General features: G+C 42.2%; 3 protein-coding genes across 4 annotated transcripts; 1 reads left to right on the forward strand and 2 right to left on the reverse strand.

Moving 5' to 3' along the window:
* Nucleotides 1–19,169: 19,169 nt before the first annotated feature.
* Nucleotides 19,170–45,402, reverse strand: sec23a (Sec23 homolog A, coat complex II component). The gene is made up of 18 exons (XM_064927828.1): nucleotides 45,302–45,402; nucleotides 43,793–44,028; nucleotides 43,353–43,497; nucleotides 42,749–43,065; nucleotides 42,487–42,631; nucleotides 41,241–41,399; nucleotides 40,834–40,949; nucleotides 40,408–40,531; nucleotides 35,397–35,477; nucleotides 32,667–32,756; nucleotides 28,247–28,353; nucleotides 27,317–27,470; nucleotides 27,088–27,165; nucleotides 25,269–25,430; nucleotides 21,528–21,614; nucleotides 20,817–20,972; nucleotides 20,657–20,722; nucleotides 19,170–20,123 (listed from the first exon to the last, which is right to left on the reverse strand). Exons 2-18 carry the CDS (start codon nucleotides 44,011–44,013, stop codon nucleotides 20,034–20,036), a joined length of 2,298 nt encoding a protein of 765 aa, XP_064783900.1. The 5' UTR covers nucleotides 44,014–44,028; nucleotides 45,302–45,402; the 3' UTR covers nucleotides 19,170–20,033.
* On the forward strand, nucleotides 29,184–31,714 carry LOC135508562 (adenosine receptor A3). The gene is made up of 3 exons (XM_064928839.1): nucleotides 29,184–29,958; nucleotides 30,665–30,818; nucleotides 31,435–31,714. The coding sequence occupies exons 1-3, from the start codon at nucleotides 29,265–29,267 to the stop codon at nucleotides 31,712–31,714; spliced, it is 1,128 nt and encodes a 375-aa protein (XP_064784911.1). The 5' UTR covers nucleotides 29,184–29,264.
* A 1,055-nt stretch (nucleotides 45,403–46,457) lies between the features above and the next one.
* Nucleotides 46,458–57,462, reverse strand: LOC135507978 (signal recognition particle subunit SRP54). 2 transcript variants are annotated; one of them, XM_064927829.1, is made up of 17 exons: nucleotides 57,387–57,462; nucleotides 56,902–57,009; nucleotides 56,711–56,808; nucleotides 56,491–56,582; nucleotides 56,293–56,377; nucleotides 55,571–55,675; nucleotides 55,392–55,458; nucleotides 55,236–55,293; nucleotides 54,964–55,114; nucleotides 54,620–54,768; nucleotides 54,393–54,493; nucleotides 54,198–54,284; nucleotides 53,966–54,039; nucleotides 52,213–52,321; nucleotides 47,676–47,846; nucleotides 47,296–47,391; nucleotides 46,458–47,006 (listed from the first exon to the last, which is right to left on the reverse strand). In XM_064927829.1, exons 4-17 carry the CDS (start codon nucleotides 56,568–56,570, stop codon nucleotides 46,915–46,917), a joined length of 1,425 nt encoding a protein of 474 aa, XP_064783901.1. In that variant the 5' UTR covers nucleotides 56,571–56,582; nucleotides 56,711–56,808; nucleotides 56,902–57,009; nucleotides 57,387–57,462; the 3' UTR covers nucleotides 46,458–46,914. The 2 variants fall into 2 exon arrangements, with proteins under 2 accessions (XP_064783901.1, XP_064783902.1); XM_064927830.1 differs by having other exon boundaries at nucleotides 57,369–57,421.
* Between the last annotated feature and the right edge of the window lie 3,486 nt (nucleotides 57,463–60,948).

Raw genomic sequence — 60,948 nt, forward strand, 5'->3', positions numbered from 1 at the left:
CCTTTATTTAACCAGGTAGGCTAGTTGAGAATAAGTTCTCATTTACAACTGCGACCTGGCCAAGATAAAGCAGAGCAGTTCAACACATACAACAACAACAACACAGAGTTACACATGGAATAAACAAACATACAGTCAATAATACAGTAGGAAAAAAAGTATATATACATTGTGTGCAAATGAGGTAAGATAAGGGAGGTAATGCAATAAATAGGCCATGGTGGTGGCCATTGTGTCAGAAATGGCACCCTATTCTCTACATAGCCCCATAGGGCTCTGCTCAAAGGTAGTGCACTATGTAGGCAATAGGATGCTATGTAGGATACACCCATGGATTGTGGCTAGAGTCCCTATCATCTCATTAGGGCCTTGTGTCCAGACCTCCACTTGGCACCAGCCCACCACAGGAACTAATCTCAGGATTACCCGTCATGATTATAGTAGAGCAGTCAATTAAATTAGCATTTTCTCCCCATGTGTATCTAAAGGTGAAAGTATATGCTACAACACATGTTCAATATGTTGTGGAATATGCAAATAAATGGGTAAAGAAAGGAAAGCAAGGAGAGCACTTCCTCCCTCAACAAAACCCATTCTTTGAAGGTAGGAATAAGGAAAACAATGTGTCTGTTTTGATATGCCTTTGACCTTTCTAACCATCAGGAACATTCCATGAATTTCAAAGTCATTCTGTCAGGAAACCTGCCTTTTGATTCATCCCCTCCTCTCTGAATAGTGACAGCTAGCAGCTCAGTGAGGGGACTTTCTGACCATTTCTTGGGCAGAATGACAGGCATGCAGCAAGACTTGACAGGAGAGAGGAAGGGAGATGAGGGCTTCTTTCCAGGAAAATAGAGGACACATAAAGATGCCACTATAAATTACTGACAAGGATGCGAGTTGACAAAAGTGTAAACACAACACACTTACACAATGTTCTCTTCTATTCTGAAATGTGGCTGCCTGGCCATCTATTACAGCAGTATTATTTATGCAGTCAAATGACTTGGGCAACTGTCCTCTGCTGTCATTGCAATCAAGGGCTTGGAATATGGAGGAACGGACAAACAGAGGATAAGCCTTCCTGCTCCGGTCCAAAGCAACACCACGTCTAATCCACTGTTAATTAGCTCACAGGAAATGGTTCCAGTCATGAAAATTGCCATTACATGAGGAGGTGAAGCCAAGTTAGTGATTGCTTAATACAGCTGGCACTCACATTAGTAGATTATTATTTTTTTTTACATTAAAGTTTTTCTTGAAGTCATATTTTTGTTACGCTTTCTCAGGAGGAAATGTCAAGAACACACAGGAGAGTATCATGCATGTCAGCCCAAACATCTGCTGAAACGGCTGAATTAATAACAGAAGAAATGCATGAGGGACACTGAAACACATGGTCCTATGATCCTATGGGATTGGAGCTGTAGTAGTAGTAGCTTGCTCAGAGTGTCTGCTCTTTTCTGTCCATGGGGAATTGAGGTTTATCATTACGTTGCCATACATGGGGCATATTGAAGAGATATAGAATCTTTTGGAAGTAGATCTACATCAACCACTTCATTTGTGCAAAGTGGGGCACATTCATTTTGCTAGTTCTCAGTTTCAGTGTGATCGATTTCTCATATTGGATTGATTGAACTCCAGATAAATAATTTGACAGCTTGGGCAATTGAGTTAAATCATGAACACTACAGATTGGCACTACAGAACATCAAGATAAGATATGAGTATGAATATCAAATACAGTATATATTATTTCTCTCCAGACCTATGTTAGTTGTGTTGAATGTTTGTGAATGGCTCATTCATTATGTATGGTCAGATGATGAAATATGTACAGCATGGCCTCATAACTCTTCTCAACCCCTTGGTATTATTATTATCAATAAAGAAGTGTGCTATCTACATAGAATAGCAATCATATGCATGTTGAATGCATGCATGGATATCATCGTGTGATGATGTATACTGAACAAAAATATAAAGTTCCCAGAAATGTCCCATAGCAACACAAACATCTTATTTCTCTCAAATGATGTGCACAAATGTGTTTACATCCTTGTTAATGAGCATTTCTCCTTTGCCAAGAAAATCCATCCACCTGAAAGATGTGGCATTTCAAGAAGCTGATTAAACAACAAGGTAAAAATATGTTGTTCTGCCCCTGAACAAGGCAGTTAACCCACTGTTCCTAGGCCGTCATTGAAAATAAGAATTTGTTCTTAACGGACTTGCCTAGTTAAATAAAGGTAAAATATATTTAAAAAAAATAAACAGCATGATCATTACACAGGTGCACCTTGTGCTGGGGACAATAAAAGACCACACAATTGAGTGCCAGACACAGTGCCTTGCAAAAGTATTCATCCCCCTTGGCATTTTTCCTATTTTGTTGCATTACAACCTGTAATTTAAATGGATTTTTATTTGGATTTCATGTAATGGACATACTCAAAAAAGTCCAAATTGGTGAAGTGAAATGAAAAAAATAACTTGTTTAAATGTTTTAATTTTTTTTTTACAGAAAAGTGGTGTGTGCATATGTATTCACCCCCTTTGCTATGAAGCTCCTAAATAATATCTGGTGCAACAAATTACCTTCAGAAGTCACATAATTAGTTAAGTAAAGTCCACCCGTGTGCAATCTAAGTATCACATGATCTGTCACATGATCTCAGTATATATACACCTGTTTTGAAAGGCCCCAGAGTCTGCAACACCACTAAGCAACTGGCACCACCAAGCAAGCGGCACCATGAAGACCAAGGAGCTATCCAAACAGATCAGGGACAAAATTGTGGACAAGTACAGATTAGGGTTGGGTTATAAAAAAATATCAGGAACTTTGAACATCCCACGGAGCATCATTAAATCCATTATTACAAAATGGAAAGAATATGGCACCACAACAAACCTGCCAAGAGAGGGCCGCCCACCCAAACTCACAGACCAGGCAAGGAGGGCATTAATTAGAGATGCAACAAAGAGACCAAAGATAACCATTAAGGAGCTGCAAAGCACCACATCAGAGATTGGAGTATCTGTCCATAGGACCACTTTAAGCCTTACACTCCACAGTGCTGGGCTTTATGGAAGAGAGGCCAGAAAAAAGTAATTGCTTAAAGAAAAAAAGGCATGTGGGAGACTCCCCAAACATATGGAAGAATGTAGTCTGGTCAGATGAGACTAAAAATGAGCATTTTGGCTATCTAGGAAAATGTCTGGCACAAACCCAACACCTCTCATCACCCCGAGAATATCATCCCACAGTGAAGCATGGTGGTGGCAGTATCATGCTGTGGAGATGTTTTCATTGGCAGGGACTGGGAAACTGGTCAGAACTGATGGATGGCGCTGAATACAGAGAAATTCATGAAGGAAACCTGTTTCAGTCTCCCAGAGATTTGAGACTGCGACGGAGGTTCACCTTCCAGCAGGACAATGACCCTAAGCATACTGCTAAAGCAATACTCGAGTGGTTTAAGGGGAAACATTTAAATGTTCTGGAATGGCCTAGTCAAAGCCCAGACCTCAATTCCAGGTTGTAAGGCAGAAAAATAGGAAAAATGCCAAGGGGGGTGAATACTTTCGCAAACCACAATAATTGAATGTTCATTTCTATACCATAAGACACCTCCAACGTCGCTTTAGCGAATTTTGCAATACGTACAACCGGCCTCACAACAGCAGACCACGTGTATGGCGTCGTGTGGGAAAGCGGTTCCCTGTTCTTAAAGTTTTGAACAGAGTGCTCCAAGCTGGAGGTGGGATTATGGTATGGGCAGGCATACTGACAATGAACACGACGGCATTTTATCCATGGCAATTTGAATGCACTGCGATACCGTGACGAGATCCCGAGGCCCATTGTCTTGCCATTCATCCGCCTCCATCACCTCATGTTTCAGCATGATAAGGCACTGCCCCATATCGCAAGGATCTGTACACAATTCCTGGAAGCTGAAAATGTCCCAGTTTATTTGAATGAGAGTGTGTGTATATGCACGTGTACAAACACCTGCACGGTCATGCATTTATTATTACTCACCTATCCCATTGGATTCACAGAATTGATCCAACGGGAGCATTTTATCTGGGACTTTTATATATCCCCTGCTATGCCAGAGTCTGTTTCATTTTATCAATATATTTCTAGGATTTAACTGCAATGATTCAAATCTTATCAATAATATGACTACATGAAATATAGATCAAAACCGGTTGTGTGTGGAATCATTCATTGACATAATGTTTTGTATTGCAAGTTTGCTTGTCATTTCAATTGAGAGCATACTTTATGAAAGCCTTATTATTTAAACACTGTAGTTGTAACCTCGCCGTGTCAACTGATTACTACGGGTCTAGACGGGACATCATTCAACCATACCTGAATAGCGGTATTATCTTCTGAGTGTTTAATGTACTGCAGCCGGGCATGTTCAAACTGTCCAGTTTAATCCACGTTCCTCTCCAACATTACCAATGTCTTCAAATGCATGTTATATCAGATCACCATCAGAAAGTATTGAGCACCTACCTACACTTACTTCTTAGATGCATGGCATGTAATGGAATTATGCATGATTAATGTACTTGGTAGCATCCTAAATGGCACCCTATTTCCATTATAGTGCACTACATTTGACCATCCTTACTTAGGATGTCTGCTCACGTGTTGTCTCCATGGCCAGCATTCATACACAATACATAGGAAAGGTTTATCTACTTCAGTGCCTTTTTCATCTAGACTACCCATTCTATCTGCTGCTGTTAGTCTATTCTGTTGTTAGAATCTTTTCTTGCATGCTCTTGTCAACTTAAGATTACTTGCTTCACCCCGGTTCTCTGATATTATGAGTGAGACATCTCACTCTTGGGATTTGAAGGACCAATCATACACTTCTGTCGGGAGACAAACAGGCTGAGTGACGAATGAGAGAGCCCCTCCCCTCATACTAAAGAGCCACTCACCTGCCCTCTGATCATTCGCGATCCGAACTTCCTCACGCTTTGGCGAGTAGGGGAATGTGGTGAGATGTCTCACTCGTAATATCAGAGAACCGGGGTTACGCAAGTAACCTTAAGTTCTCTTTCAATTATTTGCTTCGACGTCTCACTGTGGGATATGACCAACTCCAGTATCACACATGCTTTCTGAAGCCAGGCAGTCTCAATATCAACCCTCAGAGGCTCCGACACTGAAGACAGTATGCACCAATGAAGGCGCAGTGACGTCTTGTCGGTAGAACTTTAAAAGTATGAGGGGATGCCCAACAAGCTGTATTGCAAATTGCTATACCTCTGGTGAAGTGAGCCCTTAGGCCTTCCGGAAGATGTAACCCCTTGCTATTATAGGCAAATATAATAGTTTCCACAATCCAATATAAGACAATCATTGACGAGAGAGGGGCCTCCCCTTGCAGGGAGGTGCCAAGGACCTAAAAGGTTGGTTGCGCTTGGGAAAAGCTTTCGTCCTATCCAAGTATACGAGCAATGTGTGTACTGGACACAAATGATGTAGCCGCTCATCTTCCATAGAAGGGAAAGATGAGCAGGTGGAAAGCCACAAGCTCCATGGCGAGACAATTGTAATTGCTGCTAACCTTGGGTATAAAGGTGGGTTGGGCAAGAAGGTGACCTTGGAAAAGCCCCGGTCAAACTGTGAATGTACTGTAGCTCACTCACTCACTTTGCGGACATAAGGGCGACTAGTAAAGCAGTCTTAAAGGAGAGATACACTACATGATCAAAAGTAGATGTCAACCGATTAATCGGAATGGCCGAATAATTAGGGACGATTTGAAGTTTTCATAACAATTGGTAATCGCCATTTTTGGACACCGATCGTGGCCGATTACATTGCACTCCACGAGGAGACTGCGTGGCAGGCTGACTACCTGTTATGAGAGTGCAGCAAGGAGCCAAGGTAAGGTGCTAGCTAGCATTAACCGTATCTTATAAAAAACAATCAATCTTGACATAATCACTAGTGAACAACACATGGTTGATGATATTACCAGTTTATCTATGTCAAGACTTCTGCCGAAGTTGTTGCCTCTCCTTGTGCTCGGCGGTCGACATCACCGGTCTTCTAGCCATCATTAATCCATTTTTCATTTTCCATTTTGTCTTGTCTTCTCACACACCTGTTTTCAATCCCATTCATTACCTGTTCTGTATTTAACCCTCTGTTTCCCCTCATGTCTTTGTCAAAGATTGTTCATTGTCAGTGTTGTGTTTGGGGGATGATTTAACAAAAGCGCATTTGCGAAAAAAGCTCAATCATTGCACGAATGTACCTAACCATAGACATCAATGCCTTTCTTAAAATCAATACAAAGAAGTACATTTTTTAAACCTGCATATTTAGTTAAAATAAATCCAGGTTACCAGGCGATATTGAACTAGGGAAAGTGTCATTTCTTTTGAGTTCATTGCACGCAGAGTCAGGGTAACGTTATATGCAACAGTTTGGGCCACCTGGTTCATTGCGTACTTATTTGCCAGAATTTTATGTAATTATGACATAAAATTAAAGGTTGTGCAATGTAACAGGAATATTTGGACTTATGGATGCCACCTGTTAGATAAAATATGGAACGGTTCCGTATTTCAAAGAATAAACTTTTGTTTTCGAAATGATAGTTTCCGGATTTTACCATATTAATGACCTAAGGCTCGTATTTCTGTGTGTTATGTTATAATTAAGTCTATGATTTGATAGAACAGTCTGACTGAGCGGTGGTAGGCAGCAGCAGGCTCGTAAGCATTCATTCAAACAGCACTTGCCAGCAGCTCTTTGCTGTGCTTCAAGCATTGAGCTGTTTATGACTTCAAGCCTATCAACTCCCAAGATTAGGTTTGTGGAACCGATCTGAAACGGCTAGCTCGTTAGCGGGGTCAAACTTCACTCGCTCTGAGACTTGGAGTAGTTGTTCCCCTTGCCCTGCAAGGGCCGTGGTTTTTGTGGAGCGATGGGTAACGATGATCGAGGGTGGCTGTTGTCGATGTGTTCCTGGTTCGAGCCCAGGTAGGAGGCGAGGAGAGGGATGGAAGCTATACTGTTCCACTGGCAATACTAAAGTGCCTATAAGAACATCCAATAGTCAAAGGTATATGAAATACAAATGGTAGAGAGAGAAATAGTCCTTTAATTCCTATAATAACTACAACCTAAAACTTCTTACTTGGGAATATTGAAGGCTCATGTTAAAAGGAACCACCAGCTTTCATATGTTCTCATGTTCTGAGCAAAGAACTTAAACGTTAGCTTTTTTACATGGCACATATTGCACTTTTACTTCCTTCAACACTTTGTTTTTGCATTATTTAAACCAAATTGAACATGTTTCATTATTTATTTGAGGCTAAATTGATTTTATTGATATTATATTAAGTTAAAATAAGTGTTAATTCAGTATTGTTGTAATTGTCATTATTACAAATAAATAAATATCAATGTTTCAAAAATGTTTTTAAAATCGGCCGATTAATCAGTATCTGATTTTTATGGTCCTCCGATAATCGGTATCGGCGTTAAATCATAATCGGTCGACCTCTAATCAAAAGTATGTGGACACCTGCTCATCGAACATCTCATTCCAAAATCATGGGTATTAAAAGGGAGTTAGCCCCCATTTTGCTGCTAAAAACATACATTTGCAGCCTCCACTCTTCTGGTAAGGCTTTCCACTAGATGTTGGAACATTGCTGCAGGGATTCAGCCACGAGCATTAGTGAGGTTGGGCACTGATGTTGGCCGATTTGGCCTCACTTGCAGTTGGCGTTCATCCCAAAGGTGTTCGATAGAGTTGAGGTCAGGGCTCTGTGCAGGACAGTCAAGTTCTTCCACAACAGTCTCGACAAACCATTTCTGTATGTACCTCGCTTTGTGCACGGGGGCATTGTCATGCTGAAACAAGAAAGGGCTTTCCCCAAACTGTTGCCACAAAACTGAAAGCACAGAATCATCTAGAATGTCATTGTATGTTTTAGAGTTAAGATTTCCCTTCACTGGAACTAATGGGCCTAGCCCGAACATGAAATACAGCCCCAGACCATTATTCCTCATCCACCAAACTTGACAGTTGGCACTATGCATTTGGGCAGGTAGATGTTCTCCTGGCATCTGCCAAACCCAGATTCGTCCATCGGACTGCCAGATGGTTCTGCCCCTGAACAGGCAGTTAACCCACTGTTCCTAGGCCGTCATTGAAAATAAGAATTTGTTTTTAACTGACTTGCCTAGTAAAATAAAGGTAAAAAAAAAATAACGGTTAAGCTTCATTCATCACTCCAGAGAATGCATTTCAACACTCCAGAGTCCAATGACGGCGGGCTTTACACCACTCTAGCCGACGCATGGCATTGCGTAAGGTGACCTTAGGCTTGGGTGCGGCTGCTCGGCCATGGAAATCCATTTCATGAAGCTCCCAATGAACAGTTATTGCGCTAAAGTTGCTTCCGGAAGGAGTTTGGAACTCGGTAGTGAGTGTTGCAACTGAGGACAGACAATTTATATGCGCTACGCGCTTCAGTGGTCCCTTTCTGTGAGCTTGTGTGGCCAACCACTTCGTGGCTGAGCCGTTGTTGTTCCTAGACGTTTCGCTTCACAGCACTTACAGTTGACCGGGGCAGCTCCAGTAAGGCAGAAGTTTGATGAACTGACTTGCTAGAAAGGTGGCATTAAGGCCATTCTACTGCCAATGTTTGTCTATGGAGATTTCATGGCTCTGTGCTCGATTTTATACACCTGTCAACAACGAATGTGGCTGAAATAGCCAAATCCACTAATTTGAAGGGGTGTCCACATACTTTTGTATATAAAGTGTATCTGAAAGGAGAGATATTTCATCTCCGGCTCAAAAGGCTGCTGTGAAATAGCCTCAAGCACAATAGATAAATCCCAAGGCTTGGGAACTGGATGTAAGCGAAGTGCCACTTTTCAAATATGACAGACTGAGATAGCGACTAGATAGACCTTAACAGTGGAGAACGCCTTCCTTCAGCAAGATGCATAAAACCTCAGATACAGAGGATTGGTAAGCAGGCACGTGCACAGATAGGGCTCTACCTGTGCAGAGCACATGTCTCTTTGCCCTTCCAATCTCCAAAGTACCATTTTGGCTGGTTGGTATCATTCCCCAATTTCCTTTTTTTTGTTATACTTTTTTTTTGTCATTGCTGTTCGGAACCCAGCGCCAAAATCTGAAACGCCCCTAATTGCAGTCGGCTAGTGTGCGCCCGGTTACACCTTTTTCCTTAGTCGCGCCAAACATCCAAACATACATGACTTGAGAGATGCAAGCACCGGTTGAGTGTGTGTAGCTATAGCTTCCTTGTTTAAATATTAACAGAGGCATAATATCTGAGTAACACTTGATGTAGCCTACATCATCAACATTCAGTCTGGTTGGCTGACACTCATAGCAGAGTCAGTCAGAAAGACCGAAATCACAATGAGAAATCGAATGAAATCACAAAAAGAAATCGAGCTAGCAGGTTTACATCAAATATCAAGGATCAGTGCCGACCCTCTTTTCCTGATGTCAATCATGTACAGTGCCTTCGGAAAGCATTCAGTACCCTTGATTTTTTCCACATTTTGTTACGTTATAGCCTTATTCTAAAATGGATTAAATACAAAAATAATCATCAGCAATCTACACAGAATATCCCGTAATAACAAAGCGAAAACAGGTTTTTATAAAAATTTAAAAAATAGAAATACCACATTTACATAAGTATTCAGACCCTTTGCTATGAGACTTGAAATTGAGCTCAAGTGCATCCTGTTTCCATTGATCATCCTTGAGATGTTCCAACAACTTGATTCGAGTTCACCTGTGGTAAATTCAATTGATTGGACATGATTTGGAAAGGCGCACACCTGTCTATATAAGGTCCCACAGTTGACAGTGCATGTCAGAGCCAAAACCAAGCCATGATGTCAAAGGAATTGCCCGTAGACCTCCGAGACAGGATTGTGTCGAGGCACAGATCTGGGCAAGGGTACCAAAACATTTCTGCAGCATTGATGGTCCCCAAGAATACAGTGGCCTCCATCATTCTTAAAGGGAAAAGTTAGGAAACACCAAGACTCTTCCTAGAGCTGGCCCCACAGCCAAACTGAGCAATCGGGGGAGAAGGGCCTTGGTCAGGGAAGTTACCAAGAACCCGATGGTCACTCTGACAGAGCTCCAGAGTTCCTCTGTGGAGACAGGAGAACATTCCAGAAGCCACTACTCAGTAAAAGGCACATGACAGTCCGCTTGGAATTTGCCAAAAGGCACCTAAAGACTCTCAGACCATGAAAAAACAGAGGAAACAGGAGGAAACCAGGCACCGCTCATCACTTAGACAATACCATCCTTACAATGAAGCATGGTAGTGGCAGAATCATGCTGTGGGGATGTTTTTCAGGGGCGGGGACTAAGAGACTAGTCAGGATCGAGGGAAAGATGAACAGAGCAATGATGTACAGAGAGATCCTTGATGAAAATCTGCTCAGGACATCTTACTGGGGCGAAGGTTCACCTTCCAACAGGACAACAACCCTAAGCTCACAACCAAGATAACGCAGAAGTGGTTTTGGGACATTTCTCTGAGTGGCCCAGCCAGAGCCCGGATCTGAAAATAGCTGTGCAGCAATGCTCCCCATCCAACCTGATAGAGCTTGAGAGGATCAGCAGAGAAGAATGGGAGAAACTCCCAAGATACATGTGTGCCAAACTTCTAGCATCATAGCCAAGAAGAATCAAGGCTGTAATTGCTGCCTAAGGTGTTTCAACAAAGTACTGAGTAAAGGGTTGGAATACTTATAGGTAAATGTGATTTAAGTTTTTTATTTATACATTTCTAAAATTTCTAAAAGCCTGTTTTTGCTTTGTCATTATGGGGTATTGTGTGTAGATTGATGAGGAAAATAACTATTTAATCAATTTTAGAATTAGGCTGTAACAAATTGTGGAAAAAGGTCTGAATACTTTCCAAATGCACTGTATATATACTCACAGTGACTAAACAACAGTATGACCAGTGTTCAATGACTTTATATACACTATATATACACAAATGTTTGTGGACAACCCTTCAAATTCGTGGATTCGGCTATTTCCGTTGCTGACAGGTATATAAAGTCGAACATACGGCCATGCAATCTCCATAGACAAACATTGACAGTAGAAGGGCCTTACTGAGGAGCTCAGTGAATTTCAACGTGGCACCGTCATAGGATGCCACCTTTCCAACAAGTCAGTTTATTACATTTCTGCCCTCCTTGAGCTGCCCTGGTCAACTGTATGTGCTGTTATTGTGACGTGGAAACATCTAGGAGCAACAACAGCTTAGCCGCAAAGTGGTAGGCCACAGAACGAGACCGCCGAGTGCTTAAGCGTGTAGCGCGTATAAATCGTCTGTCCTCGGTTGCTACACTCACTACCGAGTTCCAAACTGCCTCTGGAAGCAACGTCAGCACGAGAACTGTTCGTCGGGAGCTTCATGAAATGGGTTTCCATGGCCGAGCAGCTGCACACAAGCCTAAGATCACCATGCGCAATGCCAAGCATTGGCTGGAGTGGTGTAAAGCTCGCCGTCATTGGACACTGGAGAAGCGGAAACGTGTTCTCTGGAGTAACGAATCACACTTCACCATCTGGCAAATCTGGATTTGGCGGATGCCAGGGTAACGTCCACCTGCCTCAATGCTTCGTGTCAACTGTAAAGTTTGTTGGAAGAGGAATAATGGACTGCGGGCTGGTTTTCATAGTTCGGGCTAGGCCCCAGTCACCTTATCGGGGGAGTCTGTGCTCCACCTGAGAAGAGGCAGGCCAGAGAACATGGAGTGAACTGTTGCCTGCCCCTCTCTGCCGCAGGAGGCGTACCCCTAGGTCGGGCACCCACAGGGAAATTAAATCAGCGGGACCTTTTTCGAAGGACCTTTTTCCATACTGCTGGCCCCTGTTAGGGGATCTGAAAAGTGTGTGTGACCTGGGAATCGTGGCTACTCGGCCTACCCCAGTGGTGAAATAAGTACTCAATTGTCATACTTGAGTAAAAGTAAAGATACCTTAATTGCAAATTACTTAAGTAAAATTCACCAGTAAAATACGAATTGAGTAAAAGTCTAAAAGTATTTGGTTTTAAATATTCTTAAATATCAAAAGTAAATGTAATTTCTGTAATATACTTAAGTATGAAAAGAAAAAATATGAATCATTTCAAATTCCTTACATTAAGCAAACCAGGCGACATAATTATTTTGTTTTTTTGTTTACGGATAGTCAGGTTTGGAGCATGCCAGTTTATCCCAATTGAGTTTGGCTTCCACCACGCAAGTTTGGAGAAGTTGTTTGCCTGGGACGGTGTGAGAGGGGAGTTCTCCCGTTGTACCCCACAAAGGGCAGATGAGGGCCGAGCTGCTTGCATCTCCTCGTCCTCTTCTTTCTCCTCTGCCTGAAGGATGTTGGTCATACCCTCGCCATCGTCGATGATGAGGTCCCTTTCCCTCCTCTTCTGGGGCCAAGCCCTGAAAAAGTGGGTGAAGGTCCTAGGGGTAGCCATCCAAGACGTCGGCCCATGAGGGCTGGGGGTGCAAGGCAGTCTACCTGCTTGAGTTAAGAGTGGGAGACAAACTACGTTGGGCTGCTCTCTGCACTCTCTGGTGGAGGGTGTTAGCAGCAACAACAAAAAACACAATGGGTGCATGACCGGGGGTCGTTGAACTCTGCTTCCCTGTGCTTGACCCCCAGGTAGATGACACACAGGGAGTGTGTCCTTGCCCAACATGGTCGTCCCGCATAGTAACCAGTGTGCTGGAGCCGGGGCCTTGCTGTCGGATATTCCACTCATCTCTTCTTTTTTAAACATAAAAAGGTTCTGCCCTTACAGGAAAATAAACTGCCTTGCAAATTTTCTCCATTCCTTTTGTTTAAAAATATAATTTAAACAAACACCCCACCTACTTTTGTGACTATGAAGCAGGATATTAAACAGTAGGCTATTAAACAGTAGGCTATTAAACAAGGACCTACCTGATGATATGCGGCCACTGTTGAAAAAACAACTGGCTTTTTCTCTAATCTATTGATGATCAGATACTTCAGTTGCACCTGTGGATCTGTTGCACTCACATTTGACAGTTGATAGACAACTTTAGCACTGTTACAGGCTGTGTGACCTATTTCTTGGTCGACTCATAACATCCCTGCACATTAGTGGTGGAATAGGCTAAATAAATACAACAGAATAGGCCTAATAAAAGAACAACAAGGAAGGAAATGAAAAATGCATGCCCCAGAGCTCATGGATGAGCAGTACCAGAGCGAAATTGGAGCGAGAGAAGGAAGAAGTCCAGCATTTTTCAAATCCACTCCGCTCACATCCACTGCTTGGTACTCCCTGGGCAGAGCTAGCAGGTTTCATGGCTCCAAGAAACAGCTAATTCAAGAACAAACAAACGTTACCAGCGTACGTCACTGGGTCTAGTAGCCTAGCTAGTTAGCACAGTGTAAGCCAGAGAAGCTAATCCTACATTGTCAACGTCCTCCTGAGTGGCGCAGCAGTCTAAGGCACTGCATCGTAGCGCTTGAGGCGTCACTGCAGACCCGGGTTTGATCCCAGGCTGTCACAGCTGGCTGTGACCGGGAGAACCATGAGGTGGCGCACAATTGGCCCAGCGACATCCGGGTTATGGGAGGGTTTGGCCGGCCGGGATTTCCACTCCTTGTGGCGGGCCAGGTGCCTGCAAGCTGACCACGGTCGCCAGCTGGACGGTGTTTCCTCCGACACATAGGGGTGGCTTGCTTCTGGGTTTAGTGAGCAGTGCGGCTTGGCAGGATCGTGTTTCGGAGTACGCATGGTTCTCGACCTTCGCCTCTCCTGAGTCTGTAGGGGAGTTGCAGCGATGGACAAGACTGGGGAGAAAAAGCTGTAAAAGTACAAAAAAAATTAAAATAAAATGTCAACGTAGTGTTTGCCACATGGGAAAGTTAGCATAAAGTTAGCCAAAGCAAGCTAGCGCTATGTTGGTCTTGCATTGAACAAAAGCCTGTCTCTCAACCGATAAGCAGCAGTACTAGGACTGTCGGTCTAGTAATTCTACCCATTGGTAGAAAAGCTAGTCAGTAGGATAGCTGGTCTTGCAGTGATCTAGCCATGTTAGCCAAGTCTTCACAGCTAGCCGTGTGACGCTAGCTACAACAGGAGACAAAGGAAGAAAAGCAGTTTATTTGCTTTATTTAACTAGGTATGTCTTATTCTTATTTTACAATGACAACCTAGGAACAGTGGGTTAAATGCCTTGTTCAGGGTAGAACCTAGTCAATTCAGGGATTCGATCTAGCAACCTTTCGGTTACTGGTCTAATGCTCTAACCACTAGGCTACCTGCCGTATATTCCAAGCAGTGAAGCAAATTCTTACCCAAAGCGAAAACTTTCCTTTCGGTAAAGTCATCCAATACAAAAGACGAGAACTGAGGTTACGCCACCGAGCGCAGGATTAATGGCACACCTGTGAAGAGTTAAACAGGAAAACAAATCAAGTCTGTGTGGAAAAGCAGTGATAACGATCAGAGGGCAGGCAACTGTTTATTTAGTATTTGGGGAAGGGCTCCCTCATTTGCCACTCAACCTGTCTGTCTGATGATTGGTCCGTCAATTGTTTTTGTGGCGTTTACTTACTTTGAACAAATAATACACAAAGAGCTTATTTGGGAATTATGAGTCATTTTCCCTATATAACCTGCGTTCGGTTCTAAATGAACCTATTTAAACTCACGGATGCTTAATAAAGCTCAAACCAAGTTTTCACCCAATGGGTCGATACAGCTGCATAAGACAAAAACATATTTCCATCAGTGGTAATATACATACACCCAAATCTGGGTGGTCTCCTACTTCTCTCTAAACATTACATCTTTATTGCTCGGCAGGAAGTTAAGTGACACGGGCAATAAACTGTTCCTTCTCCAAGTTCAACATCCCAATTACTTGCAAGAGGAAGAGATGCAGGTAAAGAGGACACAGAGCAGGGTGCCTCGTAAGGATTTACAGAAGGCGAGTGGGAAAGCTGCCGTCACCGTCAATATTACTCGCCAACGTGCAATCATTGGTCAATAAATTAGACGAGGTACCATCACGAATATTCTACAAACGGGACATCAAAAAACTGTAATATCTTATGTTTCACGGAATCGAGGCTGAATGATGACATGGATATTCAGCTAGTGGGATATACGCTGCACCTGCAGGGGGTGCATATTTGTAAACAACAGTTGGTGCATGAAATCTAAGGTAGTGTCTAGATTTTGCTTGTATTCAGACCACACTATTTGCCTAGAGTTTTCAGCTATACTTTTCATGGCTGTTTATTTACCACCACAAATGGATGCTGGCACTAAGACCGCACTCAGTCAGCTGTATAAGGAGATAAGCAAACAGGAAACCACTTACCCAGAGGCGGCGCTCCTAGCGGCCGGAGACTTTAATGCAGGGAAACTTAAATCAGTTCTACCAAATCTCTATCAACATGTTAAATGTGCAACCAAAGGGGAAAAAAAATCTAGAACACCTGTACTCCACAAACAGAGACGCATACGAAGCTCTCCCTCACCCTCCATTTGGTAAATCTGACCACAATTCTATCCTCCTGATTCCTGCTTACAAGTAAACATTAAAGCAAGAAGCACCAGTGACTCGGTCTATAAAAAAGTGGTCATGTGAAGCAGATGCTAAACTACAGGACTGTTTTGCTATCACAGACTGGAACATGTTCCGGGATTCTTACGATGGCATTGAGGAGTACACCACATCAGTCACTGGCGTTATCAATAAGTGCATCGAGGACGTCGCCCCCACAGTAACTGTACGTACATACCCCTACCAGAAGCCATGGATTACAGGCAACATTCGCACTGAGCTAAAGGGTAGAGCTGCCGCTTTTGATTTGATTTTGATTTGAGCTGCCACTTTCAACGTGCGGGACTCTAAACCGGAAGCTTATAAGAAATCCTGCTATGCCCTCCGACGAACCATCAAACAGGCAAAGAATCAATACATAGCTAAGATTGAGTCATACTACACTGGCTCCGATGCTCGTCTTATGTGGCAGGTCTTGCAAACTATTACAGACTACAAAGGGAAGCACAGCCACGAACTTCCCAGTGACATGAGCCTACCAGACGAGCTAAATCACTTCTATGCTCGCTTCGAGGCAAGCAACACTGTGTGATCACGCTCTCCGTAGCCGATGTGAGTAAGACCATTTAAAAAGGTCAATATTCCCAAGGCTGTGGGGCCAGACGGATTACCAGGACGTGTGCTCCGGTTATGTGCTGGCCAACTGGCAGGTGTCTTCACTGACATTTTCAACATGTCCCTGATTTGAGTCTGTAATACCAACATGTTTCAAGCAGACCACCATAGTCCCTGTGCCCAAGAACACGAAGGCAACCTGCCTAAATGACTACAGACCCGTAGCACTTAAGTAACGTAGTCATGAAGTGCTTTGAAAGGCTGGTCATGGCTCACATTAACACCATCATCACAGAAACTCTAGACTCACTCCAATTTGCATACCGCTCAAACAGATCCACAGATGATGCAATCTCTATTGCACCCCACACTGCCCTTTCCCACCTGGACAAAAGGAAGACCTACGTGAGAATGCTATTCATTGACTACAGTTCAGCGTTCAACACCATAGTACCCTCAAAGCTCATCACTAAGCTAAGGATCTTGGGACTAAACACCTCCCTCTGCAACTGGATCTTGGACTTCCTGACGGGCTGCCCCCAGGTGGTGAGGGTAGGTAGCAACACATCTGCCAGGCTGATTCTCAACACTGGAGCCCCTCAGGGGTGCGTGCTCAGTCCCCACCTGTACTCCCTGTTCACTCACGACTGCATGGCCAGGCACAACTCCAACACCATCATTAAGTTTGCAGACGACACAACAGTGGTAGTCACTTTAACTATACATTCATTTAGAATACTACCTCAATTAGCCCGACCAACCAGTGCCCCCGAACATTGGCTAACCGGGCTGTCTGCACTGTCCCACCACCCACCAACCCCTCTTTTACGCTACTGCTACTCTCTGTTTATCATATGCATAGTCACTTTAACCATTTCTACATGTACATACTACCTCAATCAGACCAACTAACCGGTGACAGTAAAAAGCCTCGCTACTGTTATAGCCTTGCTACTGTATATAGCCTCGCTACTGTTATTTTTCACTGTCTTTTTTACTGTTGTTTTTATTTATTTACGTACCTATTGTTCACCTAATACCTTTATTGCACTGTTGGTTACAGCCTGTAAGTAAGCATTTCACTGTAAGGTGCATTTGGCGCACGTGATAAATAAACTTTGATTTGATGCTTGGGGTCATTGTCCATTTGGAAGACCCATTTGCGACCAAGCTTTAACCAAGCTTTAACTCATGACTGATGTCATGAGATGTTGCTTCAATATATATATTTCCTCCCTCATGATGCCATCTATTTTGTGAAGTGCACCAGTCCCTCCTGCAGCAAAGCACCCCCACAACATGATGCTGCCACCCCCATGCTTCACGTTTGGGATGTTGTTCTTCGGCTTGCAAGCCTCCCCATTTCTCCTCCAAACATAATGATGGTCATTATGGCCAAACAATTCTATTTTTGAGGACATTTCTCCAAAAAGTACGATCGTTGTCCCCATGTGCAGTTGCAAACCGTAGTCTGGATTTTTTATGGAGGTTTTAGAGCAGTGGCTTTTTCCTTGCTGAGTGGACTTTCAGGTTATGTCGATATAGGACTCGTTTTACTGTGGATATAGATACTTTTGTACTCGTTTCCTCCAGCATCTTCACAAGGTCCTTTGCTGTTGTTCTGGGATTGATTTGCACTTCTCGCACCAAAGTACGTTCATCTCTAGGAGACCAAACGCGTCTCCTTCCTGAGCGGTATGACGGCTGCGTGGTCCCATGGTGTTTATACTTGCGTACTATTGTTTGTACAGATGAACGTGGTACCTTCAGTTATTTGGAAATTGCTCTCAAGGATGAACCAGAATTTTTTTTCTGAGGTCTTGGCTGATTTCTTTTGATTTTCCCATGATGTCAAGAAAAGAGGCACTGAGTTTGAAGGTAGGCCTTGAAATACATCCACAGGTACACCTCCAATTGACTCAAATTATGTAAATTAGCCTATCAGAAACTTCTAAAGCCATGACATTATTTTCTGGAATTTTCCAAGCTGTTTAAAGGCACAGTCAACTTAGTGTATGTAAACTTCTGACCCACTGGAACTGTGAAAGTGAATTTTCAGTGAAATAATCTGTGTGTAAACAATTGTTGGAAAAATAACTTGTGTCATGCACAAAGTAGATGTCCTAACTGACTTGAAATTTGTGGAATGGTTGAAAAACGAGTTTTAATGACTCCTAACTAAGTGTATGTAAACTTCCGACTTCAACTGTACCTTCTTCCTACAGATTACCATTAATTTATTGTGTAGACCCTAGACTATGGCACCCCATGTCTCTAGCATAACTAATGATTCATAATATTTATGATATATTTATGATTCATAATATTTAAGTTCAGAAATCCAAATCCATCACATGTAGCATGTGACCAACAATGCTTTATGTAGGTTTACAAGAAAATATGCCACTTAATACTAAAGCCGACTCATCTTTTCAAATGTAATTTCAGGTTGTGTAATTTTGAGAGTTTGGAAACCAGACTCTATTGAGTAACAATATACATTTTGGTCTGCTCCAGTGAAAAGCTGAAGCAAAATGGCTGTGGTGTTTTTGTACAACTGAAAGGCCACACAGTGAATGAGCTCCCTCTGTAAATAGATAACCTCAGAGTTCAGTGAGGTATGCTGTGCTCTGTTGGCCATCTCAGAGACTAGCTTTATATCTATAGCAGTGCTATGGATGTTCTAGCCTGCTTTCTTTGAATCAATGTTCTAATATGCTTTCCTTGAATGACTTAATCTCAAATCGACATTTTGCCATGTTCTTCGGTGGTTCTCTTCAGTTCAGTTTGTGATTGTTACTTACAATTTCAAGGACAGCAGCATGTACAAACATACAAGTTAATAAACAAATACAACTACTAGTTAAACAACACTCACAGTAAATCAGATAACAAATGTTAAAATACATTTTTGTTTGGGTTTTAACAAGGTATTTTATTAGAAATGTCAGAAACAACACTTTCAGAAATGATATCAGATGCAGAGAAAAGGGAAGGCAGCTTTCAATCCCTGCTATACTCTGTAGGGTGGAGCATGTTAGTACCACAGTCTGTATAGTATACTATCATGTTTCTTAGGTTTGGTTTTAACCACTGAGGGTTTGATATGAATGACTAACATGAATTAGACAGCACACACTAAAAGGTCTGAAATGACCCATTATTCTGTGGCATACGCAGGGTGAAGAACAAAAAAACACTTAGCTCTAATTAGATACCATTGTATTGGATTCTCCAATCTCTACTATCCGACGACACCCACTCTTTCTGTAGCCTACCACTGACGTCTCTGACTGACTGGATGATATTATATATTTCTCTGATACAAGATACATATATATATATTTTTAAATAGAAACAGACAGAAAATGTAATATAAAGTAACTCCATTGGGCATCACAATAAAAATAACTGACTGGATGCTGGGTTATTTAGTGTTCTGGGGGAAAAGTACATGAATACCAGACTCATCTTACATACTGATCTGGGACCAAACATTTAGCTAGTAGGCAACAACTGATGTTTTCTTTTGTTTTGAGTTTTTAACAATAATTGACCAACTAGTGTCATAAAAAGGCTATACTGCAGATCATTCTCTGTACATAGTGACTTTCCTGTACAAAGCTCTTGGTTTTCAATATAAAAAGGAGAAAGAGGTATTCTCTTTAGGTTGTTCACTCCCATGTATAGCATCAGTTGACTACTGTTGAGCAACACTGGGTTCATATAGTATTTGGGTTGATGATGCTCAGTGGTTACCATGGCGTTGGTCTGAGTCTCAGGCTGCGCTGGACACAGCCAGCTTCTTCAGGTGGTCCATGAACACCTGGAGACTGACGTCATCCGTCAGGATTGGAGCACCTGACTCCTACACACAGAGAGGAGGAGAGTGGGTTTCAGTTATGGGCAATTACACAGCAATCATTGGTTTGGAATTTCACCTATATAATCTTGGAAACTAGTGACACCTTTCTCCACACACACACACAAAAAAAGCAGGAGGACTACACTCATTTGTTCAGACTTTAAACTGACAACAAGTAGGAGTTGTAGAAAAATGATGAGTCAAGAACAAGAGAAGAAGTGTGTGTCTCAAGAGTGTGTGTGACTTTGTCCACGTAACAATCCAGAAGGTTCCACATATCCACTACTTTCTGTGTGTCTCCTCTAATAAGCAGTAGTAGCAGCTGTAAGCCTTGAAAACCAAGTGCAAGGACTCTTTCCTCTCATTAGTGCTAACACACACATAATTACACACATACAATACACGCCATTCAAAATAGGCAACATGCTCTGCCTTAACATAAAACCATACAAATAACACCATCCTTAGAAATGTGTACTTTTTAAATTTACAGTATCTTCTAGTTCCTGGGCAAATGACAGAAAATGAAGTCTTACCTGGCCCCATGCATACATATTGTTGTGGGTCTGTGATGGGTTTACTTTAGATAGCAGGAAACGAGCCTAGAACACAACAAGAACATCAATACAGGTGGTTCAATAGACTTCACGGTTGACATTCTAAGAAATGTTTGTGTGTGTGTGTTCACACACACACCTGTGATCCGCCGTGCTCTGTGTCTATGTAGCGGGGCATAGGAAAGCGGCTGTGGAGGATCTCCTGGGCGTCGTCCACAGGAGCCTGCAGCAGGTGGCGGAAGTTCTCGTACTCTGGCAACTCCTGGTAGCCTGCCTTACGCCACTGAGACACAGTCTGATGGATAGACAGAGAGAGAGGTACAGAGAGAGAGAAGAGATGGAGAGAAAGAACGAGTGAGGGAACGGGAACAGTCAGTGTGGTCCTGAAGACATGAAGAGTTACATTTAGACCTTTACAGCGCAAAGAAAATTAGAGACAAGTCTAAAGGAGCAGTTTGGTTTTGCTCGACTTCAATAGCAATACCTGACATAGGATTTGATTTCAATATGAAACACAGTCGCCCTCTTCATAACAGTGCGTCTCACTGGACTCTTGGCCATTGAACCCCACTCTGACAATACATTGAAGATCTGTCTGTATTGATCGCTCACCAGCTGCTCACCCATCTATTCACAAATGTCAAATAAGTACAAAAGTATCTGGCTGCAACCAGAAAGGAAATCAGTCTAGTGTTACGATAGAGAGCCACCTCTCTCCGTGTGTATAGATCGTAGCTGTGTGAGTGGTGAGACCATGGGGAGGACAAAGAGGGTCGTGTCCTGTCACTGATGAGGACAGTTTTGAAGTAGTCTGTGAATGGGCATGTTGATTTTGATTGGATGACTGTACCTCTCCATGGTAGATGAGGATCTGGAAGAAGGTGTCCATGAGAAGGATGCGATCAGGAAGGATACTGCTGCTGTCCAGCAACACAGGCTAGGATAAGATAAAAAAACTTACAATTTTACACCACCTTGAAATTATACAATAAGAAGGATGCTGAACACAGGCTAAAAGGCGAGAAAGGAGATACTGTTTTAAACCACTGCCCTCCAAACTATACGGTATCCTTCTAATTCAGCTCCAATCAATAATGCTGTTTCAAGATTAAACCAAGTTTGTTGAGGATTAGAGGGGTGGGGGTTTAGTCCCAGACACTGATAGGAACATCACAATATTGGCATGTTTCCCTCCAAAACAAGCTCTCAAGGTCACAACACACCAACCCCAAACTCAGGTACAAAAAATACGAAGATGGATGATCTTGACAGACAGAAGATATACTGCTACCTATCTTTTATAGTGTGGTGGCCATTTTAAAGGACACAGAAACAGTGCAGGAAGAAACAGTGGCTCTGTTTATACTTGACGCCATCTGCTTGCAAGAATATTACTCTTTCAATGTTTAACAGTCAGGAGCGGACAGAGTCAAGACTGAAAACATTAGAATTGCATCCCAAATGGCACCCTATTCCCTATATGGTAAGCCCTGGTCAAAAGTAGTGCACTGTATAGGGACGAGGTGCCATTTGAGAGGCACTTATGTCTCTGTTAATCTAAAACAATAAACAGCTGAAGCGCTGTGTCTCCTGGTTACACGCATTACATCTGATACAGAGCCAGATGACAAGGCTAAGTCCCAAATGGGAAACTATTTCCAACGTAGTGCACCATCTTTGACTAGAGGACCATTGGCCCTGGTCAAAAGTACTGGACTACAGATATTAGGTTGCCATTTGGGACTTAACCCCCTAGAGTAGATGTCTGCTCCCATGGCAAAATCTAATTAGCATAATGAAAAAAATCTGTCAGTTTAAGCTAGAGATAACTTTTTTGTTGTTGCACAGGCTGGGTTTGTCTGACCATGATAGATCCCAAAAATCGGTATTCTCATGTACCGTCGGAAAGATTATGACCCCTCTATGGAAAGATGAGACTCTCACGAAGGTGATCTCCGTTTTGCACTGCAACCTCAAAAAGCAGTACCAGTCAAAAGTTTGGACACACCTACTCATTCAAGGGTTTTGCCTTTATTTTTTACAATGTTCTACATTGTAGAATAATAGTGAAGACATCAAAACTATTAAATAACACACATGGAATCATGTAACCCAAAAAGTTTCAAACAAATCTAAATATACTTTATATTTGATATTCTTCAAAGTAGCCATCCTTTACCTTGATGACAGCTTTGCACACTATTGGCATTCTCTCAACCAGCTGCATGAGGTAGTCACCTGGAATGTATTTCAATTACCAGGTGTACCTTGTTCAAAATTCAAAAGGCACTCGCACATCTGAGCAAACTTCTTGCAGGTGCATGGCAACAGTTGAACAAGATGAATGAAAAAGGAAACCAAACACTGCTCTTGATAGGATCACTGATCTTTAATAAGCTTACGTATTGGCCTGACTGCCTTCGTCAGAGCCCTGATAAGTAAGCTTATTAAAGATCAGTGATACTATCAAGAGCAGTGTGCAGTTTCCTTTTTCATTCAGGTGTACCTTGTTAAAAGTTAATTTGTGGATATTCTTTCCTTCCTAATGCATTTGAGCCAATCAGTTGTGTTGTGAGAAGGTATGGGTTGTATACAGAATATAGGCCTATTTGGTAAAAGACCAAGTCCATATTTTAATGCAAAAACAGCTCAAATAAGCAAAGAGAAATGACAGTCCATCATTACTTTAAGACACAAAGGCCAGTCAAAGCGAAAAAACAACAACATCAAGCGCGATGATGAAACTGGCACTCACGAGGACCGCCACAGGAAAGGAAGACCCAGTGTTACCTCTGCTGCAGAGGATAAGTTCATTAGAGTTACCAGCCTCAGAAATTGAAGCTCAAATAAATGTTTCAGAGTTCAAGTAACAGACACATCTCAACAACTGTTCAGAGGAGACTGCGTGAATCAGGCCTTCATGGTCAAATTGCTGAAAAAAAAAACCTACTAGGAAAAAGGAAAGGAAAGGGGGATACCTAGTCAGTTGTACAACTGAAAAGGGTCTTCTGCATTTAACCCAACCCAGTGGGTTAACTGCCTTGCTCAGGGGCAGAATGACAAATTCAAGGACACCAATAAGAAGAAAAGACTTGCTTGGGCCAAGAAACACAAGCAATGGACATTAGACCGGTGGAAATCTGTCCTTTTGGTCTGATGAGTCCAAATGTGAGATTTTTGGTTCCAACTGCTGTGTCTTTGTGAGACGCAGAGTAGGTGAACGGATGATCTCCGCATGTGTGGTTCCCACTGTGAAGCATGGAGGAGGTGTGATGGTGTTTTGCTGGTGACACCGTCTGTGATTTATTAATAATTCAAGGCACACTTAACCAGCATAGCTACCACAGCATTCTGCAGCGATGATTCCATAGGTGTTATTTCATAGTTTTGATGTCTTTTCTATCATTCTACAATGTAGAAAATAGTAAAACTAAAGAAAGACCCTTGGATGAGTAGGTGTTCTAAAACGTTTGATTGGTAGTGTAAATATTTGTTTTAATATACCTTAAGGGGTCCTAACATTCTAAATCAAATAGCTAAATGATCTCTCCCCGTCTTAGACTCTTAAGGATTAACTACTGTTAAATAACTTACCCTTTTCAGAGACGTGTGTACTACGCTGTCACTCTGTAAGGTGTTAAAATCCACACTGTTGATAATTGCACTGAAAGGAACACTGGTCCGGAACACACTACTGTACTCACACACTACACTCACATCATTAACAACATAACCTCAAGCTTATCTGTAAGAAAAGGACCAAGGTATTAGTGCTCTCTCTCTCTCTGTTGACCTAGGCAACACAGCTAAGCCTGCAGAATGTGAGTGGGAGGGAGATGAGAAAGTCAGAGATTGCAATCTTAATGTACGAGCTAGTCTTCTTATGACATTTAATACATAAGACTAGCTCGTACAGTAAGCCAAAGCATCCATGATTTATGTTTATAAAGAGGAAGGAAAGCAAATTTCATTTTTCAATAGAAATAAAAATGTGTCCAACTGTGTGTGTGCCCCTGTGTCCCCCCCCGTCCCCGTGTATGTCTGTCCGTGTCCCCGTGTCTTCCCCCGTGTGTGTGTCTCGTGTATGTCTGTCCGTGTCCCTGTGTCTTTCCCCGGCCCCGTGTCTTCCCCCGTCCCCGTGTCTTCACCCGTGTGTGTGTGTCTCGTATATGTCTGTCCGTGTCCACGTGTCTTCCCCCGTCCCCATGTCTTCCCCCGTCCCGTGTCTTCCCCCGTCCCCGTGTCTTCCCCCGTCCCCGTGTCTCGTGTATGTCTGTCCGTGTCCCTGTGTCTTCCCCCGTCCCCGTGTCTTCACCCGTGTGTGTGTGTCTCGTATGTCTGTCCGTGTCCCCGTGTCTTCCCCCGTCCCCGTGTCTTCCCCCATCCCCGTGTCTCGTGTATGTCTGTCCGTGTCCCCGTAACTCCCGTCCGTGCGTGAGTGCGTCCCCCCCTGTCCGTGCGTCCGTCTGTCCCCCCCGTCCGTGCGTCCCGTCCGTGCGTGCGTCCCCCCCGTCCGTGCGTCCCCTCCCCCGTCCGTCCGTCCGTCCGTCCGTGCATCCTCCCGTCCGTCGGTGCGTGTGTCAGGTCTTACCTCTGGGGGCCCGTTGAAGGAGTAGGCGTAGAGAATGGGTTGTATCATGATGAGAGACTGGGTCAGGTCCTGACGCATGAACTGGTGTCTGTAGTATGAGCTCTCATCTGGGCTGTTGTTGAACACTTGCAGGAAAGGAGATCTTCTTAGGTGGAACATAAACTGAGGGACAAAGGAAAAGCTATAATGTGTTTTTTTTTTAAATACTCTTTATATTAAGCCTGAAACATTACTTTAAAATAAAGATGTTTAGCTCAAAGATATTTATCATACATCTGTGTACAGTCCTGGCCTAAAGTTGAGAATTTTCACAAAGTTTGCTGCTTCAGTGTCTTTAGATATTTTTGTCAGATGTTACTATGGAATACTGAAGAATAATTACAAGCATTTCATAAGTGTCAAAGATTTTATTGAAAATTACATGAAGTTGATGCAAAGAGTCAATATTTGCAGTGTTGACCCTTCTTTTTCAAGACCTCTGCAATCTGCTCTGGCATGCTATCAATTAACTTCTGGGCCACATCCTGACTGATGGCAGCCCATTCTTGCATAATCAATGCTTGGGATTTGTCAGAATTTGTGAGTTTTTGTTTGTCCACCCACCTCTTGAGGATTGTCCACAAGTTCTCCATGGGATTAAGGTCTGGGGAGTTTCCTTAGTTATCACTTTTGCCTTATGGCGAGGTGCTCCATCATGCTGGAAAAGGCATTGTTCGTCACCAAACTGTTCCTGGATGGGTGGAAGAAGCTGCTCTCGAGGATGTGTTGGTACCATTCTTTATTCATGGCTGTGTTCTTAGGCAAAATTGTGAGTGAGCCCACTCCCTTGGCTGAGAAGCAACCCCACACATGAATGGTCTCAGGAAGCTTTACTGTTGGCATGACACAGGACTGATGGTAGCGCTCACCTGGTCTTCTCCGGACCAGCTTTTTTCCGGATGCCCTAAACAATTGGAAAGGGGATTCATCAGAGAAAATGACTTTACCCCAGTACTCAACAGTCCAATCCCTGTACCTTTTGCAGAATATCAGTGTGTCCCTGATGTTTTTCCTGGAGAGAAGTGGCTTCTTTGCTGCCCTTCTTGACACCAGGCCATCCCCAAAAGTCTTCGCCTCACTGTGCGTGCAGATGCCTGCTGCCATTCCTGAGCAAGCTCTGTACTGGTGGTGCCCCGATCCCACAGCTGAATCAACTTTAGGAGATGGTCCTGGCGCTTGCTGGACTTTCTTGGGCGCCCCAAAGCCTTTACAACAATTGAACCACTCTCCTTGAAGTTCTTGATGATCCGATAAATGGTTGATTTAGGTGCAATCTTACTGGCAGCAATATCCTTGCCTGTGAAGCCCTTTTTGTGCAAAGCAATGATGACAGCACGTGTTTCCTTGCAGGTAACCATGATTGACAGAGGAAGAACAATGATTCCAAGCACCACCCTCCTTTTGAAGCATCCAGTCTGTTATTCGAACTCAATCAGCATGACAGAGTGATCTCCAGCCTTGTCCTCGTCAACACTCACACCTGTGTTAACGAGAGAATCACTGACATGATGTCAGCTGGTCCTTTTGTGGCAGGGCTGAAATGCAGCGGAAATACTTTGGGGATTCAGTTAATTTGCATGGCAAATAGGGACTATGCAATTCATCGGATCACTCTTCATAACATTCTGGAGTATATGCAAATTGCCATCATACAAACTGAGGCAGCAGACTGTCAAAATGTATATTTGTGTCATTCTCAAAACTTTTGGCCACGACTGTACTAGCTACAAGTGTCGTTACACTAAAGAGCCAACCAGCCTCTCAGCCCATGATCACTTACCTGGGGATAGAGAGAAAAGGTTTCTGAGAAGCGGAAAGAGTTGGGATCATCCTTATGATAATCTCCAAACTTCTGACACTAGAACGGAGAGGAAAAAAGGCAATTCAAACCCATTATAAACCCTGCCTGCAACTGAGTCCACACTTCAAAATGTCACACTTAATCCCACACTTAATTTCCCTGTGCCTGCTAGCCTGGAAATTGCTACTTTGCCCCGTCTCGGTCTTACCAGCCGGATGAGCTGCCTGTCCAGCCAGCGAAGCACATCAGGGCCCTCCTCGGTCTCAGCGCGGTACACAGCCAGTCTAGCCATGAGGATGGCTGAAGCCTCCTGGTCAAATGATGCTGCAATAGTCTGGATCTGGGTCCCTGCATCTGCCCAGCTGAGGGGGGAGAAAGAGAGTGAGGAGAGAGCTAAAGAGAGAAACAACCTACATAAGCATTGTTGATCATTTGACACACTTATGTTTTTGTTTGTTTGTAAGGTTCTCCTCCACAATGAAAAAGTAATATCATCACAATCTCTACCATAGATTTTATGGAGAAATTAGTTAAGGGACATTACGTCAGATGTTACGGTTCTGGTTACCTTGGTATTGAAAAGCCCTTTGCCATAATAAAGCCGGTAAATGAAATCCCATACTGTAATTTAAGTCTAGATAAATTGAACTGATCTTTTAAAACAGCCTGGGAATGACTTTTTATCTACAGACATTTCCTCTCGCAACTGCCCTGTCACATGTTAAGCATTGTAGCTATATAAAAGGTTAAATAAATAAAACACGTCTCATGCTAACAAACATGAACTGCAACATTGATCATAACCCATTGAGTCTTTACAGTAGTCACATGACCGAGAAGAGTCAGTCAGTGTCTTCTAAATACACGTGTGACACTAACAACCAAGACCATCTCCTCCTCTGACCAGGGGAGAAGACAACACAACAACCACTTTACCCCTACTGTGTTGCTATGGAAACAAGGTGAGCTTGCAGATGCAGCTCCATAGTGGAATGAAAAGTGGCAGAAAAACCTTAAAGTCCAGCAGTTACTTTGAAAAGAAGACGTGCTCTTTAATGATGAATCAAATTCATATGTTTGTGGAAGTTTTTATCTGAAGTGAGACAAATCTGTAGTGTGTGTGTATACATATATTTACTTTCTGGCGGTGGTGGTGACACGAATGCGTTTCTGTCCACTGGAGTGTTGGTACTGTGTGACATACTGGACCGCCCCTCGGCCCCCCTGGGGAATAGGTGCATTATGCTACAGAGACAAAAACAGTTAGGAAAGAATCATTAGAAAGGCATCCCATTAGAAGTGCACATTCTATAAAAATGCTGTGATGATCATAAATGTAAATTACCCATCTATATAAGCAAACATACGTGGTTCTTGCCGGTGAGCTTTATTCAAATAATTTGCTGTGTACAAACACACACAACTGCTACGGCCTTATGGACAGCCAGAGAAGAATAACAACTTCCAGAAGAATTGAAATAATTAGGCTATATGAGGGGGCTTAAAGCAGAAAGGCAATAATGAATGATTGGGCACTTGGATTGAATTAGAGGCACACTTCTTGCCAATTAACCCAACAACACTCCAGAGTCAAATGGCTCATTAACTGTGCGGCAGCCATTACAGTGGAGAGGATATTGGATCTCAAGCTTCTGTGTACACAGGCAGCACAACTCCTCTACATCCTCTCTCCCTCTCACACAAGGCTGCGTATCCACACACCAGCTCCTTGACTGTTTGCCTCCATACTTACACCATTAGGGCTGAATATTTTGGTTCTCATAGTTCTGCTGCTTGAGAGGGAGGGGGGGTGTGCCGGGCTGTTTCACCCTCCCTGCCTCAATCTGAGGTAGAGAAGGAGTACAGCAAGGCAGAAAGGAGCTAGCTCAGCCCTTCGAAGGACAGCTAGAGGACTTGAAGAGGAGCCTCCCCTCCCAGAGCACAGCGGGAGACTGACACAACAACAACCCTCCCCCCGAAGACCAGCCCACGACACACACAGGATAACGTGACTTCACACTTCAGCCTCAGTCAGTCAGCCAGCCAGCCGGGTCAGTGGGAGCTCATGGCCTGAACCAGGCGGGAAGAGAACGAGCAGCCAGGCAGCCCAGGGAGGACTTCTCGGAGGACTTCTCTTCCACCAGGAGGTCGGGAGGATGCAGCCGGTGGCCCTGGTATATGCAGCTCTGATGGTGGTCTCCAGTCTGTTCTCTGTGTGTGGTAACGTGGTTCTACTTCTGGTGGTTCTTCTCAACAAGGAGCTCCATACCGAAACCTGGGCCCTGACCTTGAGCTTCTGCCTGAGTGACCTCGCCCTGGGTCTCTCAACCATCCCCTTCGGAGCCCACAACAGCCTGCTCAGGCCACAGGGCTACCCCAGCGACGGGTACCTCTGCCAGGGCAGCGCCTTCCTCTACCTGCTCCTTCAGCTGGGCTCTATCCACTCCCTGACCTGGGCCACCGTTGACAAGTTCACAGAGATCTGCTTCGCCCTGAGCTACAGCACCATCTGCACGGCCAGGAGGACCAGGGTGGTGCTGGTCCTGGTGTGGCTCTACGGCCTGATCAATGCAGCCTTGCCACTGCTGGGCTTTGGCCGCTACACCTACAGCAGCACCAGGTTCCTGTGTGCCCCTAGCTTCCAGCCAAACTACAGGGGCTTCAGTCTGCTCTTCATAGTGGTCGGGATCATAGCACCCATACTCATCATGTGCTCCATGTATGCGTACATTGTGTATATTGCAAGGAAACAGGTGCGCCGAGGGACGTTTGTTTGCAACGACCAGCACTGTTTTTATGTCCCTGCTAAAAACTACTTCAGGAGCTCCATAGTGATGGTGGCAACTGTGGGTGAGTCTCTTTGGTGGTTACATACCAGTTCTAACCTTGTGAATAGTACAGTGAAACTCTCGGTTTGGTTCTGTATTCAGACAAAGCAAGGCATTTGAGATATATGGTCATTCTGAGCAGATACACAGATTAAAAGCCTTTTAGCAGATAACATTTCAAGGTTGTTGTTATTATTGACATTTTTCTGTAGGCTACATTTGTAACTGGTCAAATTCAGTCTTTTTGAAATGGTCAATGTGCTATTATTAAACAATAAGGCCCGAGGGGGTGTGGTATATGGCCAATATACCACGGCTAAGTGCTGTTCTTTCGTCATGATGCAACGCGGAGTGCCTGGATACAGCCCTTAACCATGGTATATTGGCCATATATCACAACCCCCCGAGGTGCCTTATTGCTATTATAAACTGGTTACCAACCAAATTAGAAGATTATGTTGTCATTCCGGTGGTATACAATCAGCATTCAGGGCTCAAACAACCCAGTTTATAATAACTTAACACACTACAATAAGGTTAGTTATTTTCAAAAAATATATATATATCACGCACACACTAAATAGACGTCTTCATATCAACATGTAATGTTACCGAAATTAATCTAATAACGCATTTCAATAAGATTACTCTTGACTCGCTCTTCCAATATATATTTTTTAAACGTAATTACTCTAATAATCTCCCGTCTTAATTCTCTCCATTGTCAGTGTTGCTGCTGGTGTGCTGGCTGCCTTACATCGCCACCTGTTTCTATGAAACGTTTAGTGGCCATGAACCGCCAGCAGCAACCTCAGCCGTAGCCACCTGGCTCGTCCTCTTCACCTCCTCACTCAACCCCTGGATCAACTCCATGACGCAGAAGTAAGTAATAGCGCAATAGCCCCAAACAAACAGTCACAGAAATATAAAGAGTAATTTCAATGCCAAGAAGATTAAGGCTCAATCTTATGAAGCTGTTACACCTCAATATCCCTGTGGCCCATCAATGGCCACATGAAACCAAAATCAAGACAGACTTGATTAATGATCAACTCCATGAGCCAGATATAAGGAATAGCCAATAGCCCAAACAGTCATTCAATAATATACTGTCATTCTCCCTTATTCAAAAAATATGAAGACTAGTCCAATTTCCCCCCATATCTCAAGAGTAAGGCTCAATCTTGTGCAGATGATATAACGTAATAATATGAAGGCCCCTCAATAGCCACTTGAAACCAAAGTCAGAGCGAATTGAGAAGCTAGCTCCAATACATTTCTAAATGAGGGCTGCTGAGAGGTGAAATAGCTGAGAGCGTGAGATGATGAAATGAGCTTCTCAGTGTGGGAGCAGAGCCGTTTCTGGCTGCACTACAGATGTTATATGGTTAATGGTGGCTTATTTTCTCTCTCTCTGATTCAATCTCCGTCTCCCTCTATTTCTTTCTCTTCCCCCCCTCTACATCTTGCCCTCTCCATTTCTCTCTATCCCTCTCAGGCGGTACAGAGTGGCTCTGCGGAAAAGTTTGAATAAAATACGACAGCTGCTTCAGCACCGGCTGATGAACGCCCACCCACAGAGCACCGCCATCCAACTGGAGATAGTGAGCCATAATCACCATCACATCGCCAAGCAATCACTCTGGTCAGATGACTCCAAGCCAGGTTCACCAGAGACTAGATCCATGTCGGAGGTGACCATGGAGGATAGTAAAGACACTGGGGACAGTAAGGGCATTACACTGGACCAGGTCTGTCCCTGTGGAACCATCTGTTAGAATTACTAGACTAACTACATACTTGATTCTATGGATCCCAGAAATCTGTGGAAGACAGTGGCAATTGTTACTATCCTGGCTAAATAAATACAAATCAATTAATTAAATGAAAGGTTGGGACTAATCAACAAGGGAGGACTATACCAAGGAACACTGTGGCGACAAGAGGCGACAGTCTCCTGTTTGACGAATGGGAGGTCATTGTGGTCTTTCGTGGCCATACACCAAGACTGACATAGCTATCCTATCTGTTCATTTTCAGATGAAAAAAAGTTTGCTTACAATTTACATTGTTTGAACTACAATATTTGAATTACACTGCCGACTGTGCTAAACTGTTTATAGACAAACACTGTCAGAGATGAAGTCAATCCGTTTACAGTCAATAAATATTCATCAAAACAAATTATACGGATTCATAAAATGACAATTGTGTTCTTCGTTAATGAATATACCATGGGCAACACCGAGTCTAAAATCATTGACATCTAGCTACCAGATTAAATCTACCAGATTAGCATAACTGAAAATACTGAGTTGGAGTGAATGTGATCATCTCAATGACATTTCAGAACCATCTTGTGCAAGCTACTGTTGGTACGCTTTATAAAGAGGCCAGTGGGTTCATATACGAGCACACCATCTGGTGGCATAGTGATGCAACTGGCCAGTACAGCAGTAGAATATCATAGTACTAGAATAGCTAGTATGCCCTCTGGTGGTGCAATTCAATTATCTAAATCTTTGGCACAAGTGTAACATTTGCATTTTAGTCATTTAGCAGATGCTCTTGGCAAACATGGCTCCGTGGGCCGCCGAATCTCAGATGTGTGTGATATAAAACGACTACTCAGGATCCTTCCTTCTCACTCCTGATCACAACAGAGAGCAAAACATGGCACTTGACAAGTAGCTTAGTGATCACAATTCAGAGTGTAATATGAACGCATACCTGATTGACCACCTCAAAGTACACTGCCAGAGTGGTGTTATGATCAAGACCACAGATCTTCCATTGAGAGGTGCCCCCTGTTCCAATTTCCTGTTAGGAAACAGACAGACGTTTTCTTAAATCAGAATGACATTGTTCTAGAAGGGATCAGAAAGGGATCTCCTTCAGTAGAAATTCAGGACACAACATTCTGGACAACTTCATTTACAAAAAAGGTTCAACTGGATAAAAGTATCATTCAAAACAAGATTACTGTACTGTTCTGCATATCTGCTCATGGATGTAGGTTATTTCCATTGAAAAGGACCCATAAGCACCAACATGGGAAGTTCATAGCAGCATGTCAAATGTAAGATGAGTATATTTGAGAAATTAAGGAATATATGTTTTCACCATATCCATCTTAACATTTTTTTTAATAAGCAAAGGCTTTGATTAGTCAATAGATGGAAAGGGGATCTTAGAAAACATTATCATAATAAGTCTTAAAAAGATATTATAAATACGTCAAAACACATTAATGTTGGAGTAAAGACCGCTGACAACGAATATCAACATTTATATTTAGGATAATTTTTCCTGCTTTCTGTAAGTTTAAGAAACATTGACATGTGCCTTGAAATATTACGAGATAAGAAGCTGTTGAAAGATAAACATATTTTTCTCAGATGGCAGAACAGCACTTTATGTGGCTATTTGTGCCTTGAATGTTTCGAGAGCTGTGTTAGCTAGTAAACTTTGTGCTGTCTTTAGTTTGGCTTGCAGACAAAATCAATGACGGCCCTTTTTGGCAAGCTGCCAAAACATCTTATAATATTATCTAAGAAAAACACTACACATGGTTAAAACATTTAGGGGTACATCTGGATCAGTAAAGGACTGGCAACATATGTTGCTTATGCAAGGACGAACACTGAACACGCAAATAGTTCTGTGTTTTGTGTGCCAGTGTTATACAAATGTAACCAATGTGAAACATAGTAACGTCAGAACGTTGCTTGGGAAATTACCCAAAGATATGCTATGATTTCGATGATAAAAATCTGAACTTCGAGGAGAAATAAACGAATATGCAACTTTTACAAGTTTTGAACCAGTGTTCATATTCATAACATTATCTAAACATAATGATGTTGAAACGTTTCAGTTTGGTTTCCTGGGTCACGGAACAACAGATTTTTGGTGGGTGGCCCTTGGACTATTTAGGACACATTACCATGAACATAATGACATTCTAATTCATAATTAAGCATTTCTGTGTAGTACAGATCAGGGACCCATGATGAAATTCCATTACCAGGGGTGTAAATCCACTTCACTTAATGTATACTGAACAAAAATATAAAATACAACAATTTCAAATATTTTACTGAGTTACAGTTCATATACGGAAATGAGTAAATTGAAATAAATTCATTAGGCCCTAATCTATGGATTTCACATGACTGGGAATATGTTGGTCACAGAAACCTTAACTAAAAAAAACTGTCAGTATCTGGTGTGACCACCATTTGCCTCATGCAGCGCGCCATCTCCTTCGCATAGAGTTGATCAGGCTGTTGATTGTGTCCTGTGGAATGTTGTCCCACTCCTCTTCAATGGTTGTGCATTAGTTGCTAGATATTGGCGGGAACTATAACACGCTGTTGCACATGCCAATACAGAGCATCCCAAACATGCTCAATGGATGGCATGTCTGGTGAGTGTGCAGCCCATGGAAGAACTGGGACATTTTCAGCTTCCAAGAATTGTGTACAGCGACATTATCATGCTGAAACATGAGGTGATGGCGGCGGATGAATAGCACGACAATAGGCCTCATGATCCCGTCATAGTATCTCTGTGCATTCAAATGTTCATTGATAAAATACAATTGTGCTTATTGTCCGTAGCTTATGCACGCCCATACATCAGCAAACCGCTGGCCCATACTACACCATACACTTGGTCTGAGGTTGGTTGAACGTACTGCCAAATTCTCTAAAACAACATTGGAGGCGGCTTATGGTAGAGAATTTAAACATTCAAATCTCTGGCAACAGTTCTGGTGGACATTCCTGCAGTCAGCATGTCAATTGCACGCTTCCTCAAAACTTGAGACATCAGTGAAATTGTGCTGTGTGAGAACTGCAAATTTTAGAGTGGCCTTTTATTGTCCCCAGCACAAGTTGTACCTGTGTCATGATCATGCTGCTTAATCAGCTTGTTAATATGCCACACTTGTCAGCTGGATGGATTATCTTGGCAAAGGACAAATGCTCCCTAATAGGGATGTAAACAAATTTGTGCACAATATTTTAGATAATTTAGCTTTTTGTGCGCATCGAAAATTTCTGGTATCTTTAATTTCAGCACATGAAACATGGGACCAACACTTTACATAACACAACAACCAAAATAGATGGATTTCAAAGTCAAGGTGTCAGTTGACACCCCCTTCTTTCTGCATCTTAATTCAGAGCAGATATTTAACAGAGTTTTGGGGAAACGTGGTCACAAACTAACGGAGATGTTACAAGAATTATGTTAAACTTTGCATCTGTACAGTTCTTCCAGTAAATGTTTTAGGACCATTTTCAGTATAAATTGACAAAAGTAGTCCTTCTACAAAGATTTGTTTTACATTTGAAAACCAATGATTTTTGTTTGGCATACATTTTGAGTACCGTTACCGTGGAATTGCCCTGTGGAGTATTAGGGCACTGGTCTATGTATTTGAAGTGGACTTACATTTTCAGATACACACTGTCCTTTGGCATTTAATGACACACATGGCCCGATGGCTCCTGAAATCTTGATCTCTCGAGATGTCTGAAATTAAGAAGGACCGATGATATTACAACATGTAGTTGAAGTCGGAAGTTTACATACACTTAGGTTGGAGTCAGTAAAGCTAGTTTTTCAACCCCTCCACAAATTTCTTGTTAACAAACAATAGTTTTGGCAATGGGATAGGACATCTACTTTGTGCATGATGCAAGTAATTTTTTCAACAAATGTTTACAGACAGATTATTTCACTGTATCACAATTCCAGTGGGTCAGAAGTTTACATACACTAAGTTGACTGTGCCTTTAAACAGCTTAGAAAATTCCAGAAAATTATGTAATGGCTTTAGAAGCTTCTGCCAGGCTAATTGACATCATTTGAGTCAATTGGAAGTGTACCTTTTATTTATTTGACCTTTATTTAACTAGGCAAGTCAGTTAAGAACAAATTCTTATTTTCAATGAAGGCCTAGGTACCGTGGGTTAACTGCCTTGTTCAGGGACAGAACGACAGATTTTTACCTTGTCGGCTCGGGGATTCGATCTTGCAACCGTCCGGTTACTAGTCCAAAGCTCTAACCACCTGCTGCCCCACCCTGCTGTACCTGTGGATGTATTTCAAGGCCTACCTTCAAACTCAGTGCCTCTTTGCTTGACATCATGGGAAAATCAAAAGCAATCAGCCAAGACCTCAGAAAAAAAGGTCTGGTTCATCCTTGAGAGCAATTTCCAAACGCCTGAAGGTACCACGTTCATCTGGACAAACAATAGTACGCAAGTATAAACACCATGGGACCACGCAGCCGTCATACCGCTCAGGAAGGAGACGCGTTCGGTCTCCTAGAGATGAACGTACTTTGGTGCGAGAAGTGCAAATCAATCCCAGAACAGCAGCAAAGGACCTTGAAGATGCTGGAGGAAACGGGTACAAAAGTATCTATATTCACAGTAAAAACGAGTCCTATATCGACATAACCTGAAAGGCCGTTCAGCAAGGAAGAAGCCACTGCTCTAAAACCGCCATAAAAAAGCCAGACTACGGTTTGCAACTGCACATGGGGACAACGATTGTACTTTTTGGAGAAATGTCCTCTGGTCAAAAATAGAACTGTTTGGCCATAATGACCATCATTATGTTTGGAGGAAAAAGGGGGAGGCTTGCAAGCCGAAGAACACCATCCCAACCGTGAAGCACGGGGGTGGCAGCATCATGTTGTGGGGATGTTTTGCTGCAGGAGGGCTGGTGCATTTCACAAAATAGATGGCATCATGAGGTAGGAAAATTACGTAGATATATTGAAGCAACATCTCATGATATCAGTCAGGAAGTTAAAGCTTGGTCGCAAATGGGTCTTCCAAATGGACAATGACCCCAAGCATACTTCCAAAGTTGTGGCAAAATGGCTTCAGGACAACAACGTCAAGGTATTGGAATGGCCATCACAAAGCCCTGACCTCAAACCCATAGAAAATTTGTGGGCAGAACTAGGTCCCAAGAAACAAAGAGATCTTCTGTTGAATCTGACAATTAATCTTGATGGTTGTACAGTCATCTCAAATAAAACTGTGAAGGGCCTCGGCGTTACTCTGGACCCTGATCTCTCTTTTGACGAACATGTCAAGACTGTTGCAAGGACAGCTTTTTTTCATCTATGTAATATTGAACAAATCTGAAACTTTCAGGTCCAAAAATTATGCAAAAAAATTAATCCATGCTTGTGTTACTTCTAGGTTAGACTACTGCAATGCTCTACTTTCCAGCTACCCAGATAAAGCACTAAATAAACTTCAGTTAGTGCTCAATACGGCTGCTAGAATCCTGAACAGAACCCAATAGAATTGATCATATTACTCCAGTGCTAGCCTCCCTACACTGGCTTCCTGTTAAGGCAAGGGCTGATTTCAAGGTTTTACTGCTAACCTACGAAGCATCACATGGGCTTGCTCCTACCCCTCTTTCCGATTTGGTCTTGCCGTACATACCTACACGTACGCTACGGTCACAAGATGCAGGCCAGGTCATATAATTGAGTATAGTCTGGCCCAGGAGTGTGAAGGTGAAAGGAAAGGCTCTGGAGCTTGCTGTCTCTGCCTGGCCGGTTCCCCTCTCTCCACTGGGATTCTCTGTCTCTAACCCTATTACAGGGGCTGAGTCACTGGCTTACTGGTGCTCTTCCATGCCTTCCCTAGGAGGGGTGCGTCACTTGAGTGGGTTGAGTCACTGACGTGATCTTCCTATCTGGGTTGCCCCCCCCCCCCTGGCCCTGTCCGGGAGTATCATCAGATGGGGCCACAGTGTCTCCTGACCCTTTCCTGTCTCAGCCTCCAGTATTTATGCTGCAGTAGTTTGTGTCGGGGGGCTAGGGTCAGTCTTATCTCTGGAGTTCTTATCCTGTCTTATCCGGTGTCCTGTGTGAATTTAAGTATGCTCTCTCTAATTCTCTCTCTCGGGAGGACCTGAGCCCTAGGACCATGCCTCAGGACTACCTGGCATGATGACTCCTTGCTGTCCCCAGTCCACCTGGCAGTGCTGCTACTCCAGTTTCAACTGTTCTGCCTGCGGCTATGGAACCCTGACCTGTTCACTGGACGTGCTACCTGTCCCAGACCTGCTGTTTTCAACTCTCTAGAGACAGCAGGAGCGGTAGAGATACTCTTAATGATCGGCTATGAAAAGCCAACTGACATTTACTCCTGAGGTGCTGACTTGTTGCACCCCTGACAACTACTGGGATTATTATTATTTGACCATGCTGGTCATTTATGAACATTTGAACATCTTGACCATGTTCTGTTATATTCTCCACCCGGCACAGCTAGAAGAGGACTGGCCGCCCCTCATAGCCTGGTTCCTCTCTAGGTTTCTTCCTAGGGAGTTTTTCCTAGCCACCATGCTTCTACACCTACATTATTTGCTTTATGGGGTTTTAGGCTGGGTTTTTGTACAGCACTTTGAGAAATCAGCTGATGTAAGAAGGGCTATAGAAATACATTTGATTTGAACTGAAAAAGCGTATGCGAGCATGGAGGCCCACAAACCTGACACAGTTACACCAGCTCTGTCAGGAGGAAAGGACCAAAATTCACCCAACTTATTGTGGGAAGCTTGTGGAAGGCTAACAAAAACATTTGACACAACTTAAACAATTTAAAGGCAATGCTACCAAGTACAATTTGAGTGTATGTAAACTGCTGACCCACTGGGAATGTGATGAAAGAAATGAAAGCTGAAATCACTATCACTATACTATTATTCTGACATTTCACATTCTTAAAATAAAGTGGTGATCCTAATAGATCTAAAACAGAGAATTTTTACTAGGATTAAATGCCAGGAATTGTGAAAAACTGAGATTAAATGTATTTGGCTAAGGTGTATGTAAACTTCCGACTTAAACTGTATTTGCATTTTGCATACAATTCTATTTGGTGAAAACGTTAAGAAATATGACATTTTCCATAATATTTAATCGATCAAATCACCTATCAATGTGGCTCTGTTCCAATATCCAGACTTACACACTATGTAAAATAAATATATTGTAGCGGTATGTTAGCGTGGATAATGGAACACAGTGGCGGCTTCTGAAATGGCACCCGACTCTCTATACAGTGCCTTCAGAAAGTATCAAAATATATTGGCCACATACACGTTTTTAGCAGATATTATTGCGGGTGTAGCGAAATCCTTGTATTCATACCCCTTGACTTATTCCACATTTTGTTACAACCTGAATTCAAAATGGATTAAATAGGTTTCTCACCAATCTGCACACAATATCCCATAATGACAAAGTGAAAACAGGTTTTTAGAAATGTTTGCAAATGTATTGAGAATGAAATACAGAAATATCTCATTGACATAAGTATTCACAGCCCTTTGCTTTGAGAAGCTTCAAACTGAGCTCAGGTGCATCCAATTTCCGTTGATCATCCTTGAGATGTCAAAATAACTTGATTGGAGTCCACCTGTGGCCAATTCAATTGTTTAGACAGGATTTAGAAAGAAACACCTGTCTATATAAGATCCCACAGTTGACAGTGCATGTCAGAGCAGAAACTATATCACGAAGTCCAAGGACCTGTCCATAGATCTCAGAAATAGAATTGTCATGAGACATATCTGTGGAAGAGTATAAAACACTTTCTAGAGTGTTGAAAGCTTCCAAGAGCACAGTGATCTCCATCATTGGGAAATGGAACAAATATTAAACTACCCAGACTGCCTAGAGCTGGCCGTCCGACCAAACTGAGCAACCGGACAGTGGTCAGGGAGATGACCAAGAACCCAACGACCACTGACAGAACTACAGAGTTCCTTGGCTGAGATGGGAGAACCTGCCAGAAGAACAATCTCTGGTGAAGTGCTGTAATCTGGGCTTTATGGGAGTGGCCAGCCCGAAGCCACTCCTGAGAAAAAGGCACGTGAAAGACAAAAGCATAAAGGCAAAATATTCTGCAGTCTTCTACAGAAAATACTCTTTGGCCTAAATGCAAAGCGCTATGTCTGGAGAAAACCAGGCATAGCTAATCACAGCCTGAATTCAAAGTCTATGAAATATATATTTTCACTCTCCCATCTACACACAATACCCTATAATGAGAAAGCAAAAGCATGTTTAGACATTTTGTATTTTTGCAAATGCTGATAGACATGCCCAAGACAACTCAAAGCTGTAATAGCCATGTCTACAAAGTATTGACTCAGGGTTGTGAATACTTATGTATTTATTTTCAATACATTTGCAAAAACATCTAAACATGTTTTCAGTTTGTCATTACAGTGTATTGTGTGTAGCTGGGTGAGAACTATTTATAATTTTTTAAATATATTTGGAATTCAGGCTGTAACAAAATGTGTAACAAGTCAAGGGGTATGAAACTTTGAAGGATTTGTATAGTGCACTACTAACTAGTACACTCTATAAGCAGGGTACCATTTCAGATAGAACCATTGCACTGACTGGCTCTACCTTTATCTCCAGAGTGCCTGTGAAGGCCATCTTGAAGGCTCCAGACACATCTTTGGTAAAAACCCTCTGGAAGGTTTGTTTGAATAGTGAGGTGGTGAAAGAGTCCGCCATCACCATGTAGCCTCTGCAAAAACATATATACGCGAACAAGTTCAACGATACATAGTGTGAATCTCAGAAGCTTTTGGTTGATTCCTTCCTCCTCAAAGCATCAGAGGAGAGCACTGGAGAAGATCTGAGGTCAAACTCTCCCCTCACTATGGGAGAAGACAGTGATTGACGTGTGTGTACTGTGTGCCAAATGACATTCTATTCCCTATATAGTGGGCTACTTTTGACCAGAGCCCTGGTCAAATGTAGTGCACTATATAGGGAATAGGGTGCCATTTCAGACAGAAGTTCACCAAACAGAAAAAGAGTCCTCACCCAGTGTGATTGGAACAACACTTCATTTCCAGCAGTCCAGTCTGGTCCAGAGCGCATGCATAGATGTCTATGATGTGGCCATTGGTGGAAGCACGGCTCGCCAACGCCTCATAATGCTGAAAATGAAGAAAAGGGTTTTTATACATATCCAAACTTTTTACAGGAGCAGGACAAAAAGAGGATCCAATATAATATAGAGAATTAAGAAGTGCCTGTTTGTAATTTATGCCAAAAAAAAAACAAATACACATCTAGCCATTAACTGGTTGTCTCACTTTAATGTGCTGTAAGACTACTTGAGCATTTAATCATAATTTACAGACAGTGGCAACAAACCTGAAAAAAGTTCAGATCATGGTAAACCCATCTAAATAACAGGCAAAGCCAAAAGGTTGAGACAAACTTACTTTGGTCCCCTTCTTCATGAACTTGGCATTGTCCTTCTCAATGTCATGCCAGGAGCGAATAGGGGCCTTCAGCTCATCTCCTACCACCATGCCTGGGCCCTGAGTGGCTGGCCCACCGATGAAGGTCATGATGCGTGCCCCAGTGTTAGGGAAGGTACACTGGAAGGGGAATGGATGGTGGAAAAAAGGGACACTATTACAAAACATTTCTATGAAGCTAAGTAAACAATAAACCAAACAATGACGAAAGCCTGTAATCATGATCCCATTACCACAGCGTAATAGTTTTAAATCCTACAAATCTCACTTAATACAGCGGAACACAGGGAAACATGAATTTGAAGTAGTATGGGGGGCTGATTTGACAAAACAGTAATATTGAAAATGGTGTCATTGAAATATGGACCATTCTATTTTAATCACAAATCATATATATATATAATCATATAGTTTTCTAAACCTTTAAAACACTTTGAAAGCGCTTGCTTAAGTCTGCCTGGGTTGCCAGTTGGACAGAGTTCGCACTTTCGCAACTTTTTCCATTGGGCAGTTTATATATATTTTTTTCCTTCTCCCAATTTCGTGATATCCAATTGGTATCTACAGTCTTGTCTCATCGCTGTAACTCCCAAGGCGAAGGTCGAGAGCCGTGCGTCCTCCGAAACACAACCAAGCCGCACTGCTTCTTGAAACAATGCCCACTTAACCCAGAAGCCAGCCGCACCAATGTGTCGGAGGAAACACCAAACACCTGGCGACTGTCAGCAAGCACTGTGCCCGGCCCGCCACAAGAGTCGCTAGAGCGCGATGGGACAAGGACATACCTGCCGGTCAAACCCTCCCCGAACGACGCTGCGACAGTTTCTATTTTATTTAACTAGGCAAGTCAGTTAAGAACAAATTCTTATTTACAATTACGGCCTAGGAACAGTGGGTTAACTGCCTTGTACAGGAGCAGAACGACAGATTTTTACGTCGTCAGCTCGGGGATTCGATATAACAACCTTTCGGTTACTGGCCCAACGCTCTAACCACTAGGCTACCTGCTGCCCCATGGGTCTCCCGGTCGCAGCCGGCTGCGACAGAGCCTGGACTCGAACCCAGAATCTCTAGCGGCACTCGGGAGGCTACCATTGGTGCAATTGTGCCAGGCAAAATCAATCAAGCCAAAGTGTTTGAAATATTTAAAATACTATTTGAACCTAGGTCTGCAGTGAGGTAAGTTATATTTCTGTCCAGGTCTTACCTCCAGCAAGCCAACAGCGATGGACATGGCTGATCCTAACGAGCGGAGGGGCCGTTTTCCCTGAGTGACAGGCCAGGGATCTCTCTGCAGCTCTCCAAGCAGGTCTGTCAGGTTCATGTCAATCTTCTGGACTGGCTGGAGGAATCTAAGCAACAACAAAATGGAAATAAGTTCTAAATTAAGACTTTTTTGTGTCACCAAATTATTTTAGTATATGTACTGCCAAGTCAAAACAATGCTGTAGCTATGTAGAGTGGTTTGCCTGTTGGAGAGGGGGGCCTGTGGAGCTTGTGGTCCCCGTCCTGCCTGTGCAGCAGTGGGCTTGGTCAACCCCAGCATCTCCTGCAATTGTTTGGCATTGAGGTCTTTGGTTCCCCTGAAGACATAGCTCTTGGAGATGCCCTCGCAGCCCAGCTCGTGGACTTGGATCATGCGTCCAAAGGTGATGAGGCCCACCAGGGCCGTAGGAGGAAGCAGGGATAGGGACATCTGTAAGGACTCTTTCAGAGCCTGCAGGTCCTCGTCCTCCATGCAGGTGTCCACCACATACAGGAAGACAAGCGGCATCAGGGGACCTCTCTGTGAGGGCCAGGGAAGGCAAACTCAGAGCAATGGCATTGCATGCTTGATTTTATGTTCTAAATGAGAACTAATGAATCTCTGTAGGAGAGATAAAGGTAGGTATGCAATTATCTGGTATGCTGTTGTATCTTCACTAAAACGTATCAAAATTAAGGCCTATATCTCATTTAGATTCAATCAAAATACTGTATTTGTAAAAAAATATATATTTATATCTAATAAAATGTCCTTATTTTGAGTGATGGCTGGTTATCTAGATAGCTGTGATCAAACGGAAATCCTACCTGGACCACATATTCAATGGTGGAGAACTGTGGCAGCAGCTCAGCTGGCTGGTTGACATCTGATATCCCAGCATAGGTAGGAGGAAACTGATTTCTCTGATAGCAGAAGTTACAAGCCCACAGTTTGGCTCTGTAATCCACTTGGCTAGGTTGAGAGACCAATTAATAGAGTTCAAAGAGAGAAGGACCAAACAGTTTAGGCTACAATTATTTTATCAGTGGGTTACATGTGAACCTTTTGAAGATTGACCAAGGATATGTTCAGTACAAATCACCTCACGATGACAGTTATAAATTCATAAGTATAAGGGAATGAGGAAAATAGAGAACAGCAAATAATTTGCTTTAACTTTCCCCCAATTCCCTGGTTTTCCAGGAAGTTACCCAGATTTTGCAACCCAATGTATAAGTAAGTGAATGAGGATTGTTGCCTCACTTACCAGAGGGGGTTGAGGACAGCGCGGCAGGTCACCCTGCTACACAGCACAGGCTCATACTGGATGGGGGGCAGATCTGGCCGCTCTTTCAGGGGGGTGAACAGAGAGGCAACGGGGACCACCATGCGGGTGGCCTCCAGACGACTAGAGGGCCAGACATTCCAGCTGAAGCGCACCCCATCACGCTCCTCATTCTGTGCAATAAACTCCGGGAAGGTCGCCATGGCACCCTCCAAGAACTGCAGACAGAGGGAGGGAAAGGTGTGTCTGCATGTTTTTGCAATAGGCTATACATTTTACGGTCATGATTGCATTGTATATTTCAACATAGCATGAATTATATAATAGTCCACGGCACTGCAATGAGTCTTATGATATGATCAATTTAAAAAATAATAATAATCCCCCCCCCCTTCCTTTTTGTTATTTATTATTATTTATGTACTTTGAGATTTTTCTGGAGAATGAAAATCACTTTACAAATGTAATAAATTATTGTAATTGCCTGGCTTGGATGTTTTTATTAGCCTAGTTATCAGTTCTGAGTCCTGAGATATCCTTTAGGACTTTGAGCATAACGTTACACTCCAGCACACATACTACCAATTTGAATGTGTCATATCAAGGGGGCAGAGAAAATGCAGCCAAATATGAACATATGGGAAAGTCTGTCTTACGTCTAACTGGGGCTAAACCATGGCTATAACAAAAGACCAGAATATGATCCTGACTATGACCCACTTTTTCACCCACTGATCAAATCTGTTTAAAATAACTTACTATGAAAATGCAATCTGAATCTGAATAAATAGAAGGGTATACATAACGTCAGTTTAGTTGGTACTGAACCATCACTTACCTTTGCTTTCTCCAGACAAAATATTTGACCAAATGAGATTATCAGAGATGGAAATGATCACAAATCCTTAGAGTTAGGCTAACAAAAAGGTATTTCAAAATTCTAACACTGACTGTATTGGGCTTTTATCTAACTAGCAAGCTGACATGAATCAAATGAAATCAATGGTGAATCAATCAACAGGCTTTACAAATTAATGCTGGATTACAAGCAAAACTGTTTTGTTAGAATATACACAGCAAGTCACTCCACCAACAACAACATTACTGTAGCTAGCTAAGTACTGTTAAAGTTAGCTCGTGTGGTAGGTAGCTGGCTGGATAGCTAACTACATAACACGGGAACGCCAAAACCAAATGTTTAATGTTTCAGGGTGGATATCCTAGTTATAACAAGAACAAAAATGTGCCAAAGTCAAAAGTGCTTTCACCATGGCATGTTAGCAAGCAGTACGTTAACTAGTTACGCCGCTAACTAAACCACCGGCACCCGCAAATGCAATGTGTCAAACATGTTTTCACCCTGCTTCAACTAACGGCCAAACTACACTTTGTCAGCTAAGAATAATTATAAATTGTGAAAACACATAGAGTAAAGATATTGCTAATATTGCTAAGTCAACAGTTAAAGCAAATAGCAGAATATTTAGCTACCTGATATCCTCAGACGAGTTCCACACTGCTACTGGTGACAGTGAGTGAACAGCGCCCCGCACACAACGTAGGATGTGACAACGTAGCTAACAAAACATGGCTGCGGGAAGCAATGCCACGTCAAGAGGGTTTTGGCTAGAAGGGATACAGTTTGTCAGAATTTACTTTTTGTAGCAGGTTAGAATTTACGCAGCAGGTATGGATAAGTAACGTGGCAGGTTATGAGAATTAGATCAATGTTAGGAAAAGGGGTAGCTAAAAAGCAAAACATAATTGTTCACGCCAATTTGACATAAACTGTATCCCTTCTAGCCAAGACCCGTCAAGAAGCGTGTCCAATCATAGGCCCTTACCCCAAATAGTAGATTAATTATCAGGTGACATGTTCATGTTTTCCCAACAGTGATTTTTTTGGACGTGTCTGGCTTCTTTCCAGAGAATTGTCTATATGAAACAGTTGTCCTGCTTGTTGGACCGATAATAGTGAGCCTCTTGGTTCAATGTTTCTTTTTGAATAAAGTCAGTATGTTAAGTGCTCGACTTGGACTGAAAAGGGGTTAGGGATAATGTAGATGCAACAACTCTGCAAAATCTGAGCTAATATCAGTGGTGGAAAAAGTACCCACCTGTCATACTTGAGTAAAAGGAAAGATCCCTTGATAGGAAATAACTCAAGTAAAAGTTACCCAGTAAAATGACCTGTGATGTTCTCTTGATAAGAGTGAGAATTGGACCATTTTGGTCCTGCTAAGCATTCAAAATGTAAGTACTCTCGGGTGTCAGGGAAAATGTAGAGTAAAAAGTACACACTTCTTTAGGAATGTAGTGAAGTAAAAGTTGTCAAAAATATAAATAGTAAAGATCCCCCCCCCCCCCCAAAAAAAGACTATTTAAAGTAGCACTTTAAAGTATTTTACTTTAAAAAGGTGCCTGGTACTTAGTTCCAGTGAGCTCCTGCCCAAGTAAAGCACTTGCTGGGATAAACATATCAATCAGTAATGTCGAATGTAAAATTGAGCCTTTCTGCTCAATATCCTTGAAATGCAGTGACCCAACAAGTACACATTTTTCAATAGTCATGCAAAGAGTTTAATTGATAGGGCAATAATTGACAGTCATTGAGCAAATATGAGAGAAAAGGAGACTGGCTTTTAAAAACATTGCAAGACAAATTTTATTATAACATTTTGAAAAATAATTTTCACAAACTAATATCAGCATACCCATTCACCAGCTCTCCAAATAAGGGTTGTGTTTATGGCACAAAACATAAAAAAATATTGCAACAAAATAAATGCGTATCTTATTGGACAAGTCCAGGTGGTGCCTTCCGGTTTCATGCCAATTTCTTCCATTTGGTTCCTAATGGATATGACCCCACAATTTCTGTATCTTGTGGGCATCATTTACAATTACTGTAAAAATCAGAGAACTTGTTTTTTTATCCTGACCTGTAAAAATGCTTTCTGCTTCATTTTATACACAAACGTGTTCATGAATTATATTACTGAGGCAAAAATAACACTGCTCTCCTTCTTGCTAAAGCGTCACCACACCTTCTTGCTGAATCCAAATGACAACCTTTTTATTTTGCTGTGTTAAGGCTCAGTGGTTCACATGTTGTTGAATCCCATCATCCCTTTCATGTTGCCAGCTGCACCCTGTTGGAACTGTCTCATCATGGACTGGAGACCAGCCATCCCACCTGAAGATGAGAGAAAAAAAATCCGCAAGTCTCAATGGGGGGGGAATCAGTTAAACTCGACAGCAAGGCGGCGAGGATGAGAACAGCTAATCTTAATCAAATGATTATTTGGGGTGCAAGGTGATTTGTAGATCAGGGATACCATGCAGTCTATGCATTATATAACATCCATGTCATTACATTTGGACTGACCATATTCAAATCATTGAACTAATCTAAGTACAAAGTAACAAAAGGAATAGTTTGGGAAAAGTGACATGACAAAAATGGAAGTGAAAGTCATGCCTACCCATATGGTGGAGAACCCTTGGGTCCATCATCTTTGCCATCTGTTGGTTTAACTTAGCCATCTGAGAGGGGTTGACATTCTTGGACATGTCACCACCTGTAAACATGTTTTTAAAAATTGAGACATCGCCTACTACTTGAAGAAAGCAAAATTGTGTTAGTGGACCAGTGCTTCAGTTTCAGGGCTGTGTCTGAAAACATGACTAGCCATGAAATCCTTGCTTCGTCTGTTCTCGTTTCCTCTTCTCACAAAGTGCAGTTAAGAGCCAAGGCCCTTCCCTCAGACCTCTTCCAATGTGCTTTGAGAGGGGCAGGGGGGGAAATGGAGGAAGCAAGGATTTGACAGCTAGTAATGTTAATATGCATCCAAGAAGTGCATACCTTTGAACAAGCCCTTGATGCCACCCATCTTCTTCACCATCTGGGCGAACTTTGTGTACTGGGTGAGCAGCTCCTGGACGTCCCTGGTGGCAACCCCAGAACCCCGCGCAACTCGGGCAATTCGGTTCGGCTGCTTGGTGAAAAGCTTTGCACCGTCTTTGTTGTCAAGTTCTGCAAAGAATCCATGGTTAGGAAAACAATTACACATCTTGTGTAACATTTTTGTTTGTAATTTACTGTTATTGACGAGAGGGTTAAATACACGACTGAGTTGCACCCTCATTTGTCCTCAGAACAGCCCGAATTCATCGGGGTATGGACTCAAGGTGTCAAAAGCGTTCCACAGGGATGCTGGCCCATGTTGATTCCAATCATTCCCAAAGTTGCATCAAGTTGGCAGGATGTCTTTTGGGTGGTGGACCATTCTTGATACACATGAGAAACGGTTTAGCGTGAAAAACCCAGCAGCGTTGCAGTTCTTGAAAAACCCGTGTGCCTGGCACTTACAGCCATGGCCCGTTCAAAAGGAAATTCAAATGGAACTAACGCCATTTCAGCAACATTAGATCTTATTCAAATCTGTTCATATATCAGAAGATTGACCATTTTTTGTAGCATTTCCTGACATTTCCTGCATATCCATTTTCAGGTCTCTCCAGAGATGTTCGATTGGGTTCGAGCCCGGGCTCCGGCTGGGCCATTCAAGGACTTGTCCCGAAGAAACTCCTGTGTTTTGTCTGTGTGCTGAGGGTCAACGTCCTATTAGAAGTTGAACCACCGCCCCAGTTTGAGGTTCTGAGCTGGTTTTTGTCAAGGATCACTCTGTACTTCACCCCTGACAAGTCTTCCAGTCCCTGCTGCTGAAAAAAAAAAAAAAAAATCCACAGCATGATGCTGCCACCACCATCACCGTAGGGATGGTACCATGATCCCTCCAAACGTGACGCTTAGTTTAAATCAGACCGGAGAACCTTGGCGCCGGAAGAAATGGCAGCAGTTTTACAGGCGTCTAGCCAATTGTGCAAGTGTGTTTTTTGCGTTATTTGTCATTTATTTTGTACATAACGTTTCTGCCACCATATCTTACGGCAAAAAAAGAGAAAAAGAGCTTCTGGATATCAGGACAGCGATCACTCACCTTGGATTAGACTAAGATATTTTCTTCAACAAGCAGGACACACAGGATATACTGCAAACACCCGACAAGGCCAACATCCCCGTTATTGGCAAGAGAAAGCAACGCAGGAACAGAGGACACAGAGCCTCATAAGCATCCGCAGAAGGCGAGTGGGAAAGGTGCTGTTACTACCAACAATACTCCAACATACAATCATTGGTAGGATATATGTGATCGTATCTCGTCCAAAGGGACATCAAAAACTAACATCTTATGTTTCATGGAATCGTGGCTGAGTGATAACATGGATATTCAGCTAGCGGGATAAACACTGCACTGGCTCGATAGAACAGCACTCTCTGGTAAGGTCGGGGGGGGCGTCTGTGTATATTTGTCAATGGCTAGTGCATGAAATCTAAGGAAGTCTCAAGATTTCACTCACATGAATTAGAATATCTTAAACTGTAGACCACACTATTGCCTAGAGAGTTCACAGCTGTTTATTTACCACCACAGACAGATGCTGGCACAAAGGAAATAAACAGGAACCTGTTCACCCAGAGGCGGCGCTCCTCGTGGCCAGAGACTAATGCAGGGAAACTTGAATCCGTTTGACCTAATCTGTTAAAATGTGCAACCAGAGGAACTAATAAAAAAAAATTAAAACTAGAACACCTGTACTCCACACAGAGAAGCATACAAAGCGCTCACTCGCCCTCCATTTGGTAAAGCCAACCACAATTCTATCCTGCCGATTTCTGTTTAAAAGCGAAAACTAAAGCAGGAAGCACGAGTGACGCAGTCAATAAAAAATAAAAAGTTGTCAGATGACGCAGATGCTAAGCTACAGGACTGTTTTGCTATCACAGACCGGAATATGTTCCGGGATTCCTCCGATGGCATTGAGGAGTACACCACATCAGCCATTGGCATCATCAATAAGTGCAACAAGGACGTCGTCCCCACAGTGACTGTACATACATACATACAAACCAGAAGCCATGGATTATAGAGCTGCCGCTTTCAAGGTGCAAGAAGCTTATAAGAAGCCCTGCTATGCCCTCCGACGAACCATCAAACAGGCAAAGTGCCAATACATGGCTAAGATCGAATTACACTACACCGGCGTCGATGCTCGTCTTATGTGGCAGGGCTTGCAAACCATTACAGACTACAAAGGGAAGCCCAGCCGCGAGCTGCCCAGTGACAAGCATACCAGACAAGCTGAATCACTCTATGCTCGCTTCAAGGCAAGCAACACTGAGGCATGCATGACAGCGTCAGCTGTTCCGGACGACTGATCACGCTCTCCGTAGCCGACGTGAGTAAGACCTTTAAACAGGTCAACATTCACAAGGCTGCGGGGCTAGACGGAGTACCAGGATGTGTGCTCACCAACTGGCAGGTGTCGTCACTGACATTTTTAACATGCCCCTGATGAGTCTAACACCAACATGTTGTTTAAAGCAGACCACCAGTGTTCTTGGGTACGGTCCAAAAGGCTTCAGGCTTCCCAAGCCATAAAACACCTGAACAGGTAATCAAATGCTACCCGGACTATTTGCATTGTGTCCCCCCCCCCCCCAACCCCTCTTTTACGCTGCTGCTACTCTGTTTATCACATATGCATAGTCACTATAACTATACATTCATGTACATGCTACTTCAATAAGCCCGACTAACCGGTGCCGGTATATAGCCTCGCCACTCATGTCACCATTGTTTTATTACCTTATGCATTGTTCCCCTAATACCCATTTTTCATTTAAAAATTTACACTGTTGGTATGGCCTGTAAGTAAGCATTTCACTGTAAGTAGTATTCAGCACACGCGCTAAATAAACTTTGATTTGAGAGTCATTTAGGTGCCTTTTGGCAAACTCCAAGCGGGCTGTCATGTGCCTTTTACTGAGGAGTGGCTTCCGTCTGGCGACTACCATAAAAGGCCTTATTGGTGGAGTGCTGCAGAGATGGTTGTCCTTCTGGAAGGTTCTCCTATCTCTACAAAAGGAACTCCGGAGCTCTGTCAGTGACCATCAGGTTCTTGGTCACCTTCCTGACCAAGGCCCTTCTCGCCAGCTGTAGGAAGAGTCTTGATGGTTCCAAACTTCCATTTAAGGATGACAGAGGCCACTGTGCTCTTGTAGACATTTTTTTTGGTAGCCTTCCCTAGAGCTGCGCCTGAAGACAATCTGGCCTCGGAGCTCTGACAATTCTGTCGACCTCATGGCTTGATTTTTGTAGTGACATGCACTGTCAACTGTGGGACCTTATATAGACAGGTGTGCCTTTCCAAATCATGTCCAATCAATTTACCACAGGTGGACTCCAATCAAGTTGTAGAAACATCTCAAGGATGATCAATGGAAACATGATGCACCCGAGCTCAATTTAGAGTCTCATAGCAAAGGGTCTGAATACTTGTGTAAATAAAGTATGTTTATTTGTAAAACATTTACAAACATTTCTAAAAACCTGTTTTTACTTTGTCATTATGGGGTATAGTGTGTGGATTGATAAGGGAAATAAGTTATCCATTTTAGAATAAGGCTGTAACATAAATGAAATTGTTGCTGTAATAGGTCTTTTTTTGCATTGTGTTTTTCGGTTATTCATTGTCAAACTTTAAAAAAACAAAGCCAGACCACAATATTTCAGCAGCCTAACTGAGACTGTGGCATGAGTCTTTACACTTTCCCACCACTGCAAATGGGACACACGAAAGCAGCGCAATTGAAGTGGAATTCACCAAAGTGACCGCATCAGGCTGTAACTTAATAAACTAAATGACTCATCTAATTTAGAGTCACTTGTGTGTGCTAGCCTATTAGCCACGTTATGACTTGTGATCATTGACCTTTCTAATTTGATTGTAATGACATTCCCAGCCTTAGTCATCAGTTCTTGTTCAAAATATTTTGTCATTGAAACTGAAATGGTGCATCCCAAATGGGTGGCAGTAGCAAACAATGTACCAGGCCAACTGTGATTTACAACCTGATGCAATACCAAGAAATGTATTGGTGAATTATATGAATCATGCATTCATCTGTCAACAATACCTTATTGTAAGTAATGTAGTGAAATATAACCTAATCTTAAAACCTCTGAAGATAATTTTGAAGTATAAACTGGTAAATTCACATTTGACAGATATGAGGATTGTTTCATATTTGCAAAGTAGTTAAAAACGATGTCAGTGACACTTTAAATATTTTGTCCTGTCTATTCACCCTCTGAATGGCACACATACACAATCCATGTTACAATTGTCTCAATTTGTTCTTAATAAAAAAGCCTCCCCTTCATCTAAACTGATTGAAGTGGATTTACTATAAGGGATCATAACTGTCACCTGGATACACCAGGTCAGCCTGGAAAGAGCAGGTTCCTAATGTTTTGTACACTCAGTGTATTTACCTTGGTCATTCATGCTGTCCATAATTGTCATGAGTTTCTTCAACCTGGCCATGGACTCCTGCTCGTTACCTTTGCTCATGAAGTCCGTTCCGAAACCTGGGATCATACCCTTGTGACAATAACAGAAGTAAGATTAGCATCTTATGTGATTAGAATAATATACAGTGCCTTCAGAAAGTATTCACACACACTTTGTTGTTACAGCCTGATCTTTAAATTGAGATTATTCACTGGCCTATGCACACTATCCCATAATGTCAAGTGGAATTATTTTTTATACAAATTAATACAAGAAAAATTTGAAATTTATTGAGTCAATAAGTATTCAACCCCTTTGTTATGGCAAGACAAAATAATTTCACGAGTAAAGATTTGCTTAAGTCACATAATAAGTTGCATGGGTTCAGTGTGAGCAATCGTGTTTAACATGACTACTGAATATCTGTACCCTACACATACAATTATCTGTGAGGTCCATCAGTCAAGCAGTGCATTTCAAACAGATTCAAGCAAAGACCAGGGAGGTTTTCCAATGGCTCGCAAAGGGCACCTATTGGTAGATGGGTAAAAAAAAAGAAAAAAAAGAAAACATTGAATATCTCTTTGAGCATGGTGAAGTTATTACACACTTTGGATGGTGCATCAATACACCCAGTCACTACAAAGATTCAGGCGTCCTTCTAACTCAATTGCCAGAGAGGAAGGAAACCGCTCAGGGATTTCACCATGAGGCTAATGGTGACTTTTAAACAGTTACGAAGTTTATTGGCTGTGATAGGAGAAAACTGAGGACGGATCAACATTGTAGTTACTCAACACCAACCTAATTGACAGAATGAAAAGCAGCATGTACAGAACAAAAATATTCCAAAACATGCATCCTGTTTGCAACAAGGCACAAAAGTAAAACTGCAAAAAATGTGACTAAGCAATTGCATTCCTGACAAAAAGGTAAAGTGTTACGTTTGAGGCAAATCCAATACAGCAGAGTACTGCTCTCCATATTTTCAAGCAGTGGTGGCTACATAATGTAATGGTTATGCTACGACTGGGAATATTCTCAGGATAAAAAAATTAAACGGGATGAGCTAAGCACATGCAAAATCCTAGAGAATAACCCGGTTCAGTCTGCTTTCCACCAGACACTGGGAGATTAATTCACCATAAAGCAGGACAATAACCTACAACACAAAGGCCAAATCTACACTGAAGGTGCTTACCAAGAAAACCGTGAATGTTCCTCAGTGGCCAAGTTACAGCTTTGACTTAAATCTACTTGAAAAGCTATGGCAAGACCTGAAAATGGTTGTCTAGCAATGAGGAACAACCAATTTGACAGAGCTTGAAGAATAGAGAAAATGTTACTCAATCCAGTTGTGGAAAGGTCTTAGACTTCAATACATTTCAGTGCAAAAAAAACAACAAAGTTCACTGCCATTATGGGGTATCGTTTGTAGATGGTTAAAAAAAAATAATCTGTTGACCATTTTGAAATCAGGCTATAATGCAAAATGTGGAATAAGTCAAGGGTGTATCAATACTTTCTGAAGGCACCAAAACATTTAAGTAGCCATTATTTACCATAATCAGGGCAAATGAAAAACAAGGGATACAGTTGACCGTTTCGAAAGGCCTTCGCGCTGAAACATTAACAGTCTGGTTTTATCTATAGCATGAAGCCCTATAAGAAATAAGCTTTACAGTTTAGCACGGATCATTATTTAAATAGGGATTCAGGTTGCCATTTATTTACCATGATCTGGCCAAACGGTCCCATCTTCATGATGTTCTGAAACTGCTCGTACATGTCTCTAAGAGTGAACTGACCTGTGGCACAAATTGTGATTAGAAGATGCTTATAAACAATGTGACCCAACAACTATACCACATGACAAGGTATAACTGTTATGGACTGCAGAGCATAAGCATACCCTATGTCGGTTATTATATGGGGCCTGTATTACAATAATGGATCTCATTCTCACCATGTTTCAACTTGTCAATCAACTCCTCGTTGTCATCCAGCTTGAGTTCGTTGACTTTGTCAATCAAACCTTCAATGTCTCCCATGCCTGAGGACAGAAATACACAACAGGTTGTACAAAACAGGTTAAAAAAAAAAACGACATGCCATGTGACCTCTTATGATTACACTTTATTCAAAAGGGTTCACAGCTTACCCAGTAGCTTGCTGATGAAGGGTTGGGTCTTAAATGGCTCCAAGTCATCAATGTGTTCACCAGTACCAATGAAAATGATGGGACTCTTAGTAGCAGCCACTCTGAAAGGAAATATGAGCACGAAATGTCCGGCTTAGCATTGAGTTTATGCATTCTGCAGTAGTAAAGGAAGCTCAGTTCACCATAACGTGGATAAATTGTTTGAGCAAAGATCACTATTTACGTACGCACTGAGAGCACCACCACCTTTGGCGTGGCCATCTAGCTTTGTCACTATAACTGAGGAAACTTCTACTTTGTCTTTGAAGGCTTTAGCCTGTGCTTCACAAGCTTGACCAATGGAGGCATCCATCACGTACACAATGTTGTCGGGTTGCTGGAGGAGAGAGATGCATGCTTGGGGTGAAACCATGCCTTAGTACATTTTCTTTGGAGCATTACATTTTATAATGGCAATACAAAAGCTTAGGGTGGCAGAGAAATCTAAATGTCCTAAGAGATTAAGTTTAGCATTAGTTTACTGTATTGATGATATTGAAGGGCTCTGGATAGTTATCAGATTGTTACCTACCACTGCATTGGAAACCTGTAACATCTCCTCAAAAAGGGAATCTTCTTGCTTGTGTCGACCACTGGTATCAACAATAATTATTTCAAAGCTCTCGTTCTTAAACTTTTCCACACCTTCCGCAGCTATGACAACAGGGTCCATCTCTGTGTAACTGGATATAACAAAGTTAGTGTACTGTATATGCAAGCATTAGCATGAAAGTCTAACAACAAAAAAATGACTTGAGATGGATCACACAGCTGAGAAGCAACCAAATGCAAAGCATGTCATACCTTCCATAAAATGGAATTCTGGCTTTTGTTGCATTTTGCTTCAACTGATCAAAAGCACCTGCGCACACACAAAAAATGGCTGTAGACTTAGTTGCTATTGCTCATTTCTATCCAGATGGACTATCAAACAGATAGATTAAGATAATGAAACTTCACCAGCTCTAAAAGTGTCAGCGCATATCAAACAGGTTTTCCACCCTTTTCTTTGGTAGTAGTACGCCAGCTGTGGAAACAGTATTCAATACATTAGTGAAATGATCAAAGGTATAATACATTTTGGACAAATGGCCAACTGAATTTCCGTATCTTTAGGCTGATATCCAGGAATGGCTCACCTTGGAACATGTTGTGGTTTTCCCACTGCCCTGAAGACCCACAAACATGAGGACATTGTTCTTTCCCTTTGTGGGTGTCCAAGCCTTGACACCTGGATCCACCAGCTGAGACAACAAGAGCAAAATCTTAGACAAAATAAACAAACACTCCCATCCAATCAGATGTGACTAAAACATAAGCATTGCATATTTGTCAAAGATGTGAAGTGAGAATGTAGGGGTGCGTCTCACCCAACCACATAAGCTTCTTAAAAATAAAAGTGTAAACAAGCCATCTGATCTGTGACCCATATGAAACATAAACTGATAGCATCTATAGCCAAGAGTAGGCCTTCCCTAACTAAGGATGTATAGCTAAGTGATCAAAATGTTAAAATACAGCTATTTGGGTCCTTTGATGAATTAAGCTGGGGGGGGGGAATGACAGGTTTGACTGTACAGTAAATAAACCAAACCGATTACTTATGTTATAGTTGACTCATTCAAAACACCTCAGAATAGCAATAGACCACATGACTTGAAAATCACCACTATGCAAATATACATGAAGTCCCACCAACAGCCGGTAGTCAGACATCTAACCAAGTTTTCTATCAAACCTTAACTTATTCAGTTACTTCACACTGGACCATCATTGAACCAATAATGTACAGAGTTATTCTAAGTTTCACACAACACTAAATGACAAACATTGAATTAATAATTGTCAGAATGAGACAGACCTTGACCAGCTCCTTGAACACAGAATGCTGGATCATTCGCCTCTTGTTCAGCCCAGAGGCCATCTCCTCCAGGTCAATGGCTGACCTGTGGTCAGAAAAAGTACATTAGCTGGAAACATTTTGAATCTACGTTTTTAAAAACACAGAATTCAGCTTTATCTACTACATAACAGTGTGTGCCTGAATATTGTTACTCACTTGACATTTTCTCTGAGCTGCTTCACCAATTTGATGTTGACATCAGCTTCTAGGAGGGCAGCACATACTTCTTTCAGCATTGCATTTAATACCTAGAGAAAAATAACACAATCTATGGGAAATACATAGTCTGGCGTGGGTAAAACCTGTCTTTAAAAAACGTACTTTTTTTTTTGTTGCCAAAAGTTTAACCAAAAACAAGATTTCTGATATGATATACCTCCTCATTGATGATGGTGGCATTGCTCAGTGATCGCTACGCCGAGGTTATTTTTCTTCCCAAATCGGCTAACACCATATTGGCAGTTCTTGTGGAACCTGGAATAAGTATTTGGAATAACAAGCTTGTTCTGTCATACTGCCAACTACTACAACCACTGGATAATAATGTTTTCGGGGAAAGGGCCTTACAAATTCAGTTGAGAAATACGGCCTCAATACTGGAGGGGGAACCCCCTTGTCGCCACACCTTTCTTTCGCTGCCTCTTGTGATCAAACGTCCGTGGTTGACTTCCTAAACTAAGCAGAGAACATAAACAATGTGACAAGCCAACTCCGTTACCTAGCTAACATTAGTAAACAGAAGACAGTATGGCAGGATCTTAAGTCACACAATTAACTACCAAAATACAACACTTGCAAGTAGACATTTATTGAGCGATAGCATTGACACCGCTTGTAAAGCTAGCTAAATTGCTAGTTAACAAGCTAACGGTCGCATCAACAACTGCGGTGATGAGGCAGGGATTGGCCGAGCATGTGGATCCCGACAGCATTATAATTTCATTCGATATATAGCATTTAAACAGTTACAAAACAGTAGTTGACTACTACATTAGAATTATAAACATAAAGATCGTTGCATCAGGTTTACTAACTGGCTTGAGATAACTAACCCGAAAATACACTAATAAAAATGAGCGTCATCTACAATCTAAAATACCCCCGTTCCTATCTACTTCCGGGTTCATGTTTACCTCTGTGACCCCTGGATTTGAAAGTAGTGCAAATGTTAAAAAGAAAAAAATCCCCACGTGGCGTAAACTATCGTTTTATTCAACACGCGTTCATTTCCTTTGTAAAAACCCCCCACAAAAAACAGTATTTTCTACAATAAGTTAAATGAACTAAATAACATACGAAACCCACTCAATTTCACCAATAATAATAATAGTTAGCAAATTCTCGTACCTCTTCAAATTTGAATTTGACACATGCGTTACGAAAATGTAAGCTTGAGCAACTATTTACCTCAGTCATGAGCAATTGTATGGAGCAAAATATTTGTTGAGTAACTTTTTAGACGCAAAGAAATAAAATCCTACAATTACTCTCCACAGTTAATTCCAAGGACCTGCCGAAGTTGTTTGACTGGATGCAAAAAATGGTATTTAAGGCTGGTTGGAGGCGATATTGAAGGACGAATGGAATTGCATTCAGCATTTATCAAAGTCGATACTCGGGACCCCAAGCGGTGCGTGTTTAGTTTTTTTCCCCTAACAATATACAGCTGATAAAAATGATCTCAGCCTGATGATTATTTTATTATTTGAATCAGCTGTGTAGTGCTAGGGCAAAAACCAAAAAGTTCATCCCTTGGGGTCTTGAGCACAGGTTTGCAAAATCATGGGAAATGGAACGAAGTCAAACATGATTTCCATATGCTTGGAACGTTCCATTGATTTCATTCCAGCCGTTACAATGAGCCTGTCCTTCTATAACCCCAACATTAGATAAATGATTGAGTCTCGAGAACCCAAGGGGGCATTTAGTCATCCCTTGGGTTCTCAATCACTGGTGCACAACACGCCCCGCAAGGTTGTCCCCCTCCCCAGATATCATATGAACAGATCATAAGCCATGGCAACAAAAAAACTGAATTACAGGGAATTTGCTGTAAAACTGCTAAATGTTCTCTCAGCCTCATGGCAAATGTGAAGAATAGCAGGAAATTTGTTATAAAAATGCAAAATTATCTCAGCCTCATTGTAAAATGTGTAAAATAGCATGATATTAGCTATACAACAGCACATTTCTTTCAAATAAATAAAAAACAGAATTAGCTTATTTACATGTCTTCAGACCCTTTGCTTATGTGACTCGCAATTGAGCTCAGGTGCATCCTGTTTCCATTGATCATCCTTGAGATGTTGCTACAGCTTGATTGGAGTCCACTTGTGATAAATTCAATTGATTGGACATTATTTGGAAAAGCACATGCCTGTCTATATAAGGTCCCACAGTTGACAGTGCATGTCAGAGCAAAAACCAAGCCATGAGGTTGAAGGAATTATCTGTAGAGCGCTGAGACAGAGCTCTGGGGGAAAGGTACCGAAACATTTCGGCAGTAGTGAACGTCTCCAAGAACACAGTGGCCTTAATTTTTCTTAAATGGCAGTTTGGAACCACCAAGAGTCTTACTAGAACTGGCTGCCCAGCCAAATTGAGAAATTGGGGGAGAAGGGCCTTGGTCAGTGAGGTGATATATTGTCACTCTGACAGAGCTCTAGAGTTCCTCCGTGGAGCTGGGAGAACCTTGCAGAAGGACAACCATCTCTGCAGCACTCCACCAATCAGGCCTTTATTGAGGAGTGGCCACTCCTCCACTCCTCAGTAAAAGGCACAAGACAACCTGCTCTCAGACCATGAGAAACAAAATTCTCTGGTCTGATGCAACCAAGTTTGAATTTGTCCTGAATGCAGCAGCAGCATGCTTTGGGCATGTTTTTTCAGCAGCAGGGACTAGGAAACTAGTCTGGATTGAGGGAAAGAAAGTGAGCAAAGTACAGAGATCCTTGATGAAAACCTGTTCCAGCGCTCAGGACCTCAGATTGGGTTAACGGTTCACCTTCCAACAGGACAACGACCCTAAGCCCACAGCCCCGGCAAAGCAGTCTCAGAATGTCCTTGAGTGGCCCAGCCAGAACCCGGACTTGAAACCAATCGCACATCTCTGGAGAGACATGAAAATAGCTGTGCAGCGACGCTCCCCATCCAACCTGACAGAGCTTGATCCTCTGCAGAGAGGAATTGGAGAAACCCCACTTACACCGGTGTGCCAAGCTTGTAGCTTCATACCCAAGAAGACTCGACGCTGTAATTGCTGCCAAAAGTGCGGGAGTAAAGTGTCTAAATACTTACTGTATGTAAATGTGATATTTCAGTTCTTTTAAACACATTTTACATTTCTAAACATGTTTTTGCATTGTCATTGTGTAGATTGACACTTTAAAAAAATATACATTTTAGAATAATTCTAACAAAATGTGGGAGAAGTCGAGTGGTTTGGATACTTTCTGAATGCAGTTTGTGTACAGTTGCTGGAAATTGCTTCAACAACAATGTTTTCTCAGCCTCATGGTAAAAGTTGCATGACATTAGCTTTACATTCTTCTTTTTGCATCTTGCTCAGACCATGCTGGTTGGTTGAACGTGAACTACAATCTTGATGTTATGGTTTAGAAAGGTTTAATAATCCTTGTCCAAAGAGTTTTATTTTACCAGGTTAGTCAGCTATCCTTTGCAAATACATAAAATACACTAACTGGACACATCAGCAAAGTTGCAATCTGTGTTCTCAGTAACACAGCCTCCAGCCAAGGTATTACACATTTAAAAAAAACATTTTACGTAACCTTTATTTAACCAGGAAGGGCTCATTGAGATTAAAATCTCTTTTTCAAGAGCGCCCTGGCCAAGAACCATTGCATTCACAAGAGTATAACAAAATAAAAAACATCAAATTAAAAACATTGATAGGTCAGGGAATCAGCTTCAATCCTTCGTCAGTGATTTAAAAACACCAATCGGGACAAGTTCTTCCAGTTAAAGTATTTTGTAAGGTGTTCCAAGACTATGGCGCAGAGTACATAAAAGCCCTTTTAGCAAATTCAGTTTGGACATTTGGAACAGTTAACAGGATAAAGTCCAGCGAACGAAGAGAGTACCCACCACATTTCTGAACAATAAAAATGCCCAAATAACAAGGTAGTAAACCCCAAATGGCTTTGTAAAGAGTGTCAATTGATCTCAAACACTGAGCGGAAGCATTCATATATAAAATATCCCCATCGTCTAGTAAAGGCATAAATGTTGCTGATACTAGCCTCCTTCTGGCTTCAAAAGAAAAACGGGCCTTTTTTTGTAAATTGTTGAATATGCAATTTAAAAGAGAGGCCATCATCAATTAAAATTCCAAGATAATTATATGAGGTTACAATCTCAACCTCCTTGCCCTGACAGGTAGTAATAGGTGAAATGTTTCAGAGGTCTATTTCTTGCATTAGAAAACACTATTAGTTTAGTTTTGTCAGTATTGAGGATAAGCTTCAATTGACACAAGGTATGTTGAACAGTATAAAAAGCAGTTTGCATGTTCTGGAAAGCTTTTGTAAGAGATGAGGCACAACAGTAAATAACAGTATCAACAGCATAAAAATGAAGTTGTGCATTTTGGAC

Source organism: Oncorhynchus masou, chromosome 21, assembly GCF_036934945.1.
Source record: "Oncorhynchus masou masou isolate Uvic2021 chromosome 21, UVic_Omas_1.1, whole genome shotgun sequence".
Classification (NCBI taxonomy): domain Eukaryota; kingdom Metazoa; phylum Chordata; class Actinopteri; order Salmoniformes; family Salmonidae; genus Oncorhynchus; species Oncorhynchus masou.

Coding starts and splice junctions, on each gene's coding strand:
- LOC135508562 (XM_064928839.1), top strand. CDS start 29,265: ATGCAGCCGGTGGCCCTGGTATATGCAGCTCTGATGGTGGTCTCCAGT. Junction 29,959..30,664: donor AGTGATGGTGGCAACTGTGG/GTGAGTCTCTTT, acceptor CTCCATTGTCAG/TGTTGCTGCTGGTGTGCTGG. Junction 30,819..31,434: donor ATCAACTCCATGACGCAGAA/GTAAGTAATAGC, acceptor TATCCCTCTCAG/GCGGTACAGAGTGGCTCTGC.
- LOC135507978 (XM_064927829.1), bottom strand. CDS start 56,570: ATGCTGAAAGAAGTATGTGCTGCCCTCCTAGAAGCTGATGTCAACATC. Junction 55,459..55,570: donor AAACCACAACATGTTCCAAG/GTGAGCCATTCC, acceptor CTGTTTCCACAG/CTGGCGTACTACTACCAAAG. Junction 54,040..54,197: donor GATTGACAAGTTGAAACATG/GTGAGAATGAGA, acceptor TTTGTGCCACAG/GTCAGTTCACTCTTAGAGAC.
- sec23a (XM_064927828.1), bottom strand. CDS start 44,013: ATGGCGACCTTCCCGGAGTTTATTGCACAGAATGAGGAGCGTGATGGG. Junction 43,498..43,792: donor GCTGTCCTCAACCCCCTCTG/GTAAGTGAGGCA, acceptor CTCTCAACCTAG/CCAAGTGGATTACAGAGCCA. Junction 20,973..21,527: donor TCCTCATCTACCATGGAGAG/GTACAGTCATCC, acceptor TCTATCCATCAG/ACTGTGTCTCAGTGGCGTAA.